General features: G+C 39.5%; 1 protein-coding gene across 1 annotated transcript; it reads right to left on the bottom strand.

Moving 5' to 3' along the window:
• Nucleotides 1–22,380: 22,380 nt before the first annotated feature.
• Nucleotides 22,381–64,075, bottom strand: OPRK1 (opioid receptor kappa 1). The gene is made up of 4 exons (XM_072151917.1): nucleotides 63,823–64,075; nucleotides 45,077–45,405; nucleotides 28,276–28,628; nucleotides 22,381–23,438 (listed from the first exon to the last, which is right to left on the bottom strand). Exons 2-4 carry the CDS (start codon nucleotides 45,373–45,375, stop codon nucleotides 22,915–22,917), a joined length of 1,176 nt encoding a protein of 391 aa, XP_072008018.1. The 5' UTR covers nucleotides 45,376–45,405; nucleotides 63,823–64,075; the 3' UTR covers nucleotides 22,381–22,914.
• Nucleotides 64,076–72,089: the final 8,014 nt, after the last annotated feature.

Here is a 72,089-nt window from a genome sequence, read left to right as displayed (position 1 = left end):
GAATGGAGGATTGCACCATTATATACATATTATGCAGCACATTGTACAGCATAACATGTATATAAAAGTGTGCATATTCCACAGTATACACCTAAGCCGACAGCTAAGATAAGAAATGTTGAGGAAGAGGGACATCAGCACAACAAGACTAGGGATCTCTCATCTCTACTTCCCCTGTGTACTCACCCCATGTGGTTAGCAGCAACTGGGACAGATCAGTGTAAGTGTATAAAGATGTATACAAGTGCATAAATGTGTGTGTATTAGTGTGTAAATGTGTGTATGTGTGTAAGAATGTATAAATATGTAGATTTTCTGAGGGGGGTGGGTCAATGCATATTGGGCACTTAATAAAGCAAATATTATTAGTCGTAGTTGTTGTCGTGCTACTGATACTTTGCCACAGAAAAAAATGCTAAACTGTGATACTGTTTCCAGAAAATGTGATTAACAGTGCCAAAAATCTGTTACTTTGCTACAGAAAATATGTCAAGCTCAGACATTGTGTGCATCAAATGTAAATAGTTATGGTAAATAACCGTGTACTTTATTGCTGCAGAAACAAGCAGTAACATCTGGAAGTGTTTTCTGCTATTGTAATTAATGGTGTTGTAAGCTGATTTTTTTTTTTTACAGAAAAATTGCAAAACGGTGGCAGTTTGTATAACAAAAAAGGAAGTTATTTATGTACAGTCACAGATTGATTGATTGATTGTTAGTTTGGTTTAGCAGTACAAATAAAGGCTGCTCGGGTACGGGCTGACAGTTTCTTACTAACACAGGGAAGTGACATTAATTATTCCCTATCATATGTTGAACTTTCTTGCTTTCCTGAGCTGAGTATAATGAGCCCCATCTCTTCTGAGTCACAATTCTGATAAAAAAGGCCTGGTTCCTGGCTTGGGAATTTAATCGGGGCGATTTATTGCGCCATGATTTGTAATATATATCTAGAGGTTGTGGCCAGCTCCATGCAAGTTATAGCTAGTGCACAGTTCAGTCCGCCACGCGGCACGGTCCCCTTCACACCCCACCAGGCCCACTTGGCTTGGAGGTGGCGTAAGTGGCAAAGGGCATTGTGATTATTTCAGTGCTTACAGGCCAGACAACTGGTGCACAAGCACCTGACGAAGGCCTGACGAAGCATTGGTGCGAAACGCGCGTCGGGGTATTCCTGCTGGCTCTCCCCCTGTCTGCCTCTGTGCCGTCTACATTATGCCTTTGGGTAAGTGTGGCCGCTTTTTTGACTTTGCTCTCTGACTTGAGGCATAGGCACCGGACGGTACCTCCGGTTGTATGCACAGTTATTACGACATATAGGTCCACTGCCCTACATTATAGTCCTACTTTTGGACATTATAGATTTTTGGATATATTTCTTGGCACAACTTTTGGGGGCATATACAGGGTGAGGGGAGCCATAGGTTCTCTGTGTTTGTCCCATCTCCATCTGGGACACTGTCTTGTTCCCCCTTATTTCTGACTTTCAGGAATCCCTCCTGAAAGTAATCTATCAATCGATTTATTCTATTTTGTATGTGGTATTTTTGAATAAAGTGTATTTGTTTGCCATAACTAGAAGCTCTCTTGTTTTTTGGTTTTTAACTGGTGCACAATCCCTGATACATTTCCTACATCAGTGACCTTACTTGTAAAGTGCCACATGTGAGAAAGCCCATACGGCCATCATCTTAGGTCACATGGTCTCTAATTGTTGGCTCTATTTTCACATGATACCAAATTTTTGTAATTTGTCCTTCATTTGCAGTAGGCTGGAACTTTTGGCAATTTAGTTGGATTTTGCCTAAATGATCCATCCAATTACTATGTTGCCAACTTTCAGAAAGTTTTATTAATGTTTATTGATAAACATTCAAAAATACTTAATATGTAGCTTTTGTTAATGTAGCTTTTGAGCTTGTTCTGTAACTTTCTATTAGCATAGAATGCCTTGAATAAAGAATTTCAGGCGATCATAAAAGAGTAGTACCAACTAAAAATAGCAAAGATTTTAGAACTATACAGTACTTAAAGGGGTATTCCCATTTCGGCACAATAATAGTATTGTTTGTATTATGGAAAATTATACAATTTTCCAATATACTTTCTGTATCAAATCCTCAATTTTTTTCTGGATCTCTGCTTGCTGTCATTCTATAGAAAGTTTATTGTTTACTTCCAGTGGATGGAAATCTGTCCATAGTCACGCAGGTGCACGGCTCGTTAGTATCATGGCGAGTAATCAGAGCTGTGTGTTATAACGAGACCTGCACCTGTGTGACCATGGTCAGATTTCTGTCCACTGGAAAAAAAAAACAATGAAGCTTCCTATAGAATAACAGCAAGCAGAGATCCATAAAACTGTGAGGAATGGATAAGGAATATACAGGCAGTCCCGGGTTACATACAAGACACTTGAAATGGCAGGTTAAAGAAGAAAACACCTTATAGCCGGCGCAGGGAGGTACGCGCTCGGCACTTACCATGCGTGTGGCTCTCCTTCACTTCCTATGTAGCCGCGCACATTGTGCGCCGAGCGCGTACCTCCCTGCGCCGGCTATAAAGTTTAAAAAATGTTTTAAACCGCGATACAGCGGTTTAAAACACTAACAAAAATAAGCTCCGGCACCAGCTCACCCTGAGCTGGTGCTCGGTGTTTTCTTCTTAAACCTGCCATTTCAAGTGGTAGGTTTCCTTTAATTACAGACACCTTTAATAACTGTTACAGGTCTGTATTGTAGCGTAGGGCTAAAGTACAGTAAATTACCAGTTACTAGAGGTCCGTTTGTAACTAGGGGTCGTCTGTAAGTCGGGTGTTCTTAAATAGGGGATCACCTTTATATTGGAAAATTGTAGAACTTTTACTTATTCAAACAATAACATTTATTTGCTGAAATGGGAACTCCCCTTTAAGTCAGTGTTCTATTTTATGTGCACATGATCATATTTGGGGCTGTAAGCTGCATCGGTAAACATGGGCCACAAAAATTATCCTGTTTGTGGAACGTTATATTCTAGTTTGCTCTGGAGTTTTACAAATGAATTTTTTACAATGCCTTCCATCTTGAAGACCCTTTGCCTTTTCAATTTTAGTTGAGTGCCCTTGAAATAGCTGTCCTTCAATGTTCCCCATGTAGCCTGATAGAGCTTGAAAGTATCTGCTGATAAGAATGGCAACATATCCTCTAAATCTAGAGTGCAAAACTTGTGACTTCTTTCCACTTCTCTCCAAACTGGAGGCTGTAATCATTGCAAAAAATGCTTTACCTAAGTATCAGTAAAGGATCTGTCCCTGGTTATGTGACGTCACACAGATGCATGAGCTGTTATTATCAAAGAGAGTAATCAGAGCTGTGTGATATAATGGCTCGTGCACCGTTTATCATGACAAGACCATGGACAGATTTCTATCCAGCGAACGTAAACATAGAAGGTTTTAATAGAAGGACAGCAAGCAGAGATCTAGGAAACTGTGAGGAAACGATACAGAAAGTGTATTGACAAATTGTATAACTTTTACTTACACAAACTATATCAATTATTTGCAGAAAGTGGACAACCCCTTTAAGGCATTGCATTATTTTATTTTTTCTTTAAAGTAGCAAAGGTCTAAAAGGTGGCATTGAAAGCAAAGTTTTTCTTTCTTCATCAGGTCTACAACAATGTTGGAGCGCTACATCTGTACCGCTTACTGAATAAACAGGTGGTTCAAGCACACAGGGACATTGGGGCACATTTACTTACCCGGTCAAGTTGCGATCCCGTGGCGCATTGTCCGACGAGGATACGGGTCTGCCGGGATTCACTAAGGTCGTGCGCCCGATATCCAGCAGGTGTCGCTGCTGCTCCAAGGTCCGCCGGAGTTCACCTTCTTCTTCCTGGAACATGTGAGTGTTTGATCTTGCGAAACAAATCGTTTTTTAAATCCAATCGCGTGCACCAAAATCCTGGAGCAATTCAGGAAATATTCAGGACACCCGACGAAAGTGCGACGTTCGGACCCTTAGTAAATGAGCCCCATTATTTTTTAAGAAAGCTTACATGAAGCAATGTGTTTTGTAATCCATAGCTTTTTGAAATATAACATTAACCAGTTGACCTTCAAGTTATTTTTTGCAATTCATTTAGTTCACTGTAAAGCTCTATATTTGAGATGTGTTTACATGTCTACAGGGTTATTTCAATAAGAGATTCAGTCAGTAAGAAGCTTATTTTACACTAACAAGTTCTTTGCAGTGTTTATGGGATAACATTTCTTTATAAAATATAATAATTTATGTCATACAATGTAAAATAAGATTATTCACTAGTTTCCAAGGCAATGCCACACGTTGCTTTGTGTGTCGAAAACATATCTTGGTGTGAGTTGCTATGCCAATCATATATCTGCCTTTAAGGCAAAGCCTTTTTGTGATTTTTACCAGATTTAAAGTGAAAGTGATGGAAATTGTTAACAACAATTAAAGGAAACCTACCACCATGTATCCACATTGAAAACAAACATACCCCTCAACCAGAGGGGAAAGAAGGACAAACTAGGAAGGTGCATATAAGAAATAGATCTTTATTAGTAACACATAACCACAATAACATGAATGGTGCCAACATGAGATGGCGCCGTCCTGTGAATATCAATAAAATACAATAAGAGTGGTGGAACACAGAGAAAGAAACGGACCAACCCGGACAAAGTGGAATAGCAAGTAAGTAGAGGAGTTAATTAGCAAGAGATTGGACAGACATGGGCATGAAGCCTGCTAATGGACCATGTATTTATGGTTCCTATCATAGGTAATAGGAGCTGTACCCTCTGTAGTGCCTCTTGTAAATGGTAACAGCATGCATAACCAGTAGCTTGTTGAAAAATGAGTGTCAGCTCTTACCAAATCATTGTAGGTGTTGAGGATTCCACTGTCCGGGAGAGGCCGCGTCCCCAACGTACTTTTCGGCCCAGAATGAGCCTTCGTCTGATCTACCTATTAAGGTTCCTCTAATGTATAATAGTATAACCCTCTTTAGTGGACCAGAACTTTTATAAATCCCACCTATATTTTGATGATGATGATCATAGTATCATATCTTATACGGTTGAAAAAAGACACAGGTCTTTCACGTTCAAACTAGGAAGGGACGGAATTCCATGAAGAAGGGATTTAGGGGAAACAATTCTATGTAACACAACCATCAATGTTATTTAGGTGTAAAAAGGCATCTAGACCCTTCTTGAAGCACTCTGCTGTCTCTGCTGTGACCAGAGCCTGAGGCAGGCTATTCCACAGATTGACAGTTCTCATAGTAAAAACGCCCTGTCGCCTCTGGTGATTAAACCTTGATTTCTCCAGATCGTCTTTTGATTTGATTTAATCTGATACAACTTACCCCCATATTTTTTGTATGGACCATTCATCTATTTATATAAATGAATCATGTCCCCTCGTAGTTGTCTCTTTTCCAGACCAAATAAATCAAGTTGTTTTAATTTTTCCTCATACGTAAGACCCTCCATACCCCTTATCATTTTTGTGGCTCTTCGTTGAAGCCTCTCCAGCGTCAGGGCATCCTGGATAGCATATTCCAGGTGAGGAGCAGTCTTTAATATTATTAAATAGTGGTTATAGTTGGCCTTGTAATGTGCCTTTATAACATTAATAACTTTACAATAAAGCTAAAATTGCTATAAAACATAAATATTAACTGCATTTACTGCATATTTGTCCATTAGGTGAAAATGATATTTTAAAGGGTTTCAGCAATGGTTGGATACATAGTAGAATGGTACATTCTGCTCCTCACTCCCCCAGTATTCTAGCACCATTGCTCACTTTTCCCTCCTCTTCCTGGGTGTCTCCCAACTCCACAGGAAACACAGCCAATTACTAGCTGAGAAGGGTCTGCTTTTAAAAGTGTACCATATATAAAACACGTCCTGTTTGGGCTTTCAGGACAAAGAATTTTTGAAAAAAAATTTCCATGCTCAACTTCCACAAGACTTTTTATAATTTTTCATTTGACTTTGGTTTTTTTGTTATAATTGTATTTTCCAATGGCTTAATGTTTAGGGTAGAATAAACATAATGATAGAAATGTATTTATTTTCTTGTTATTATTTCCTATGGAGAAACTGAATAAAATAACTATATAGCTATAACCAGAATGTGAAAACCCGACACCATGATTAGGCCTCCAACTGCCACAGTAACCCTACAGAACCCTGGAGGTGACAGATGGAATCCCCTGCACTATGCCTTCCTCCATACCTGTTGAGGGGTTAAACTGACTGTCACGGGTGGTCCCGCGACTCATATCGCGGGTCACTGGCTCACCTGTGCCCCCTGGGGCTCGCAGGCGCGGCGCCTGCGCAACTTGCCCTTCCCCGCGCCTGATTCCCTGCCGAACTCCATGGCCGCATCCCCGTCTCTATGGGCGCGCGCGAGGCACTTCCAGGAAATTTAAGGGACCAGCGCATTGTTAATTGGTGCGCTGACTGAACTTCCCCTTTAAAAGCTGGCACCTTCCTTACTGCCTTGCCCAATCTTTGTGCCTAACAGCCTGAGAGAAAGCTCTACTGCAATTTATCTGCGTTACAGTGTTTCCTGCGATTTTCCTGCGTTTCTGTGTCTCCTGCGTTCCTGTGTCTCCTGCGTTCCTGTGTCTCCTGCATTCCTGAGTCCCTCTGTGTTCCAGTGTTACCTGAGTGTTCTTGTGTACCAGTGTTCCTCCGTGCTGCTGTCCTGTGTGCTGTGTTCCCGTATCAATCTGCTTGGACCTCCTGTTGCTGTCCCCGGATCGGACTGCATCCCCGGATTGCATCTCTGCCGCCTGCCCTGACCCTGTGTCTGGACTTTGACCACGAGATTGTCTGCCGTCTCTGTACCTCGACCTTGGCCGCCACTGCAGACAAGTCACACCTGAGGAACGACCTTGTGGTACCACGCTGCAGCTTATCTGACCCGCCTTGCTGCGGACTCTGGTGAAGACCGCGTACCACTTAGACTCCAGTCCCAGGTAGTGACTTATGTCATTGTCTGCAGTGGTCCAGAGGATCCACACCTGCAAGCCTGACACTGACCTACATTGCACATCCAAGCAGAGGCAAGGCTGTGTGCTGTGGCAAGGGCCATGCTATGTGTTAGTCAGTCTCCTGTTACTGATCCTACTGGTACACCAACAATAATGGCACAATCTACAGGAGAAGTTTTCTGATCCCGGTTCTCTAAGTTCCTGCTAATCAGGACAAAACTTTGTCCTATGTCATCTAGTGGTGGAAAACAATAATTACGTTACTTTTAGATACTGGGGCACATTTACGCGATCCCCGAGATGCGTTGTCTGACGAGAATTCAGAGCTGCCGTGATTCACTAAAATAGTGCGTCCAATTTACTGCATCTATCGCTTCCTGGTTAGGTCCACCGGAGTTTAATATCTTCTTCCGATGCATGTAAGTGCATGGCTTGCGATACAATTTTGAATTTTAAATCCTACTCTTAGTCCGAATCAGTCGGTTGTCCGATGCCACGCCCCCCAATTTGTGTCACATGAAAGCCGGCATGATTGCACCAAAATCCGATCGCTTGCGCCAAAAACCACAGTTAACTGCGACGGAAAAAGTCAGGAAAGCTGTCGAAAATGCGTTCCGCGGACCCCTAGTAAATGTGCCCCAATGAGTTTCTTATCATTATTCAGTTGTAAGGATACATCTTAATAGTCACTTACATTTTAACAAATTTTGTATATTCAGTAGTACAAGCGACCAGATTGAACATGCTCAGCGCTTCCCTTCTTGTATCCTTTTTACTCTGAAATGTCTTCTGAATTCTGGCTGAAGCTTCACTGAGGTATAAGATTACATTGAAGATCTATGTGGAGGGGATGGGGGACACTGAGTTACAGGAGGAAAGTGTGAGAGCTCATTCACAGAAACTGCAGTGATAAAGCTTACAGGTCAAATAAATTGTGTTATTCCTCATATATAAACACCTGACTAAAGATCCCTGAAAAGTTTGTTGAAAGCTTAGATATGCTTCAAAACTTTGCTTTTGCAGCCAGAAATGTATTATTTAGATTTATGATATGAAACTGTGGATAAAGCATTCTGCATAGGAAAAATAAAGAACTCCAATGTCAGAGCCGTTTATTCTGTATGAGATGCGCAGGCTGCGGGAGCTGTCCATGACTTGCAGATCTTGCTTCTCTACTTCCTGTCACCAAGCAACCATGTAAGAAACTGGAAAGGACTGTTCTGAGCATTGGGGGCTTATCTGACAACAAAGATTTTGTCAAACTTCCCTAAAGTTTGAAGCAATTTTAATGCAAGTTAAGAAGGTCAATTTACTGTAATATCTATGCCAAAGTCTTCCTCTGTCCTCAGGTGGCGTTAATTTTCCTTTGTGTTTTGGTGTATATGAACTATAGCTAAGGTTGCTGCTGAGTTCAGGATCGAATGAGCCACATCCAGCTCTCTGTAGCCCAGCCCTGTCCTTCAAGGGTTACTAGAGTGATGGATGGTTGGTTTACTCAGCAGGTAGGGGCGTCATCCAGGAACTCCTGTTTATACCTGCCCATTTCCATTACACCTTTCTGCTACTACCCTGTTTCCCCGAAAATAAGACGGTGTCTTATATTAATTTTGGCTCCTAAAGAGGCACTCGGTCTTATTTTCAGGGGATGTCTTATTTTTCCATGAACAAAAATTTACATTTATCGTTGAGCAAAAAATAAACTTCTCTAACATCCTTATAACTCTCCAAACTCTTAATTTCCTTCTGTATTTCTTGTGACACCATTTCTATTAGAATCATTGGCCCCAATCTCTCATGTTTATTAAAAGCACTTTCCATAAATGACCCTTTCTTATCCTGGTAGCTGCCGGTATCACATTTGCAGCACAACAGCCAGTGATCTAATTCCATGAATTCTTCTCCATGTCTTGCCCAGGTGGGCCCAGTCTGCTTCAGGTGCAGGGTGATAGATAGTGGCATTTAGCACTTGCACTTTATCTGCATGAGTTTACTTATTCAGTCCTGTTTACTGGAAGCATTGGGCACTTTTGGCAGGAAAGGTTCCATATATCTTTATACAGATGTTGACCTATTGTATGTTTATTGTATTGTATGTTTGCCACACACAGGTTGTAACCCGGGTATTTCACCTTGATATTCAGGTTTGACTGACGGGTCAGCACACTTGCGGGGGAGGTGGATAGAGTGGGGTCACTGTACTCCCTCTACCTTGTGTTCTTTGTGATATTTGTGATTGATTTTAATCTATGTGGAGTTGTGTATTTCATGAATTGTTTCAATAAAGATTATTTTGCCTTATGTTTTGGTCCTCAGTAGCACACTTCTTTTTCTTTGAGTATCTATATCTTTATTTGTTGTTGTGGGGACCGGTTGGCACTCTAGCTGTGCACGCCCCATTCGTGTTTTGTGTACAATCTACGGGGGAGATTTATTAGAAGAGTCTGAGAGCAAAACTGTTCTAGGTGCCCATGGCAACCATTCGAATCTCAGCTTTCATTTTCCCACAGCTGTTTATAAAATTAAAGCTGATCTCTGATTGGTTGTCATGAGAAACTAGAACCGTTCTGGTCTCAGACACTTCTGATAAATCTCCCCCCATACCAGTGACGGAAAAACTTTTACACATTTAGTACCAAACTACATTCAAAACCATTTATATATTGTAAAGTGCCAACATGGCAGTTTAAGCAACTCTGCCTCAAATGTAAATTGTATAAGCGCACTGGGGACACCAATACATTGAAAGACGCTGGGGAAATTTGGATTATCATTGTAGCATCCATCTGGGATAACAGGAAGAATGGAGGGGCTCACAGAAATTAACGAGCCCTGTCTCGTGCAACCAAGAATATGTTGTGGCTGGGAGTGCAGGAGGATGCGCTCCATAATCTCGGGCATGGGGTCATTAAATAAAAAAGCATTCGAGTGGTTGGATCTACAACTACAACCCCTTGTAAAAAGAACACCAGGGTATCTTCAAGACACTAGAGATGTTTTAACGGCGAAGGACAAAATTAAGTGGTCTACTAGATTTCAGTGGTTAGGGTGTGATGTCACGTCACTTTATACAAGCATACCCCACACTGCAATGGAAGCACTTGACCATCATTTGAATAAATATAGCTTGTTTGAACTAAATCACAAGTTAGTCATCAAAGTGCTTACATGGTATTTAATGACCCAAAATTACTTCACATTTGATAATACTTACTTTTTGCAATGAGTCTCGATGGGGGCTAAATATTCTCTGTCACTTGCCAATTTGGTTATGGCTTTTTGGGAGGAAAAGTATGTTTATGCTGAGAACAATCCATTTTTGGGCTTCATGCATTGGTATGGCAGATACATCGACGACCTCCGAATTATTTTGGGGGGGGGGGGCGATGTATCTGCCAGACCGATGTTTATGGAGTCAACGATAATCCATATAATCTGCACTTTACACATAACTTGGATAATAAACACATTATATATCTTGATTTACATATCAATATAGATGATAAGGGAAATATCCAAACCAAAACACATAGAAAAGAGACATCAGGTAACACTATCTTACACGCCAGCAGTTCCCTCCCAGTTCATATGGAGGCTACTAACATTATTTCTCACCAAAAAAAAGGAGGTTTCCTGATTGGTCATTACAGAGAGCCAAACATATAGTGGATGCAAAGGATCATAAAACACTACTGTATGGGACCAATGGGGATACCCCTAAAAACAACTCAAAAAACATCTAAAAAACATTGGATAATATTCCTTATCTTATTATGCAATATAGCAACCGATTTACCCAAATCAAAAACATTGTTGAAAGAAACCTACCCATTTTGATGGAGGATGACAAACTGGCCTACATCTTGCAACAAACTTGCAGGATTGTGTCCAGAAGATCACCTACGATAGGCAATCTAGTTTCCCCAGCGTGTTTCATCATTTTGAAACTATTAAACAAAAAAAAAATACTACTAGGGGGTTTTATAGATGTGGTACACATACATGTGTACCACATGGATGTGTATTTTTTTTTTGAATGTTGTATTTTGCTAAAAATACTAAAATATTTGGCTAATATTCGGATCATACTTTTTTATACAACATTAAAAAGCATCTTAATTGAAATAGCAACTATGTGGTATATATTATACATTGCAAAATCTGTGACCTGTTATACATTGGCTGCACCATATGTAGGTTTAAAGAGAGATTGATTGAACATCTGAGAGACATCTCAAATAGCAAAAATGAGAGTTTTCACAAGAGAAATGTCTCTGGGTCCACCATGGTGATATGTCCGGGTTTGAAACCTATGCTTTAGAACAGATCCATAGGAACAAGAGAGGAGGGGACAGACAGAAGGTTTCACGTAACAGGGAGGCATTCTGGATTTTCCACTTAAATACAAGAATGCCCAAAGGTCTTAACTATAAACATGAGTTTTTGTTTCATTATTAAATCAAAGGTTCATCGGGCAGCAGAAGGAACACACATATGCCTCATTGTTGTGTATTACGACAATATTATAGGTTATTTTTTATGACTGTTGATATACTATACATCATTTGTTGATTTATTTCTTCATCTATTTGTTGAGAGTACTCCACAATGTTGTGCCCTAGCTTTTTCATCCAAATTCTGTACACACATGAATTAATAATAAATATTTGATCAATAAATAGTATAGGGGCACATCTACACAACATTATGCCATCACATACATGGATTAAGTATTTACACAGATACATTGATATATTAAGTTCAACCATCAGACTAAGAAATATGTTACATGTCACACACTATACACTAAATATTTAACGGACCACACTAACAATATCAGAAGCATGGATACTATTTAATATACTGTATTTATATACTTACCTTGTAGTTGTGGTTGTCCCATGATTGTTAAAGTTGAGTGGGCCTGTCACTTGCGGGTAGAACCCGCGATAGACGGAGTTCGCTGTGGCCTGCAGTCCCCGCTTAGTTTCGGGAGTGTGCATGAGTGTTGTGAATCATATCCCTAGCGGGAACTAGTACCGTTATTCAGTGATTTTTTTTCTTTATCTTGGTATTAATACGAAATAATGGTGTATAAACAAGTGGACAACGTTTCCGGAGCACGTTTCTCTGTTGAGTTCCATGAAACACCGTCTTTTGTAAATCTTTGAGATCTTTTTCATTCTATCATGCATAGTTACAATTCAATGGAGTTCCACTTTGTGGATATTTTTTCTTTTTCTGTTTTAGGATTGTTTTGTATTATTTTACATAATGATGTTTTTAGGGTTAAATTATGCTGTTACCGGATATATGTGTTTTACGTCACCCGCTGACTAGCATAATAGGCCCATCGTTCACAATTAGTCTTTGTGCCATTACTAAGGGTGTATGCTACATCCGAAACGTGTAGACCTGTATCCCACCAAAAATACAAGGTGATGCTATAATAGATGCTTTTATCATGTAATATTGGAATTTTGGATCAAATAAAGAAATTGATACTGGACACCCTTCGGTGCCGGAGTGAACTCCTTTTTTCCCCTGCATATATGCAATCGTTTGGGTCCGGACGCACTCATGGAGCACGAGTTGGGATAAAGGTGAGTCATAGATCGCTTTTTTCTTTGTGGTAATATGAGTCTTGTCTTGTGAACTCTGTGCTGGGGCAATGAGCGCAGTCCCTGGCACCAGTGCCATAGGTTCGCCACCCCTGCCCTATATATTGATCTATAGCACCGGTATGGGTAGCTAAGCAACAAGCTCAACCTTTCAAGGCTATTGGTACAGCACAGGCATCTAACCGCTTCATTTATATTGACTAGTGTCTGCTGGGTCTAGCAAAGTCTCATTTTCAGCTGTCTGATCTCCCCCACAGTTAATTTGATGTGATATAGAAGTAGCATATCATTTTGACACTGATTTTGTTATATAGTTTACAATGTCATAAATGAAACACATTTTAATGTTCTTGCTTTGCTATGAAAGCTCTCCCGTTTCAATAACTTTTGATCTGCAATAAATAATATTTTTTCTCAGTTACAAACTATTGCAAGAGGTGACACTTATTAAACACGTTGAACACAATTAAAATAAATAATATGCTAAAGGACAATTCAAGGTCCCATGAAACCCTGAAAACCACACAAGATATATTCAATCAACCATGGAATATGGAAATGTGAGAACATTTGCAAAGGGACCTTCATGTAGCTGGCTCTTGTAGACCATCACAGAAGCATTTGACCCAATTGTGATGGTACCTAGTAGGTTAATCATGTTGGAATGATTGAAGCAGAAACTGTAGTGTAGTTATCAGCACATGCTGACTAAAAGCATATTTGTCTCAGCTGAGAGAAGAATGCAAGAATTTTTAAAAAATACAGTCAATGACCATTTAGTTACAGAGCCAACTGTGGACCAAATATGTGTTTTATAGAGGAAAAAGGGATGAGTATTCATTTTTAACTGTAAGAGTAAAACAAAACAGTAGAAGAAACAAAATAAGGATTCTGGTCTGCCGGGATTCACTAAGGTCATGCGCCGGAGTTCACCTTCTTCTTCCTGGTGCATGTGAGTGCGTGATCTTGCGTCACAAATCATTTTTTAAATTCCGCGGTTTTTCCGAATCCGTCAAGTTGTCCGACGTCCAAAATCCCGGGCAATTCGGTGCAAGATGGAAATATTCGGGAAACCCGACGACATTGCGGTGTTCGGACCCTTAGTAAATGAGTTCCAATGTTGTGGGCATTATTTAGATGACTTCTGCCACCTTTCATGAGCTGTACATACCAAGATCACCACTGAGGCAAATAGGTTTATTTTTTTTAAATATGAGTCTATTAACTCCTTTAGGCAAAAACGTAAAAAAATCATAGAAAACTTGATTGAGCTCAAAAAACATTGGGGCACATTTACTTGCACCAGTTTTCTGGTAGACTTTGCAAGTTCTTTTTAGTGAAAACTGTTTGCACATGTATTTAACATGTGCCTGCGCCACATATGTGTTGCATGTAACCCTTTTGTGTCATGGCTACACTGTTCTTCATGCAACACAAATTTTTGTCGGACCGCGCTCCAGATTTAACATGAGAAGTCCCACAGAAATGTGTTGCACGCCCCATGTTAAAGGTGTACCAAACACAATGCACTCTGTTGGGGGTTTGCAAAGGGCACCAGATTCTTGAAGAATGGCCGCCAGAAATCCTGAATCTGACCCTATTTACAGACAAACTGCACATAGTTCTTAGTAGATATACTCCATTGACCCAGTTCTAATAAACTGTCTGTTACTGTTTTCTGTCTAACTTTGCACTAGAAAGAATGTCAAATCTGCCTGCACATGTATTTGTAAAGTGTCTGTGACAGTTTTGTGTGGGGACTGCACCGTGCCTGACGAGACAGAAAAAATGTGCACCCAAAGGGGTGTGTTAGTGCTTAGTCAGAGTTTGCAACACATTTAATACAGCAACTCAACAGAATTGTGTCACATGTTTTATGTGAAAGGTACACCAAAAAATAAAAAATGGTGCATACTTCCCGAGCAGTGCAAGATGCGCCAGATAATTGAAGATTGTGCGCCAGTATTCAATAATCTGAAGCACCCTGCAATTTTGTGAGGGGAAACTGCACTTAGTACAGTTTGCCTCACTTTTGATAAATGTGGGCCATTAACTGCAGTAGTAACAGTTGTTGAAATCTTTGAGGGGCTATGATAACCAAACATTTTAACAATCACTGGATTAAGATTCTTAACGCAGCAACCAGGCTGCTACATAGATGCCTCCAGTAAGTGCCAGTCACTGCACTGGTAATGTATCTCCATCCAAATACAGTTTCAAATAACCACCCACATCCGCAAAGCTCTGCACAATGCTGCACCTCCCTGCCTCTCCTCTCTAATCTCAGTCTGCCACCCAACCCATGCTCTTTGATCTGCCATTGATCAATTCAATTCCTTAATTCAAACTTCTCACTCATGTCTCCACAACTTTTCCCGAACCACTCCAATTCTCAGGAAAGCCCTACCCTAGTCTATCAGACTAATACCCAATCTCAAAAGCATCAAAAGTGCTCTAAAAATCAATCTATTTAGGCAGGTAACATTCCCTAACTGTGTGCAACTTCAACTTACTCTTTACTAACCCATCCTGTGTCCTCCTCCCTTCTGTTATCTGGTAAACACCATATACTAAGTACCAGGCTTCTCTACGATCCCATCAATTTTGACAGCTGATGGCTGCTGATGGCTGTTTCCAGCAGCAACATTTTTTGCATATGTTAAATTATGTTTCTTCTGTTGCCTTATAAAGAATGGCTGGACATGCAGGGTCCTCACTCCTATTGTTCCATATGACTATAGCTTTACTCTGTAACATCTTACCTGTATTTTATTTGTATACAAAGTGCTACAAAATATGGTGGTGCTGTATAAATAAAGATTATAATTACGATTATTGTTATTATTGTAACTAAACCTGACACATTATTATAGGGGTAAAATGAGTAAAGTTTAAATAAGAAATTTCTCACCCATCGCATGAAGTTTCAGTTACGACTGAGTAAAATTCATGCATTTACTGCCAAGGCTACTGAATACCAATGGACACCTTGGATCTTGCCTGGTAGTGCACTACTATTACATAAATTCTGCCACAGAATAACTGCCTAGATATGGATTATAAGAATAAAAAGGGAATATGCATATGAAAAGTGCCTACGAAAAAAATGTTTCCAAATTATTTAATTATTTCATGTTGTATAGTTAGATGAAAGTCACTAAGTAAGACCATAAATCATTTCCTGCATTCATACATTCCACATTATTCAGCTTTTGGACATAACAGTCACATAAATTGAAAACGTTGGTTAATCTGAATCAAAAAAGTTAGATGAGGGATTATTAACCTGGAAAGACCAATTTTGGTATCAGAAGAAGCTTTTTACAAAAAGCTGTATGTGTCGTCAGACAATTACAAATTTTAAAGTTCTTATGTTGAAAAAATTTCTTAGTAAAATCACATGATTTTTAACATTTTTTTCCATTATACTTTAAATATTTACTACTAAAAAGAATGAAATTCTACAATTTTCCCTTTGGCCAGTAGGTTTTATAGCTGCCAGACAATTGCTAATTCTGCATGGATTTTTACAGTAGTCTCACTTCAAAGATTGAATTACAAAGGAAGATATCACCTTCACTAGAATAGATGACGTCACAGCTTATTTCCAGATTTTTATTGTATGTCTAGAAAACTTTACATAGACCTCACTGATGTGGTTCCAGACCTGCTAACAGGTTGCTAAGATTGCTGTAAAGCCTATTACTACATGTTATAACTAGAGCCAAGGTAAGATGGGAGCCTGTTTAATATATAGACAAAAAATAGAAGAATATAATAGACTCTACAATCAGAAAATAAAAATCCCTATTTTTTTTTAAGATTCCCATGTCAGAACTACTGCAGGAGCTTGTATTGCAGATTAAGTTCCCTTGGCTGAACACCCCACACTGGGAGTAATGCTTTGTTTAAGGACTTATTCACATGGCCAGGTGTTCTCCCGGACTGGATCCCCAGAGGAGGGGGAGCGGTGAGCGCTCTTCACCCCTTCTCCCTCCATAGGCAGATGAGCGACCAGCCTGCAAATCTGCTAATGTATAGGACAAGTACTGTGGGCTCACTAGGCTGTGACCGGAAGCCAAAGAAGTCTATGGAGTCTGTGATCTGCAACTAGATCATGGCTCCCATAGCGAACGAAAAAAATGCAGATTCGAATAAAGGTTACAGTGCAGAAGTAATCAGCATTGGCTGTTATTCCCTAAATGCTCACCTTAGATAATGGAGGGGAAGCATACTAGTCCCGATGATTTGTGCTGTCAGCATCCAGCAGGCAGAACTCACACAGTGGAAACAATTGTATCAAAGGTAATAAGTACCACACATCGAGAGTAATCCATTTGCAGTTCCAATGGCAAAGTGATATCTTTATTTCATAAAATCGCTTGTGTGCAGAATGTTTTGGCCTTGCATCTCAGCCTTTCTCAGGAACAATCAGAAGATAACAACAATACATTTACATTCCTTGGTTGCAATCTACAATATATAAACCTATTTACAGTTATCTAAAATACTTGAGTGGCCATTACAAGAAATGAGTCAAAAACATAACTTTCAGTTAGTTTTATAGGGTCAGAAAAAATTGCTTGTTAGAGAAAGATTTTAAGGAACAAGGTAAGCTTTTGTCAGTCCAGTTCTCTGAAAAGAGTTACCCTTACCTATCTATATCTATTCTGATGCCTTCTAAAAATTTTCTGCCATGACCAATACCGATTGCCTTATAAAGAAACCTAACAGCTTACCCAAAGACTCTACAACAAAACTAAGCTCAAATTTATTGACTATCTTTGACAAAGTTCATAAAGCTGAACCAAAAGTTAAGTTACACTATTTTTTTCAGGGGTGCTGGGAAACATTTATTTTAGGAAAAGTTTTAAGGTTTATTTCCATTTAAAATCCAAGTCCTTTGGTAATGAGGTCCATAGGGTGGGTCTAATAATCTTTTAGTTGCATAGAGAACCTTCAACTAGTCTTCAACTCCTGATTCTTTAGAATTGTTGGGTGCATTGCATGAGGAACCTGACAAAGCCACATATGTTGAAGGTTAACTTATATGTCTGCAGCAAGGCGCAGTAGAGGATAACTGTACTGAATTTAGAAGGTGGTGTGTTCCTTCATATTTGAATGATTGTGCTCTAAGTGCTCAGTTTAGATTAGGTTTGTCCAACACCTTAACAGACCTTCTAGCTAGTAGTCCAAATTCTACTAAGCTGAAAGAGACTATGGGGGTAATTTATCTTATCTCTGTTTGTTTATGCCTGTTTTTTTCCGTCTTCTTCTTTGGTAATTTATCAATCTCACTTTTTCCTTGTGTTAAATGTTTTTATTTTCAGATCTCTTTTTGAGAGATTTGTTACAAATGTCTCAAAAATGTTGCACAAATGTCTCAAAACACTTCTTTCCATTTTCTAAGTTTTCCTTAAAGGGAACCTGTCACCAGGAGACCCATTTATAGCACTCCCCCAATCCCCACAGAGCATAGTACATACACTGCCAAAGTGTTTTTGTATAAAAAATAGGTTTTACAGAAAAAAAGATATGTTATATTGTACCTTTCATTAGCATCTGCTGTGTGACTAGGCAATCGTCCCCTGGGAGTGGCTAGAAAGCAGCAGTCCCCCCCCCACCGTTGGGAAACAGCTTCTTCATGTGTCATTTTCAAATATATGAATAACTCCCCTTACTCAGGATTGGCTGTAGAGGATCAGGGGGCGTTGTTAAGCCAAGTGATGGGTGTTTTTATATATTTGAAAAGGAAACATGGAGAAGCTCGTAGCAGAGCCGAGCACACTACGATGCGGCAGTTTCACTGCTGATGACATCATAATGTACGCCGGTGGGCAGAGCGCATGGATGCGACTTTGTCCGCTCTGCTACAAGTGCCAGGGGGAGCGCTGGAAGGCGAGTAAGTTAATTTTTTTATACACCTGTGTATAAGTCGAGGTGGGGATTTCTGCTTATACACGAATATATATGGCAAATCGCTTCTGAGGATGCTAAAAGAGTATATATAATTGCCAGTCATTATTAATAAATGGTGGCTTCGAGTAAAAGGAACATATTTTATGCTTTGGTCCATAATCTAAGAATTTAAGGACCCTCTAAGCCCAGAGCAAGCTTGTTATTTACAGTGCCGACATCAATTGTGCACTTACAGCTGGTGTCAGCAATAGCTTTATAGGATCACCTTTGTAGCACTTTCCTAAGTGTCTGTGTGTTTCATGGTCTCAGGGGAAATTTATTATGTGTTTTTGACATTTTTACACATCGTTAGCTTTGAAAAGTGTCTAGAAAAGCAGTGTGGCAAAGAATAGTGGTTTAAAGTTATCCAACCAAGAGATGATGTAAGGAATAAAAAGTGGCTTTCATGTCTAGTAAGATGTGTTAACCTTATTATTCACTTCATTCCATACTCACATATGTCATGTTCTGTCTAGTCCAGTTCTATCTCGTCTAAGATAAGATAAGATAATCCTTTATTAGTCCCACAGTGGGGAAATTCACAGCGTTACAGCAGCAGAGAGGGTACAGAGAGTGAAGTACAACAATAATATTAGGGATAAATGAACAAAAAGAAAAGGGGGATAAAAAGACAAAAAAGAGACAGTTTGATGTTTAGTCTGTGGATGGGACCTTCATGGACTGGTTAGGTGGGGGGCGCAGGTTACTTCTGTTTGGGCCTTGTTTGTTGAACAGCCTGACGGCAGCGGGGAGGAATGACTTACGATAACGCTCCCTCTCACACTTGGGGTGAAGCAGTCGGTCACTGAATGTGCTCCCCAATGCCACCACAGTCTCATGCAAGGAATGGGAGCTATTCTCCAGAATAGACTTCAACTTACACAGTGTCCTCCTCTCTATAACTATATGACTGTAAATTCACTTTTATAAAGAAAAGTGTTCCTATACATTTTATAAGGCTATCAGCATTGACTGTGTCAGGACAAGTCTCCAGACTATTATGTTTCCATTCACATGGTCTTCATCTACAGATTAGCGATGCACAAATAAACAATGAACAAACTATTTTATTTAGTGACAAAGGTTTTTTTTTTACAGACCATTGGATAACACTACGAGATCTAACAGTTCAGAAGTAATTTCCTCTCTTAATACTGTATCAGACCACAAATTGCTTTTGCCAGATGTGATTCTTGTTAATGTCATTCATTCATAAGACGATGGATCTGACGTTCATTTCTAAAAGCCTGGTTTGATTTAAAAGCAGGTTGCAATGTCAGGTTTTTAGTTCATTGTCACTTTGTATCATTTCATTTAGAAAAATAGCTTTGTATTGGATACAGTTTTTCAGAAAAATAGCTTTTCTCACAGAATTCAACCTATTATCTATAACACTTCTCTATGAAGTCACCTTTACCATTATCACATCCAGCTACAGGACTTACTTTTGTGCATCCTCAGTATTCAGTTCTATAAAGACTTTTATGATTAGAAATACAACTATCATTCTATTCACACCAGGTTTCACATTTTCAAAGTTCATGAACTGCATCTAGTTGACCTTCACAATATCAAACTTATAAAAACATAAGCAATGCTGAAAACTACCAGAAATATCATTTATGCACTCAGTAGTGCAGCGGACTGGTTTCTTTTAAGCTGAAAACATATTGGGAATAACTCCAGTTATGAAACAAATAGTTTTACATTTCAAGAAAAAATAATCTGGTCCGTAAGTTAACAAAGCCTCATTTGAAAAACATAAAATTTATTTATTTAGTAAACGCTTATCCGCAATGCAGTAAAAATTATGTGTGTTACTTGTGTACTGCTTCCACAGGAATGAAATGTATATACAGCAGTCAGGAGATGCTACTTAAATACCTTAAAATGATCATCAACAAGTGTGACCACTTTTATAAAAGTAGAGGTTTTATTAGTTTGCTGATCTGGAGCTTGTTTAAGCATAATGTCAAGGTGGTAAAATATTAGCAGTGAAAAATAGTTGTATCACGTATTAATTCCTCATAATTTTTTAAATATTTGGATGTAAGAGAATGAGGCCAACAATGCATAAAAGGCAATACATCAATAATTTCATGATAGCAGCACCTTGGACACCACGAAAACATAAGAGAGTCCATCATCAGCCACAAGATGCTGATGCTGCCAATGGTCGCCTGGAACACCAAGTTTGATACTGCCCTGTAGAGATAATGAAGTGTTCCAATATACCTATGCAAGAGCTTTATCAGGAGCTTTGAATGTCCTCGAAAGATACTTAAACTGTAGATTCATGGCATTCACGGCTCGCCACGTCTTCATGCCTTTATGGTTTGTTGAGGGTAGGAAACAGATACAAATTGCTGGTCTTACAGAACGTCTACCATCAGATTACTGATGGTAGACTGTCCTCACAAGCATGCTCACTAGCTCTAGGGGTTATATATATATATATATATATATATATATATATATATATATATATAATTCACACAGAAATTGCGGCAGTACTTGCTATAGATACAAAACGACTCAGTGCACTTCCCAGGACCTGGACCAAAGTCCCTCCACATATAAAATAAAAGAAAATTGCAGCACTCCGAGATTTAAAAGTGAAAAAGAACGTACTCGTTTATTCCAACATGTGTCAAGCTACGTTTCTGCTTCTTAGACCTGGAGCCTGCTTGAAGAAGGCTCCAGGTCTAAGGAGCCGAAATGTAGCTCGACACATGTTGGAATAAACAAGTATATATGTTTATTTGTGGTTCAAGATATATATATATATATATATATATATATATATATATATATATCCAAGAAAAAAATGAGACTGCACTCCAAGGTAAATCTGAAAAAAAGGATGGGAGCTTTATTAGCCCAAGTGCAACGTTTCAGACCCTGTTCAGGATCCTTTTTCAAAGCTCCCATCCGTTTTTTCACATTTACCTTGGAGTACAGTCACATTTTTTTTTTGGATATTTTCATCTGGTGTGTCAAGACCAGGATATTGGGGTTTGCACCCACAAAGTTATTTGTCAATCTTGGTGCTGCTGGACTTTTCAAATGTTGTATATATTTATATCTAGATAGATAGATAGATATACCTATAACACGCATGCACAAGATTTACAGACAGTTGGTTGATGTGACCGGCTGTCCGTGAAGAGCCGACGGCTCATAGGTGTGCAAATTGAGTGCCATGGTCTAATTAGTGGACAGCGGGGCCATGAGGCGCTCAGGCTCATTTACATATTTTTATAAAGTTCTTTTCTTGGGAATTCTGAAGTTCTGGAACTAAGGAAAAACAGCTTTTAAGCTTTATGATTAAAAATGAAATGACTATGTCCTGCAGATATCATGGAAGAGGCTGTGCTATGTAAATTCTCAATTAGAGAAATACTGTAAGTGGGAGTTGGAAACCATTTCCAGAATATTTATCATGGATCATGTAATAGTACTGACGAATGGTGTATAAGAAATAATTGGGTAACAAAAATTGTAGCTTGAGTGGTGACCATATTATGTATGTAGATTGAGTTCCTACAGTACATACATGTCACAACGTGAAATAATACATGTAAACTGTATAATACATTGTATTTCACAACTATTCAAGTATCCAAAAATAATAATAATAATATCAATAACAAATAATATCAATATTACAATATACATACAATATATACAAATTCTATAGTGTTGCTAATATTAATTCATTGTGATTAACTTTGCACAAACACATTTGTTAAATTAACTTTGTTCAGAAAAAATATGAATTTTAAAGCATATTTTTTTATTTCTTCTGATGTGAACATATACAATACAATACATATAATACTATGTATATACAATATACATAATCAAGTATTACGTATTCAGCTTCCAGCCAAGACACTGTGCACAGTGTTTATTGTACATTTCATGGATCATTATGAAGAACAAAGTGCAATTACACATTACACACATTACAGCATTTACAATATTTTGAAGGAATACAATATTTTACTTTAAATAACAGGCTCTAAATAAACTACACATGTACATCTGACAACTATATACATTTATTTACTGAAATCTATAAGATCATATGTGTACTCAATATTTATATTACAGTGAAGCACACCACTCACGTAATGATGTGTACATGTGACTTTGCATTCTTTAGGCTCATAGTTAAGTCCTGGAACGGTTCTACTAAAATATTCCATCTAAAAATCGTCAACAATAATCATACTGCAGATGTTATCTGAGTTAACCCAAGTTCATTGGCCCCACTTCCTCCTTGAGGTGTGTAGGAAGTCATCTCCACTGCTAGTCATACTGGCTTGGTAGTCCTCTCACCATCCCTCGTGTAGGCAGGGTCATGAATAGTGTTCCCAACTCTGCTGTTTCCTTGCCGATCCAGTCTTAGTTTTGAAGGAAAGCAAAAGTCTTTGAAACATCTTTTAAAGTTCTCATCCAGGAAGGCGTACAAGATTGGATTTAAACTGCTATTAGTATAGCCCAAAGCAATGCAGAAATAATAGATTGAGCTTACAGCAATGCCTTGTGGGACATCTACAAGGGTCTCAACCAATACAAAAATATGAATTGGGGTCCAGCAGATAATAAACACTGCTACAACCACCAGCACAAGTCTTGTTATGCGCCGAAGATTTCTGTCTTTTTCCCGAGATCCAGAAAGTAGACGAACACTTTTCAACCGCAGGATCATTAAGGTATAACAGATTGTTATAATAAACACAGGAATGATGAATGCGAAGATGAAGACGCAGATTTTCATCACTGTGTCCCAGTACCAGTACGGAGTTGGAAATTGAAGGGCGCATTCAATGACACCTGGAAAGTTATAGAGAAAATTAAAGTCAACAAGATTTGCGGAAAATAATATGCTGGTATCCATGCAGACAAATTATTACTATCTCTGTAGACCCCAGGTGCTCTAGATGCACATTCAATCAGATAACAAAGTATTGTATTTTACAAGTCAACTTGATTTTATTGATATTGAGGTAATACATCACCTGCTGCTACAGTGATTATGTTATCTGATCCTTCCAAAGACAAAAGTTTTGACAACTCAAATAAATCAACTAAAATTTTTCTTATACAGATGGTCCCCGGGATACATACAAGATAGGTTCTGCAGGTTTGTTCTTATGTTGAATTTGTATTTAAGTCAGAACAGTATACTTTACAATTGTAACCCAAGTCAAAATTCTTTTGGTCTCTATGACTACTGGATTTTAAAAAGTTGGAATGTCATAAGATCTAGGATTAACACTAAAGCTTAATTGCAGACACCTGTGATAACTGTTATATCTGTTTATTGTAGTCAAAGGCTAAAGTACAGTAAATTACCAAAATCCAGAGGTCCGTTTGTTTGGTCCCTAATTATGCACTGCTTCAGAGAATTATATTATAACTATGTTGTCCCTGACAGGCAGACGTAATCAATCACTGCACTATGTCTGGACATGTGTTTATTGTTTATTGACAAACTGAATGCAACCCAGATTTCCCAAGGCCCTGGATTTTATCATTGTTTTTTATTAAACAAGATATTTTTCAGTAGTCTCAAGGTATGTTTCAAGGTATGTTTGGTTCATAATGCATGAAATCAAATTGTAGATTTCCTTTAAGCATGTATTTAGCATAGCATGGATTGACATAATAGAAAAAAATACATTAACATTTATACATTAATATTAATATTGCTAATGAAAAAGGTAAAACAGTAACCTATGTATAGTACTGTATGTCAGCACAAAACATGCACTTTATGTCATACAACTCACATCCGCATCTTCTAGAACACATCCTTTTCTATTTACCCATTACTTCTATTTTTTACAATAGAACAATAGAGCTGCTATCATCGCCAAGGCCATGCTAGTATCACAATCATAAGACTAGTTTTCAAGGTTTCCTCCTCCACTGACTATAAAGATGCAGATATACAAATTCCTGGAACGCTGTGATATGGTAGTTCACAGTAAAGGAAAGAAAAACGAGTGGTGAACTTGCCGTTTCCTCAAAAACAACTGAACAAACCGGTTTTAGAAGCAAAAAAATCAATTCAAATGATTGTACAACCCCAATCATTTATACAAAGCTCAATTTCAATCAGTCCACATTTATAAAACCTGCAGGACCAAGGCAATAGTACAATTCATTCTACAGGAAACTAAACTGGCTGCCTACTGGTACAGTGAAAAGGGAACGTCACATTTAACAATCATTTTCTGGTGTTAGAAGAGATTAAAGCGAATAGCAACTTGTTCAGTTAAAGTCTCACCACTACTTCACCCAATTTAAATGAAAAATCATTCATTTTGTATATGATTATTTCTTAATCTATGGAAATTGCTATATAGAAATGTACTGCACAGGCTTCTATGTCTCAGCATATAATAATGATTTCCATCTAATTTTAGAAATACTAATATGCAACTGAACTTGTTTTGGGAAAAGGTCATTCCACATTTAAAAATATTTTTATTATTATTATTATAATATTTATTATTATTATTAATTTTATATTATACTTGATAAGCAGCAATAAACTCTTATGTCCAGTGTTAGTCCTGATAAGAGATAAGAGTTGAGGAGATCCATGAGATGGATATAAAACATAATGACACTCTCCTAACTTAACTCCAACACACACAGTCCGCTCTGCTATATGCCTCCCACCCGGATAGAGACCTTATCTGTCTGTAGACAGTAATGTAAGTCTCTGCGCACTTCTGCTTGCCGGCAGGAAGTGCCTGTGTCTGAGCTGGTCTGGTACTGCAAGGGGGAGGGGCAGGAGGCAGAGCGCACTGTAGTGTACATACAAGAGAAGATATTCATGGGAAGAATCTGACCATAGTCAGAAGAGTTACAGTCGTATCCAGGAACATTCAAAATGGTTAACTCCAGGACTGATCGAGACAGGTTGGAATTATCTCTGTAAAATGCTGTTTTTTGGGTTTTTTTGCTAATAACAGTGAATTAGAGAATATGTTATTTTGTTATCCTGAGTATATGTAAGAATCTTGTTTTCATGGGAATACCCCTTTAACTGCTTATATCTACAGTTGGAGATAACGGACCTAAAAGCCCAATGCAGCCTGAAAGATGAGATTATTATCTTTAACAAAAATCTGGTGAAAGGTTCCCTTGAAATATAATTTTTTGTATGGGGGATATGTACAGCAGCTGAAGATAAGATAAAGTGTAAGTGAGATTTGATTTATTGATTTTGCTTTATTTACTTCTGTAGAAAACAATATTGAAAAAGTTAAGAAATTGCATAGGGCACGAGGCCCCATGGAACATTTCCCATATGTGCCAGTTGATATACACAGTGTTTCCATATAATGATATGTAGGGAGAGCCTTATCGATCCACCATGTCATTTACCTGCCCAGAATGTTAGTGTATTGAAGTGTTTCAGCAATAATTCACAATAAAACTGAGAAAAGAACAAAACAGGCATCTTTTAACCTAAAGGAATAACACATTTTACTGTGGCCTGAGTTTTTTTTAAACGTCATATACTGAGCCTTATTCTATTAATTTTTAAATTATTTCAATATATTTAAAAATATAAGTCCCCAGGTTTCCTTGGTTTATGTTTTTTTGCCTATTCTACTAATGTTTTGGACAAACGGATTTGAAATATTTTATTCATGCAGAATCAATGTATTTAACCAATACCCATTGTACATCTTTTGCCATTTCATTTAATAGATGTTTTATTCAGCAAAAGGTCCATTTTCCAACACTGTGCAGAGAACATGCACGTACACTATAAATTATGTAACAAGAAAGGTATTTAACTGTGAATAATCACCAACTTACAAAACAAAAATAAGACTAGCCCAATTGCAAACAGCCCAACATTGTGACACCAATAAGTTATCACACATTGATTACTGCAAATTGTATCTCAATAAAGGAGCTGGGTGAAGAAAACTAATTAAGTGGAGACAAAACTAAATCAATATTATGATGTAAAAGAATAGTAAAGCGCTTCCCCGGAGGCCTCAGAAACAAGATTGACTTCATTTGAATTCATAGTTAAACTGTGACAAACAATTGCCTGATTACCTTTAGATACATGTGCAAAGACTGTGCCTCAAAGCCCTGCTCACAAAAGCGAGATATAAATACTATACTACCCTATGTACAAGACTGATGCAGACAAATCTTTACCTTTGCCATCTATTTTATAAATGTGGTTTATGCAAATTCTTAAAATAGAATATGTTATGGACATAAGGCATATGAGAAGTTTTATCAAGGCTTGTGCTGGTGGCTAAGATTTATATAGTCACAGTTCCTGGTGCATGGCCAGGAATTGTGACTATTTCCCCCCTAATGCCACCTCCACACCAAGCAGACATGTAGGGGCATTGAGTGGGGTGTGCAGACCGGGGAGTTTCATAAATAACCCAATAGAGTTTGGTGGGAATGTTCCTCTATAAAGGAAACCTAACATTTGATTTGATGCAGAATGAAACAAACATACCTTGAGAATGTTGTAGCTAAACTGATGCAGGATAATATCTTGGTTAATCCCTGAGCTGAGTGGTTTTGCTGATAAAACAGATATAACATTATGATAATGAAGCTCTATCATTTCTATGGCTCCTTCAGCGCTTGGTTCAACTCTTCTCCGAGCACGGGGGTTACTCTCCACAAGAGGATGATGTAATCTGGCTTGTGCCTGAAGGCAGAATAATCAATTGCTGCACTATCCCCCAGCTGCTGTGTATGAGTGACCCAACTCAGGTTGATTAGTCATGTCTTGACTAACCTCCATTTCTAATTACAAGGTCCCGTGTGTAATGTGTTTATGTCAGCCAGTCTGACCCAGCTTTCCCAAAGTCCTGAATGTTATAGTTTTTTTCAGCAAAACCACTCAGCTCAGGGATTAACCAAGATACAATCCTGCATCAGTGTAGCTTCATAATTCATGAAATCAAATGGTAGATTTGATCTCACTGCGGGAGAAAGAGCAGAAACAAGGCACAAATAAGTTGCTTTACTTTACAAAGTTTACTATTATCACCTTTACTATTCATTTCTGAAATAAAAGAAAATTGCTTCAAATGTTAAGTTACTCTGTTGGTTTTACCTTAAACCCTAGTAAAAGCTTTGGCCCCTAGTAGAAATTTGTGACATTATTATTTTTTTAAAATCTGTAAATAAAATATTCAAAGATTAAAATCAACGATATATAGACATAGGGGCACATGTATCTAATTTTTGTTTTTTACTTCTACCTTTGCAAGATTTTTGGTACATGTGCACTTTGTTGTGCCTTGGGCAGTCTCTCTTCAAAGTTCGCCACGGTCTAGGTTTCTGTAGTGTTTCCTCTAGAATTGAAAGTTGCCACATTTTAAAAAAGTTGCAAAAAAGTTGTATGTTGAAAATCCACATCTGCCCCTATGCCTGGTAGGAGATATAAACAGCTTAGAGCTGCTTTTGTGACTTTTGTTTTAAAAAGTTGCAAATTCACTACAGACCTAATCTCCTTAAATGTCAGATGTAATCATAAGGAAAAACCACTAAGATAAATATGACCATCAGAAAAGTTCCCTAAAAAGCATACTTTTTAGTATAACATATGTGTAGTATGTCCATAATACAATATCATATGGTGGGTAGATATGCAGAGACTTACCATCACTTATTTTGGTGCCTCCAAGAACAATGGCAGATATTCCAACAGATGAAGAAAGCATCCAGATACATACATTGATGAATTTGGCTTTCAAAGGTGTACGGAAATCGAGTGCCTTTACAGGGTGACATACAGCAATGTATCGGTCCACACTCATCATGGTTAATGTGAATATACTAGTGAACATATTGTAATAGTCAATGGATATAACAATTTTACACAAAATGTCTCCAAATGGCCAGGAGTTCATTAAGAATTCAGTGCTCTGGAAGGGCATTGTGGTTGTCACAAGAGCATCAGCCAACGCCAGATTGAAGATATATATGTTTGTTGCAGTCTTCATTTTGGTGTATCTGTATAGAGAAGAAATAAAAACCACTGAAACTCAAATAAATGATGCAATACAATGTATTAATAATTCAGTATAAGACTGTAATACACTAGAATTGTATAAATGATTCAATAGAAAAAAACCTTTGTTTTCGGAATTTGCAATTATCTGAAGTTCAAAATAAACTATTGAGTTGTAATAAAAAGAAATTGTGGTAAGTATTAACACAACTGTAGAATGTTATGTTCTGTGGTATGCTAGACATAAAAAGAAAAATAACAGAACAGATTAAATATTATGATCCTAAAGTATTAGGTATTATGTCTAGATATCGGGGGTAGTATTTCTCATTTTTAACAGTCCTTCCATGTAAATGGGAACAGTAAATTTGTCCTTAAAATCCAACCTATTTCAACTACAGCACCCATTACTCTCTTATTAAGCTCTCTAACTGTGTTCTAACCTCGGTTCTCGATTCTGTTAGATCAATAATTGCAGATTTCGTCCCCTGTTTAATATGCAAATGTGGCAAGTCACGACATTATTGGGTTTTGGCTAATCCATCCCAAATACTCTTGAGCAATAAAGAGGAGGATTGCAGTGTGCAGGTGCTGGAACTGGACTTTGAAAGGAATGAAAAGGTGGACCCTGATGAGCTAATTTGTAAAAATGAAGAAAAGGTTTTGATCAAAATGCATAAATTATTAAAGTAGATCGTGGAGTAAGACTTAGGTGTATAAAAAGGTACAGGATGAACTAATTTATATAGGTGTTGGAATAGGGGATTTAAAATGAGACATTTAAGAATACCTAAACACACAGAAGATACACCACATGTTATTCACCACATATTCTTATGTTAATCCTAAGGTCAGCCATATCTCTCCTACTCTTCCTTTTAGTCTTGTAACTAGCTTCAAAAAACTGTCTAGAGCAGCACCCCCTCCCTTTAACTTATCTGAAGTATGTTGGGAAAAACCATCTCAAAATAAATCTTAGGAGCTTTTGGTTTGTGGGCTAGCTACAAGCCAAGACCTCATGAACATGAATGTATATGTGTGCCCTGAGCATGGCCACATAGGCTTCTAATGGGCATGTTTATGGTGCAGTGAGGCACAGTTCATGCAATGTGTCTCACCCCACCATAAACATGTTGACTAACCTCATAGCAAATTATATATAAGGTCCCATTCTTGCCCAGATTTGCACATGACAGAAGGCCACAAGGATCGGTACACAACTTGTTGCTTGCAGACCGTAACATGCACATGTTCGTGAGCATGAGGCCTAAATCACCAAATAAATATGTCATATCATAGTGGGAGCCCTTTGAACTTCCTCTCTTTCATGAACAAATTTGGATCATGACCATATATATGATATATAATATATGTGGCCTACCAGTGTACAGGCTATCCCCTACTTAAGAACACTCGACTTACAGACGACCCCTAGTTACAAACCGACCTCCCCTGGATGTTGGTAATTTACTGTACTTTAGACCTCCCCTACACTAAACAGCTGTAGTTATCAAAGGTGTCTGTAGTTAAGATTTATTTTTAATCCTGGTTCTTATGACCCAACACTTTTAAAATCCAATTGTCACAGAGACCAAAAGAAATTTAGTTGGGTTACAATGATAAAATATACAGTTTTGACTTGCATACATATTCTACTTAAGAACCAACCTACAGACCCCATCTTGTACATAACCCGGGAACTGCCTGTATATGGTTAGGGATGATCGCCTTATGATAATCCTGTTTAGCCTACTAAATATGAATCAAATGCCCCCTATTTGTGCAATTGCTATGTTTTCTGTATCTAGTACAACTCAGTGATTTCTAGCAACAATAGTAAAGATTTCTTTGACCAGGGCAGATTTTATGGTTAACAACAGTATATACTATTAAAGTATATAGCTATCTTCATTAGGGAGCCTGCTCTTGATGTAAGCTTCTACTTTAGTCAATTAGAGGCTTGATGTAACTTAGTTAATGTAGCTTTGTTCCTATTTAAATGACAAAAATCAATTCTTAATAATAAACAGGATTTGACAATAACATTGCGAGTTAACAGGCTGTCTATTCTGTGGTGCAGCTGCTTTATTACTTAATCTATCATTTCTATCAAATCCCTGGTTACCAGCATACATCGCTTTCCTGAAAATATACAACTATTGGTTTTCAGCTTTAAAAAAAAAACCTTTCGAGACCAGATGTACAAAATAGTCAAACCTTCAGGCAAACTTTGCTATTAAAAGATAGCTAAGAAAGTATACTGTAAAATCTAAGCAATGCTACCCAATGGCATTAGACCAGACCATGCTGTGATGAACCAGTCTGACAGTTTCAGACCAATGTTCTGTTGCTAAGGATTCTCAAATCCAATAAAGGCAATTACACACACAAAAAAAATATTGAACGTTTTGGTTATTTCTCATAGTTTCTCCTGTTTAGAGCTGTTTTCTGGCTTAGCATATTATCATAATGGATCCATCAAGTCCAAATAATAATCCTACAAAGTGGATAGAGAGGAAGACAACAAAACAATCTGGACAAGTTCCAGGAGCTTGTAGTACGGGAAGTGGTACAGTTAAAAATGATCTTACACAACGTGACAGAAGAGAGAAGAGCCTTGAAACAATTGAGGGAAAATACTGAACTCACTATATACTAGAAAATAAATGAGGATCTGTTGAGTGACACCACCACCCATAGACCCTTGTCGAAGGATCCTATGGGGAAAATTTTCTTACCTGGTCCTGTCGCGATCCCTGATTCGGACGGTCCGATGAAGATGAAGTCCAGCGCGATTCATGAAGCTCGTGCGCCCGAGTTACTGCATCCGTCGTTTCCCCGCCAAGATCCACCGGAGTTCACCTTCTTCCCAGTGCTTATAAATGTTAAATCCTGCGTGCAGTCCGAATCCCTCGCCCCCGATTTCATGCGGATCTTTGACCATAGTATATAAAGTATATATTGGATAAAGTAGCAGGTCCATCAAGTCCAACCGTTAAAAATTAAACAAATGTTTTTTATCCCGTACTCCAGGATACTTTTGCTCTCCAGAAAGGCATCCAGGCCTTTCTTAAACATAGAGTCTGCCATAACAACCTCCTGCGGCAGAGGGTTCCATAGTCTCACTGCTCTTACACTAAAGAATCCCCGTCTATAGTGAAGGTGGAACCTTCTCTCCTCTAGGTGTAAAGGATGCCCACTGTCTCTAGCTATAGTAAAACCGCCTCTCCCATAGGTGCAGAGGATGCCCTTGTCTATAGTGATGGTAGAACCGCCTCTCCGCTAGGTGCAGAGGATGCCCCCTGTCTATGATGATGGTAGAACCGCCTCTCCTCTAGGTGTAGAGGATGCCCCCTGTCTATGGTGATGGTAGAACCGCCTCCTCGCTAGGTGCAGAGGATGCCATTGTCTTTGATATGGAAGAACCGCCTCTCCTCTAGGTGTACAGGATGCCCCCTGTCTATAGTGATGGTAGAACTACCTCTCCTCTAGGCGAAGAGGATGCCCCTGTCTATGACAATGGTAGAACCACCTCTCCTCTAGGTGTAGAGGATGTCCCCATGTTCTGGTCACCAGGCCTAGGTATAAAAAGATCTTTGGAAAAATCCCTGTACTGCCATTCCGGTATTTGTATATTGTAATGAGGGCAGCTTTTTCCTAAGCTGAATAACCCCACATTTTGTAATCTGTAATTGTATTCTAGTCCTCATATTCCCCTAATAATCTTGGTTGCTCTCGTCCAATTCTACTATGTCCAATGTATTTATCTGAACAGTGTCTCTATGATGCTTACTTTTAGAACCACACTTAAAGACAAAATACATGTGGTCCTTGTAAAGGTTCTTAGTTTTAACAGCTAGTATGGAATTTAGCAGTGGTATACACTTTCTAAACCAAGCCTATAAATTATTGATTGCCTCTTCAACTCTTCATTGCTTGTTATACATAGTTGATGTTACATGGCGGTGCTAACGGGCTCAATTTGCATGCAGGATAAGTATTGTACAGCCAATAGCAAAGACTATAATAACTGCAATTTATGGTATAATTAAGCAGGTAATGTAGTTTTTACTAAAACATTACTATCTCCGCAGATGGATCTAGCATTCAGCAGCTTTACAGCAGATACCAGCTATTTGTGCCAACAATAGACCACTGTCCTAAAACATTACATTACTTGAGATTAGCACTGCTAATCTAATGGGCTCCTGTGTATAATATTGCTTTTATTGCTACAGGGATCAGCTGGTGAATTCACTAACGAATGAATAATTTGTTTACCACTTTTAAAGATAGCGATAATTCACAAAATAAATCTCAGTTCCTAAGTTCATTCAGAAATTACTTTCCCTATGTGATCCCATTAAATGTAAAAAATTACCTAAAAAAACTTCTCTGTGTGAATTAACCTATCCATGCTTCTTCCCTGGTATCCTGTACCTGGCTATAAGAGAACCGGTCAGTACAATGACCTCTATTCTCTGCCCTGTCTGCAGTAAGACACCTATAACCTTGACCCTATATTAAAGGGGTTGTAGTAAGTTTTCAAGTGATCCCCTATCCTGTGGGTAAAGTTGCTGCACCACGAGAATGGGTTCACCAGCAATCCGTCGAACAGAGGTCCTGGATACCATACATTCAAGGCTGTGGGAGTGTTGGGAATTGCTGGGCACACCACTTGACAATTTTTGCCCAACCTGCTGCTCCGCCCATTAGTGAGAGTCCAACCCCTGTTTGCATTGGATTCTCCGGATTGCTGTCAGTCTCATTCACCTTAACGGTGGGGGGTCCTTGCTGTCCGATCCTCATCCATCCTATCAATAGCGTATAACTTAAAAACCTGGTACAATCCTATTAAACTTTGCCTCCACTGTCAAACATTAGGTGAAATTGCAACAAATCAGCATGTTGTCTATAGACTATCTCCAAGATATTTCTAATAAATGAAAAATACAATACATGTGTTGTATTAAATTATTTTGTGTTTTTTAATGTGATCCCAGCCAATCACATCCTCCCTTTTTATGTTGTGAAGCAATCAAGTTTGATCATGAGTTGAAAATATTTATCATTAAGCATTTTTTGTATACCGTGGTATGAAATTCTTTATTTATCATAGTCTGTTCCGAAAAGATTGTGTTTGATGATCTCCTCTCCTGTGGTGTTGTATGTGACTTATGTGACTTAGTGACTTTTCAGGGAGTATTTTGTGAATATTGTAAATGTTTACTGAATAAAGGCCTAAGATATGTTTAGGTTTAGTATTCACAGAAATCTATCCAAATTACTGTATGAAACTGTGATTATTGAAATAAATATACCGTAAAGTCAAAACCCATGGCAACAGCCAGGGCTTTTCGCCCACCAGTGCCCAGTGCCTATACTACAATAATTGTTAAATTATTGTTCATTAATTATTATTGTAATTATATGGTGGGGAGAATTTATTAAAACTGATGTCGTAAAATCCCCCACACCCCTGCCAGTGGCCCAACCTCTTAGTAGATCTGGAAGGGATCTCTGCCAGGTCAGACCTTCTTAGACCATGTGTGACCTAATGGAGATTTTACACAGTTTTCCAGTGAAGACTATTATAAACATGGCAGGTTGGGCTTTCACGTGTACAGAGCGGAATAGCCTCCAAACTGGCGCAGAAGGGGCTTTGTAAATGCATTGTCCACCAGTGTTCTGCCATTATAAATGATTTCACTCCTGAAATCATTGCTGCATTAGGTTTCTATGTTATATAAGTTGCCAAAGGACCAACTGGCTAAAATAAATTTAATATTTATCTACTTTCCATATAATTCCTATGTTATGATTTTACTTGTGGAAGGTTCTTTCAATGTGCAAAACAGATCCTGTTCTCTGCTGACACAACTGCCTCATGTATGAGAGATAAAGCCTCTTGTTGCAAAGTCAATTCTACTTTATTCCAAAGTTATTCATGTGAGACCTGGGGACATTGCTCCATGCTCACCAGTTCAGTGATAATATAATCCTTGTAGTGAGGTGCATTATCATGACAAATGTCTCCATCATATGCGTGCATAAGTGGTTGTACTAACATAAGCCTGGTCAATATTTAGTTATCCTTTGCTCATCAGAGCAACCCCTAATGAGTATCTAGTTGTATATTAGCAACATGCAGATACATTGAAGCTTCCTATAGAAGTAACCTATTGCCCTCCCATGCCCATGTCTGTGCAGTTGTGACCCAGGCATTAAACGACGACACTTCCAGCTATTACAATGTAACTAAATCATCTTTAGTTACACCAGGAAAGAAATAAACTTCTGTCAATAGAGCCACAGGACAAAGAGAGTAGCTTGTGAAATGTAATGATAAATTTTTTATTGAAGGAAATGATTTTCCACTACGCCCACACCAGAAGGTGGGTGGTGGTGCTGAATGCATAGGGAAAAAAAACAACTAACAAGGTAAAAAAAAGAGAGTGATATAAAATCAACCAAGGCCTCTAGAATATATCGTAGCAAGATAAAGTCCATATAAAAGTTGTAAATATAAATTTCTGTACTATAGAAAAGATTTCATTTTGCTTCATTTCTACTGCTACAATACTAGAGGACATTGTTTCAGACCATGGCATTATATATGACAAAAAGATTCAATTGCCTCAAGACTACAGACACTTCAGGGCCAAGGTCTGCTTGAAGATGGTTGAGTCTGGGCAGCCTAAAGCTAAGGTGGTCGTATGTCCATCTATGTTGATAATATGGGAGCCCTCATCTGATAACTATATGGCAGCTAGAAACAGAATTAATAATAATGCACATGAAACACCCATAATATAAAGCTTCAATCTCTCTTGGGTACCTTGAAGAAGAATAATTACAGTATGAAAGTATGACAATATGACATATCCTCTGAGTGACAGCAGCACAGTGGGATGGATACTGAGGCTTTGCTTCTGATGCCATTCTAGCCAGGTATGAGATGACACATTGGGAAAATCAAGAACAACAAATTGTGCACTCACAATGTTACAGCCAGCGACTAGATACTACATGAAAATGAAGTGTATTTATAATTGAAGCAGGTATGGTAGGATTCAAGGCATCTCAAATACAAACATTGGAGGATATCTTTAAAGATGGCAGATATATTTCAGATTGCTGAATAGGGCAACTAAAATCCATTCATATACAGAAACAATTCCACTCCATTCTATTCCATGGAATGGATATACAGGTGCAGAAAAGTAAGTAACAAATCTTCCCGTAAGAATAAATCCTGAGTGTAGTCTCATAACATGAACTCAATCCAAAAAGTAGATTAGATTTATCATACAAAACTACTCAGAAAGGATATTTCTTTGTAACTATCCATCAGCCTCTTATTGCCATTGGGCCAAATCTATTATTCTGGCTGAGATAATTTTCTGTCGTACTTTGCACTAAAAAGAATTTTCAAAATAGTGAACACATATGGCTGAAAAATCAAACATGCAATTTCTACAATTATACGAAGCAGCATAAATGAAAAAAAATCTACAAAAATTGCCTCTAACTAGCTTTAGTAAAAAGTTTGGGGACTACACATGGAAAGAACTAGAGAAGACAGATTATAAATACTCTCAATAGTAATTTTGTAAGAATGTTAGATTTGGATTTCACTAATAATTTTCTCAACATATTCCACAGCCCTGAAGTGTTAATCTGAAATCCTGCCAAACACAATGGGGCACATTTACTTACCCAGTCCCTGCATGATCCCCGATCCGGACTGTCCGACGAGGATGAGCTCTGCCGCGATTCATGAAGATCGTGCTCCTGATATTCTGCATGTGTCGCTTCCCTGATCAGGTCCGCCGGAGTTCACCTTCTTCTTCACGGTGCATGTAAGTGCTTGGCTTGCTAAACAATTTTGAAGTTAAATCCCGCGGTTTGTCCAAATCCGTCGAATCGTTCGACGGCCCGCCACCCGATTTGTGTCACATGACAGCCAGCTCAATTGCGCTAAAATCCGATCGCGTGTGCCAAAAACCCCTTTTAAATCCATTTCCCAGCGGCGCAGAACGGAAATCGGCGGGATGTCCGACAAAAGTGCAGTCTGCGGGGCCCTTAGTAAATGAGCCCCAATAGTTTTGTATTGGCCAAGCTGCTTGATTTCAACAGGCCCATCATCTAATGCCTGTGAGGGCCTCCAGACCATCCTCTGATGGCAGATGATTAGATGATGATGATAGATGATGAGAATTATACAACTCAGCAGCAGATAGGTATTGCATGCTATTATATTTTTTGTTAGCAAAAATAACTCACAAACCCTTCACACCTGGAAGCTTACAAAAAACGCCATACTTTAAAGGGAACAGACACAATAGGCCATACTCTTCCCAGCTTAAAGCTGCCTATCCCACCATTAAAACTTTCCCCAAGCATTTTCTCCGTTATCCATGTTGTTCCCGCCCACTACCATGTGGCCCCACCCACCAGGGAGTACGTGAAATGGTGGTTTCCCACACAGTGATCCTTCTAAATATACCTTGCAGTGAGAGGGACAGCATTCTTGTAAGGACAGGGAGAGGACACAGAGCCGTCATGGTTCACAGGCAGCCTGGAGAAAACATGTCTCTTTTCTTCATAAGTTAACAGTGCTTCAGTGGAAAATAATTTTAGGTGATATAGGGAGGAGGACTTTCAACCCTTTACCAGCAGGTATTGCTGTTTTTAGGGGTACAATTCTAGTGACAGATCTTTAACTGTTTAACCGTGGAGTTTACTTTGAAAATAACATTTACTGAATGACTGCTCCATGACTTTTGTCTTTGCTGTTTTAAAGGGGGGTTAAGAGAAGGGCTCTGTACTTTCAACAGAGGTTGAGCAAGGTTAAGTTAATCCCGTGGAAGTTGCGGCACTGTCTGCCATATAATTGAGCAATACCTCAACTTAGTGTGGCATATTTGGGCCTACCAGTATATGTTGAAGAACCTTGTACTTTTTTACATCAGAGGAACTTGGAGCAGGCACAAGTTACAGCAGCACCAGCACCACCTCAGCTACTTCCGATTCCCTCAATTCTCTTTTTACTCATTTCAAAAAACCTGCAGCATTGTTTGGGGATACCGGTGAAATAATAACGAGACTACAATGTAGTACTGTATGATGTAAATAGGTCTAAGGTCTAGGTCAGTGATGGCAAACCTTTTAGAGACTGAGTGCCCAAGCTACAACTAAAATCCACTTATTTACCATGAAGTGCCAACATGGCATTTTAAGCAGTAACTTATTGCTACCTGTTCTTCCACATCTTTGAATTTTATCAGCCCCTGAGGCCACCAATACAATTGAAAGAAGGAGGGCAAATTCAGACTCTCATTGTAGCTTCTCTCCAGGGTCTCTCTGTAGAGGAAGAATGGTGAGTCCACACCTTCTCACTTTTCCCGCAGTTCCAAACAGCCAATGAAGTGTCGCTTTAAAATAGCACTGAGAGCAGAATCTCTTAAGTTGCCTGGGACTGCAAGAAGATTTGGTGCCTTTGTTCCTGTCTGGTTAACTCTGTCCTGGGGAGATGGCCTGAGTGCCCACAGAAAGGGCTCTGGGTGCCACCTCGGGCACCCGTGCCACAGGTTTGCCACCACTGGTCTAGGTTTAAGACTGGTATCACTGAATGATGGCAGAACTGCAAACCAAACTGCAACAGCACCTTTAACATTTTGATGCAACTACAAATTATATTGTGACAGCAATATTGTTGAACCAGTAAACTATTCAGCAACAAAGCTTTTCAGATTTTGATGCAACTGCAAACTATAATGAAACAACAATTTTCCGATTTTGCCGGACCTCCAAACAATAATGCAATTGCAAGTTTCAGATTTTAATGGTCCTGAAAACTATAATGTACCAGCGACTTTCAGATTTTTATTCAAATGCAAACTCAATGGGGCAGATTTACTTACCCGGCCCATTCGCGATCCAGCCGCGCGTTCTCTGCGGTGGATTCAGGTCTTCCGGCGATTCACTAAGGTAGTTCCTCCGCTGAAGTTCCCCGAGGCCCGCTGGAATGCCCTGAAATTCACCGGCCTATACCTGGTGAAGGTAAGTGCAATTTTCGCAACATATTTATTTTTTAAATGCGGCAGTTTTTCAGAATCTGTCGGGTTTTTGTTCGGCCACGCCCCCCGATTTCCGTCGATGCGCCAAAATCCGATCGTGTGCACCAAAATCCCGGGGCAAGTCAGGGGAAATCGGCGCAAATCGGAAATATTCGGGTAACACGTCGGGAAAACGCGAATCGGGCCCTTAGTAAATACTTTCAGATTTTGTAGCAACCAAAAACTATTCTGAGATTGTGCCTTTAAGATATTGCTGGATAATGCTATATCTGCTTATAGTACTAAGTTTGGTCCTGCACAATAACAGCCTATCAATAGCTCATTTCAGTTCTTCACAGTGGCCTAAAAGGGTCAATTATTTCACATTTCCACCTGTTCCTAATCACAACAGCCTCATTTCTGTACCAAAGTGTCTTGAAAGGGGAAATCAGAAGTTCCTGCCTATTTGACTGACCCTATGAACAGCAGCATGGCTCCATGGCTTTGTCTCCTGTGTTTAATTACGTCTAGATATGTGACCCTGATCTAACACCTAGCCAATCACAACCATGCTCACCAGGGCCGGCTCCAGGTTTTAGTGGGCCCCTGGGCGACAGAGCCTTAGTGGGCCCCTCCGTGGGCCGCCCTCCAGTGGCCACACTGACCACCCCCCCTCCCCTGCGGACACACTGACCACCCCCCCTCCCCTGCGGACACACTGACATCCCCCCCTTCCACCTGCGGACACACTGACACCCCCCCTTCCACCTGCGGACACACTGACCCCCCCAACCTCCCCCTGCGGACAAACTGACCCCCTCACCCCCCCCCCTGCGGACACACTGAACCCCCCCTCCCCCTGCAGACACACTGAACCCCCCCCTGCTGACACAATGACCCCCCCGCTGACACACTGACCCCCTTCTCCCCTTGTATACACAGTGACCCCATCCCTCCCCCCGCGGACACACTGACCCCCCTCTCCCCCTGTATACACACTGACCCCATCCCTCCCCCTTCCCCCTGCGGACACACTGAAACCCCCCCACCGGGAAAGAAGTATTTTACCTGTCCTGGTACCCCCGGCGCAGCACTTGCAGCTGTCTTCGGCCTGGGCCTCCCGTACGCGCCGGCTCTGAAGCCGGCACACGTGACCCGATGACGTCATCATGTGCGCCGGCTTCAGAGCAGTCGCATACCCTGCGGAGCGCTGCATCGTGGGAACCGGGACAGGTGAGTTTTAGATTCTGCCTCTATGCTGCGCTCCCGACCAGCGCAGCATAGAGGCAGAAATGTGATCGATCCGGATGGTGATCAATTGTACCAGTGTCTCATAGAGACACTGGTACAATTGATCCGGGGGCCCGAATGGGCCCCTCCAGTACCCCGGGGCCCCGGCACTTGCCCGGGTTGGCCGGGTGCTGGCGCCGGGCCTGATGCTCACAGAAGGCATGCATTTGATTGCTAAGGAGCTGCAAGCTGGTTCATTGTCTGCTCAGCATTCAACCAGCTGGGGATATTTTCCTAAACGCCGTCTGTTCAGCTTCGTGGGTCGTGGGTGTTGAACCTGTTAAATTTGGTAACAGGTTCGCTCATCACTAGTTATCTGCAAACACAGATAAACTACATTGAGATCCAAATTTAATAAATTTCTTTAAATTTCCATAAATCTTCAATTTTATGGTATTTCCATTTTATTTACTGAATATCCGAATGTATTTGAAGAATTGAGTGGAGATTTATTTCACTGGGGAATGTATTTTGCGTAGTCATAAACCCTTCATTGGATGGTAAGTAAGTACTCTCCATGGAGCTTCAAGAGCATGTATCAAATGAGGGGATTATTAAATACTTGTCATAGGTGTGTGTACTTACAGAGAATTTATCTTCATACCAGGAATACGACCATATTTTATGTACTTTATTTCACTAAGCAGATGTTAAAAGCAATACCTATCATATCTAGCAAATAACTGCTATAAAATAACACCAGATGACCCCTCTCCAGTGGGGTCACAGTATATTGGAATAAATGGCATTTTATGGGCTCAGGCACATATATTTCCCTTATTATGGCCCTGACAATTAGAGGCATGTGCACATAAGAACTCTGTACAGAGATGTAGGTTCTGGGAAGATAATGATGAGTGAAGAATGTTCTGCTTTTCCTCTTCCTCTGGCATCTATAAGGGTGGTCAAGAAGCCAACATCGTAGTTACCCTATAATACTATACATTATACATCCTTGTGGAGGTACACAAATGAAATTAGCGGGTACAGTCTGGCAATTCATGGTTATTCCCAGGAGTCTACCACTGCCAAGGTGCACTGTGAATCATGCACTGTGCCGCGATTCACTAAGATCATGCGCCCGATATCCTGCATGTGTCCCTTCCTCACTCAGGTCTGCCGGAGTTTACCTTCTTCTTTGTGGTGCATGTAAGTGCTTGGCATGCGACAAAATTTTAATCTTAAATCGTTCGCTCAGTCCCAAACAGTTGTTTTGTCCGACGTCCCCCCCCCCCATTTCTGTTGCATGAAATCCAGCGCAGCAGCGCCAAAAAATGATTGCGTGCCACACAATCCCAGCGCAGACACCTGTTAAATACCTGTCAAAGCTGTGCAAATCCAATTTCTTTGAAAATGCCTCAAGACAAGGATATGAGTCTCTGCAGTGTGTGAGGCCTCCCTGCAATGCCTGGGCATGCTCCTTTTGAGGAGATGGATGTTCTCCTGAGGGGTCTCCTCCCTTATACCTGGATTATCAGTCAGCTCCCAGAAGTCTGTGGTGCAACATGGCATTAGGGGATGGACTAAATAAGATATAGGAACTGAATGCAACAGAAGGAACCCAGAGCCTACTTCACCTGCATATGGTATGACTATGGGTTATAGGAACTCATCCCTAAAGGACTGTCCTGCTGCTGGATTGTTGTCCCCCTACATCCCTTTTCACATCTCCTGGTGAGCTGACCTGGTCTGTGGTCACCATCTACAGAACCACTCCTTTATAGGGGTCGCCTTGCTAATTTCTACTTGTTGTCTATTCCCTTCACACAGCAATTCACATTCAGTGTTGATTCATAACTGGACAAGTTGAGCTCACAGAAGTGTGATTGACAGTGAACACTGTAATGCAAAAGAATTTTCAAGTGTCCTGCAGCTTTTTCACATTTCACCACTTGCCAAAAGAGAACATGTCATTTGCATTTGGAGGTTGAATGAAATTCAACTTTTTTTGTCAATTCCCCACATTTGCAATATTTTTTCAGCTTTCCAATAAATTGCACAAATTATTAAATTGTGCCACTATGAAGTACAATGTGTTCCATATAAAATAAGCTCTCATTTGGTTCTATGACTGGTACAATAAAAAGCTATGATTTTTCAAAGGGGCTTTAAGGGGTTAAAGAACAATGTCATAGCTTTAGGCTGTGAATCTATGGAACCACTTTATATATTCCTCATCCTGATACCTTCCATACTAAGAAACATCAAAAGGATCTCGCCTTGTATGTCTTGCACTGCATGAATCTATGGCCTCTCATATTGTCCTTGGTTTCATGCTTCATGCTTTACAATGTCAAGATTTTTGTTTTCTGCACTCTTTCAAAAATTCTCATCTTTTAAATAGTTTAAATTTCCTTATCGTAGTGTAGTAGCAAGTGGTCTGTGTGCTACAACTGAACGGGGTTTGATAGATTTTGGCATTATTTATTTTTTTCCCCATGGACCAGCTGTGAGTATACATGTTTTTCAGTCGGCGGGAGGGGGGGATGGGGTCTTGTGTAATTGTCTCATAGACAAAAATGTATGTTTGCATGCAGCACCATAACTTCCTTTATGTCCCGCTTACATGGTCCCATTTCCTGAAAGAGCACCCCCCCCCACTTATATTGTCCCCTTTTCCTGTATAGCAAGCGTCCCCTGCTTCCACTGTCCCCTTTCCTGTACTTGTCCCTCTCTCTGTAGCATTCCATATTTCCAATGCCCCCTCTCCTGTAGCATGCCCCCTTCCAACGTCCCCTCTCCTGTAGCATGCCCCCCTTCCAATGTCCCCTCTCCTTTAGCATGCCCCCCTTCCAATGTCCCCTCTCCTGTAGCATGCCCCCCTTCCAATGTCCCTTCTCCTGTAGCATGCCCTCTTTTCAATGTCCCCTCTCCTGTAGCATTCCCCCCTTCCAATGTCCATTCTCCTGTACCATGGCCCCCTTTCCTACAGCATACTCAACTTCCCCATTCCCATGCAGCAGTCTTCTTATTTTTCTTCACTTCTCTTCTGCATTAATGTATGGCTCTATTGTTGGCAGATGCAATGCCATGACCTAATACACTACTATATTGCCAGTGCACGTTAACGCGGAAATTATGTAAAAGAAGAGAGGACTGCTGTGGGGGAAAGCGGAAGTGAGTATTTTATTATTATTTTTTGTAGGGTTTGGTCGTGGCCTGGGACCAGGTGCTCCACGGCCTGGTCTTGGCGGTTAGGGAACACTGGTTTATACGATACGATACAACTTTATTGAACCCACAGGAAATTGATTTTATCCTTTAGTTAACTGTTTTCTAGTACACAAAATCCAAATGTGTCCAACTTCAAACTTAGTATATTAGTATATTATGTGGGATTAAATTGGTTTCACAAGAAAATAAATGTGTATACAATTTTGTTTCCCCCGGGATCTGACCGTAAATCCTCTGACTATGGTTGGGCAGGGCAGATTCTTCTCATGAATAGCTTCTCTTGGCTGCACACTGCAGTGCTCTCTGTCTCCAGCCCCACGCCCCTGCATTACAAGACCAGCTCAGACACAGGTACTCAGCTCAGACACAGGACACTTCTGGACGGCAAGTAGCATGCAAAGACTCACTCTACAAACTACAGATAAGATCTTTATAGCAGGGGAAGAAGGTATAGTAGACTGATTGTGCATGTTTTAGCTAATATGTGTCATTGTGTTTTATATCCATCTCATGGAAGTCAACATCTCTCATCTGTCTCATGTCTCGTTTCTATGTCAGATACTAATACAATGCTCAGAAGCTAAATTAAAGTGTAGATAAACCTGTAATCTCATAATCTAACCACATTGTCAGCACATAGCATCTCATACCACAGAGGAATCGTGAAGTGTCTGCTTAGACAGTCCCTGCCCAAGTAAGGGGCTAAAATGATCTTTATTGTGTTAACATCACTGGGGGATTAAAATTTGAGAACTTTCTTTCATGGGCAAACCCCTTTAAGTCAACTATGGGGGTGTTGCTTATCCAATCACAGGATAGGGTTGAGTTGTAGAAAGAAGAGGGCCCAACCACTGGGATTCCTTCCAACCATAATCTGTCTAAATGGATTGACATTTGTACAGAGTGCTGCATTTATTTCCATAAAGGAAAAATAAAGGAACATAGTAAATGCCAACTATCTCTAACTGTCCTATATAATTGATTTGATCAGCAGTGCACCTGGATGACCATAGCTATATCCAGATGGTGGGACAGGACACTGGCCCACATTTATCAAAAACAGTGCAAACTGTACTACATACAGTGTACCTGTGTGGTGTCCAGATTCAAGAATTGTGGAGCATGTTCTTCATGAATCTGGCGCTCCCTACTTAGCTCTGGAAGTGTGCTCCATTTATTTTGCGCAGACAGAATTGTGGCACATGGTCTGGCTAAGCAGTAACTCACCCCTTTAGATGCACATTTTTTCTGTTTTGTCGTATACAGTGTAGCCACGACACCAAACTGGTGCAGACACTTTATAAATACACGTACAAGCAGTTAACACGTTCTAGTGCAAACACTTTAATAGATGTAGAACACTGTTGTGATCATGGAAAGTCCTAGTAGTCAGAGAATAAGTTCAGGATCATAGCAACTGAACACACACCAATCCAGTGTCTATCTTGTGTATAGTGTAAATCTTACATGCTGTATGGCGAATAAGAGCTAAGTAGTAACGATGGAAAACTTTCCAAAAAAAGAAGAAGATTATGGAAGAAACTGGCAAAAATGCAATTATGTGATTCAGAAATGGATAGTCCAATTTTCCTTTTACAAAATATTGTAAATCTTGTATAATGTTTAAAAGCTAAGTAAAAATTAAATAACTAATGTATTCTAGGAAACGGCTCCTTAGAAAGTCTGTTCCTGCTTTTTGTCATTGTACTCTATTATAAAGTATCATTACAAACATTTCAGTGCAGCACCAAAAAGTTCCAAGTACATTTGTTCTATATTAATATGATAAAATTATTGTACATCGCCCAACTAATAAAGCACTTATGAATAGTTTAATTACTTGCACAGGTTAACAATCATTACTATGCTTATTTTGACATAAACTATAAGACAACATATAGGACTTCTTAAAAAAATTCACTTACCTTATAATTACAAACATAACCAAAGCATTGCCCACCAAGCCAACCACAAAAACCATGGAGTAGACTGCAGTAATTATGACGGAAATTGAAGGAGAAATTGTGGTGTGGTTGCTCTCATGTGTTGGTGATGCCGTGTAATCACTAACGTTCTCAAAGTCGCCCCATCCGACCAGCAAACTGGAGTTGGGAATGCATATAGAGGTGCAGACAGGTATGCAACCTGGGGAGCATGTAGTACCCATTGGAGTTCTGTTAGGGTCAACCTCCTCCTCCCGAAATATTTGAACTGGTGATTCCATTGGTGCTAGCAGCAGATGTTCTGGAAAACACTGGATATGCATAAACAATTGTAAGCAAGGATGATTGTAAGAGGCAGTTAAAATCAAAACTTATTGTACAATTTTTTTAATAAAATATTAATTGATGTACTGTTACTGTTACATATGATATACTATGTATGAAGAAATATTTAACATAATGTTATATATGAAACATAATCTAGTTAAGAAATCACCATAGTATAGCACACGGAGCCCTAAGGATGTCAAAGTAGAAATGTTGGGTATGGTCTTTCGTGATGTCTTTGAAAACTTCAAGGAACTTTTTTTAGCATGAGGCTAGTAAGTTTACTGTACATATAATTTACTAATTAAGATGTTTCATTCCCAGTAACCTAATGTGTGTATTTGCTTCTGTAACTGCTGATGAGCATCAGGCACTGTACCTGGTGCAAAACTCCACCTTTGCTTGGAATCGCAGGTGGAGTTTGGTGTGAACAGTGTCGGAGACAAAAGAAGGAGGAAAAGACGCACTTTACTGCTAAATTAATTTTCTTGTTTCTTCTATTCATGTAGTAGAGCAGCTATTGAACTATAAACTTTTTAAAATAGGTTGTTTTCCAATTTATGACCTATGTTATAGGATAGGTGTAACATCTGTATTCCTGGCAATCAACTGAGCAAGGGTGCCAGGTGTCAACCCCACTGGTCCCTAATTCATGACTTATGAGTAAATACGTATTTACATAATATAATTATTGCAATTCTGTACATCACATGTTCAATTGCCATTTCAATTTGCAGTTTTATAAAACTTAGTAGGGATGCTTCTTCATTTTCAGCATCTTTCCAAACACGATGGGAAGGATGCACTGTAAGTATCCAGCCAAAATACTACGTCTCCAGTCACCATATCCACCACATTGGGGCACATTTACTAATGGCCGTGCGCCTGTTTTCTATTGGACCTTGCATGTTTTTTCTTCTGCAAACTGCTTGCACAAGTATTTAAGAAGTGACCCTTGTGTGTTACGGCTGCATTATACTTCATGCCCCTTGTTAAAGGTGCACCAAAAAAAATTTGGTACACTCTGATGAGCTTTCTTAATGCAAGTAGTTACCCCTCCCCTTCATTATTTAGGTTGCCTTTTAGTTTAGCCCAATAAAACTATAATACTCCTTAGCTTTTATGAGCAAAACTCTTGAGATTAGACTTTAGTTGAGCTCCGGTAGAATGAGCAGGCAGTTTAGCTTGATCTGAATAATTTCTTTCCAAAATTAGAAGATACCAAGCCCAAAAAAGTGTATTATGCTATGCTCTAATTTTTCATTTTTATATTTTGTTGTGTACTTATGGCCATCAACTCTTTTTCAATATGAAGTTAATAACCACAGGGAAATCACTCAATAGTCAGTGTATGGCTTGTATAACACACATTTGGTGTGCCCTCAAAGTAGCTCAACACACATGCACACAGGGATTGGCAAAAAAGTGACTACACCCCTGAAAATTGTCAAATTGTGCCCAATAAGCCATTTTTTCTCCCTAGTTTGGACAGGGGACACTTGCTAGTGTATTGTATGCAACCACCTTTGGTTTAGTTTATTTTCCTCTGCACTAGATAGAGATTACATCCAAAATGTTATGAGCCCATTTGTCTCCCTTATCCATGAGAAGCTATTTACAATGATGGAAAGTGCAAGAGACAGCAATGACTATTGGGCAGCAAAGTTTTATGGTGGACGATTTTGAACATATAAGGAAGTTTAGCTTCTGTGAAGCAGTAAATAATGAATATAGAGCACTGCTAGGTCTGCACTCATATTTCCTGACTATTTGATGCATTGCTGCCCTGGGAAGTGATGAGATAAGGACTCTGGGTATGACAATCTCTAGAAGAGCAGACTTAGAAAACAAAGCAGGTCAACAGCTTTCATATTGAAGAAGATCATATATTGTTTGCACTTATTTTGCAGATGTAGCTTTAAAGCTTTCAGCACTGGCAGAATCGCTCCGTAACAATGTGGAACAATTTGGAGAACATCTGGTGAAAAATGCACAGAATAAATACAGAACAACTTTAGCTGATTGCACGGCTTTAGAAGGTCATTTATATACACAGTGAATAGAATGTGAGCTACAACAATATCCCTAGGGCCTGATGTATTATTTGAGTTGATGTTTCTATAACTAATGTATCCATTGAAAATATAATCCATTCATACTGATGTACCATGATATTGCAGGAACAAGGGGCACTTTAAGAAGTATTTACATTTCCAGTTATCCCCATCCACTGGTTCTGCCCAATTGGTGAGTGGCACTTGATTTAATTTGGGGAGCATAGATACTATATAAAGGTAGTAAACTAGAGTGGTGATCTTTATTTATCCAGACACCAGTGCAACAATACTTCACTTCTTGTCATAGAAGCTGGTAGGCCCGAAGTGATGACATCATCACGCCTGCCAGCTTCAGAGACATACGCTGCAGCAGATGATAGAAGAAGACTGCTAAGGGGGAACAGAGAAAGGTGAGCTTGATTTGATTTTTTTTCAGAAGGTTCCACAGTCCACTGTTTTTTATCTAGGACTCAAAACAGTCCTTCATGTTGTACAGGCGACTTTCAAATTAACTCTTTCATGACTTCCCCGGGGCTAAAACACAAACCAAGACACATCAGTCTCTTAGTGTATGTAAGGATCTTCTCTCTGGTTTAATCTCTCAAATGCATAATATCACAGACAGAAGAGTCATCAAAGAGGCGTGAATAGAATACTGCAATGCTATTGGCCATAATGAATTTACCAGCACATTTATCAGAAAAGGCTAATATACCTTGTTCACAGACATGTTTATACTAATTTCCTGTGAAGAAGGAGATAAACTGACTGCAGAATCAAAATATAATGCAGCATGAAGAATACTGCAATGCTATTGGCCATAATGAATTTACCAGCACATTTATCAGAAAAGGCTAATATACCTTGTTCACAGACATGTTTATACTAATTTCCTGTGAAGAAGGAGATAAACTGACTGCAGAATCAAAATATAATGCAGCATGAAGGACATACTGGCTTCTCATTAAATGTCAAAGGGAATTAGTTGGCAGGCGAGCAAACAGGTTACATAAAATGAAGTTTGAATCATGACATTAACTTGACAGTGGTCAGCGAACATGTCCGCTGTATCTAAGATGGCGGACAGTCCCTTATTCTGTGATTTCTTAAGTCAAGATGGCGTTCAAAACCAGTGCGATCTCCTTAACACCACTCTTGGGTCCTGGCATGGTGCTTGTGGATTTTAGAGGACTAAAATACCATAAATTATATATTGTTTTTTTTAACCTGGCTGATTAACTGGTCATCATGGTTATCTCTGCTTCTAAAGTGGGACTTTGCTTGGATCACATGGGTCAGCAGAGGCCAAGAAACCCAATTGCCCAACAATGGTACCATCAGATTACTTTTCCATTTTTATCTCACCTCCATCCAAAAGCTGAACCTTTTTTTATATTTCCAATTTTAAAAATCAATTGCAAAAGGCTTTGCGTCGCCATATTCTGAAATGTTCCTTTTTTTTATCAATTCTGTTTTTATTAGATTTAAAACAGGTAATCAACCAACAGCATATAAAGCTGTTTTAGAAGGACATATTCTGTAACTTTTTCATACTTTGTTGTAAAGAGCTTTGTAAGGTGTAAGATTTTTTGTGGGGTGAGTTGACCTTTTATATTGATATGATTTAATAAAAGTTTTATGGTAGAATGGTGATGATTTTGAATTTTTTCTCCATTATGGCAGGGAATAATCATTATTGGGCAATTTGTGACGTGGAGATACATAACATGTTTCCTTTTTTATGCATTCTTGGGAAAAAAGGCGCTTTAAATCTTTCTATTTTAAAAATAATATTCATTTTTCACATATTTTAAAACTTTAAATGTTTCATTTTTATTACTTCAGATCCCTTAAGGTTCTCCTAGTACAATATTCTTCAATACAATTGTATTGCAGGTCATTGTGAATATACTGCCTCTTTACTACAGTCTGCCTTCAGCAGGCTGCAATCATTTTTGTGGCACAGTAAATGTCTTTAAAATAAACCCTTAATAAAGTGTTTTGTTCAATTCCACCCATTAAAATTTTTGACAGCTTCACAACATATTGTATAGGTTAATACATTGTGCCATCAGGTAATAAATAGTCTTGCAAATAAAAATGTATATAACTATGTGGATGGAAAGAAAAGTAATGGCTTTTAGAGGTGGAAGGAAAAAATTCAACGATATAAAGAACTTGTTTTTGTCCTTTGTTCTTATATTGTTCTCACTGAGAACTGTTGGTTATTCTATGTGAAAACTTGAATAAACTTTAATAAGAAAAAGAAAAAAATATATAAAGAACTTTAACTGAAAGGGGTTAAATATAATTATAAACCGAGACTAATATTTTTTTCTTCTACTTCTGACTCTGTACTCTGTGACTCTGTACTTAATGACTAGTGTTCGACCCAGTCATTACTTTATCAAAATGACATTTTGAAAAAACATATTTTAAAACATTATTACATGTTTAATAAATTCACTCTTCGGAATTCCATCAAAATAATTTCAAAATGTTTAAATCATTTGAAAATGTACTTTAACTGCTGGAAGTGAAACATGAAGGAATGAAATATCGACTGGGATAAATTTTGTATGACACACAGTGTAACTCATAACACAAACCCTGAAACAAGTAAGTTGCTGATGTATTCAAGGCCCTCAGGCACCCAAGACAAACTGCCACAGGGTCTAGATATCAATGCTCCTCTTTTACAAAGTTTCTCTTTGTTTCTTGAACATAACTTGAATTAATATGCTGCCATCAATCACTGTGCTGATAAAAGACATCAATATAGCGGAAAAAGATATTGGATGATATGTTTTCAGTGAGCATCAAATATCTTTTTGTATTTATACTGCAATAAATCAGCAAAAAAATTTTGCCAAACCTTTTCTTGTTGTAATATTAATTTATCATTTCATTTCTGGAACTTGAGGGTACAACTGGTCTGGTGCTCACATAAATCAGGTTTGCAGTGTAATCACATATCAGTAGGAAATCTTCAAGGTAGTCACCAGTTGGCAGTAGTATAGAGAAGGGATGGCAAGTATGGAACATAGTCTGGTAGAGCCATAGGTCAAAACCATAAAAAACTGAAATCAATCAAACAGCAAACCAAGCCAAAGTTTAGATCAGGGGTCAAAATCTAAAAAAAAATGATTAAATATTATAGAAGGCCAGAAGCAGTGGCTAAATCACCACTGAAACTTCAATAATAGTCTGGTAATATGGTTGAACCACAATGTTTGGGTCCATGACAAACATTGCAGAATCAAGTCCCAAACACACACATCAGATAGAATTCTGGGTTCGGTGTTCAAGCTCAACTGGAAAATCTGCTGAGCAGCCCATCAACCAGCTTTTCACCTTAGTTTAAGGATGTTTAAAGAGGTTACACAGGCTGCCGCCAGAAAAGGATACAGGTGGTAGCAGTGGGTGTTTGCTGCATCCATGACAACCTGGAGTCTATAGAAGACTTCAGTCGTGTCATTCTGCATGGCACACTGTCACAGATCGGTAAGCAGTTCACCATATATTGCAATATACAGTATATGGTAAAAGTGAACACACCTCTGGTTGGGGTAACAAACTTTTGTTCAAAGTACAGGTGAACTCAACGAACCCAGATTGTAAAGGGTCCAGTAATCACTATGAGGCAGCCATTACCATTCCTAACTGGATGGTCCACCAAATGACATTGACACCATTTACCTTGTAAGAAGCTTAAAGAGGAACTCCATACTGTAAATGCCTCACCCTGTGCTTGACCATTACCAGTTTGAACACATCCTGAATTTTGGAGGTGTACCACGCCCTCCGACTCCACCTCCCCACCAATTTACTACCAAGTACCCTCAAAAGCCACCGTGACATTGTATGAGATTCAAATAAATTGCAAATGGACAATTCAAATAATACAAACCTTCCAATATCTGAAAAATAAATCAGGGGTAATAATTTTTAAAATATACCTGTATATATTTAATGAATGTATAGTCCCACATTTGATAACACCTTTCCACCCCATATGCTCCCCTTATGCTACTATCATATTTTTGAAGGAAGGAGGGTTATGGAAGGTGAAGAAAATTAGTTGTACATCCCAAAACCACCATTACACAGAGAGCGCCTGCTTCTGACAGGCACAACTTTTCCCTTTTACCACTACCTTTTCTCACTCCTCTCCCACCATTTAACCTGGCCTATCAGTGTGTACGTGCCTCTGATACTACAGGCTGCCGCCTCCCATGGAGGTGGTAAGAATGAGGTGAGAAGTAAGCTGGGATCTGGGATTGGTATTCAAATGTTAAAGGTTCCGTTCATCACTATTGACACTAGCATGATCTAATGCATTATGACCACAGTGGTGCACCCAGAGCATACAGGATGATCAGGTTGTCATGGTTACTTGACAGCATCATTTTCCTCTTTGGAGATGCTGCAATGCAAAATGGTCAAGCCTCACCAAAGTTGTCATGTTAGCCCTAAATAATTTAAAAAAAAATTAAAACCTGCACCAATAAAACCCCTGAATGACAGCAATATAATGGGAACATCAAGAGTGGTCTGTAATGAATGAAGAATCTTGGTCATGAAGGTCATACATGTCAATGGAACAGTGCAACCAAGTGCAATATTTTTGTGGCATACTGATTTGTTGATCAACCCAAACCCCCAGCATGCCATATAGTTGTCACTTCTTATACATGATTGATCTTAAATGCAATGCTTTGAAACAAAAGATCCTCATTAGTAAATAGCTGAAGTCCAAATGAATTATTAATAGTTTAAGTCCTTTGAGATTCACTGTTCATTTTTGTGTCAATAAATCTATTTTATGTGTCTTTCTAACGTATCCTTTTTTGTTCACTGCAACTTCAAGGTCCTCATATGTTTTAATCAATATAAAAAAGTCCTTAATAACCACCATTCACCAGTCTGAATCATGCTCTTTCAGCTTTGCAAAGCAGCTATAGAGTATTAGATCCAGCTTTAACACTATGTAGAAAAAACTATTGTGTGCAAAATTTTGTAAACCTGAACAGTTCCTAGGCACATCTTACGTTGTGCACCTTTAAATGCAAGAAAATGCAAGTCCCAAGGAAAACTTTTCATTTTGTTATGGTGTTTTCCTTTTTATATTTGTTTTTTACTTTCTTTTAAATAGAAAAACATCTGCATTCTGCAGCGTGCAAATAAAAGGAACCAATTAAGGTAAAGTAGTAAAACAGAATGAACAAAAATGTACAATCACAATTACAAAGGTAAACAAATCTGACAATCAGGTAGCAGAACAAGGCAAATTGTCAACAAAACAGACAAAGACAGGACAACCAATGGATAGGAGTGTAAAAGTGGAGGAAATTGGGGAATCAACCAAATATGTCAGTAAAAGTAGAGGTCAAAGAGCCACTCAGTTTATCAACTGGGTTGGGTAAGCCAATAGATCTTGCAAAAAGTCCCACACCTAGCAGGACGTTTTTTAGTGGATTGCTACACAATCAGATGCTCCATGTTTCTTACAACTTTACATCTTGTGTCAGTAAGAATATGTCAAGAAGCTTTAGTGTTTTTTTTTCTAGGATGAGCGGCTGTACAATGAGCAGAAGCTGCAATGGTAAATCTAGTGCAAGAATTGTTTTGCCTCAGGTGACTCAGAAAGGTTGTATCTGTGGACAAAATCAGAACATGCCCTGTGGACAAAACCAGGGTTCCTTTCGAAGAGCCATAATGCTAACGATTATACAATACTGATTCTCATTTTTGGAATCAAAGGAGAGTTTTTTCAGCTCACCAGAGAGACTTTTGTTCTGTTCACACCATGTACTCCATTAGGTGAAAGAGTTCAATCCCAAGGAAATGTCCAGCACAGCTCATAACTCAGAGGGAATGCTGTGAATTATTCCTCTTTATTAACTATACAATCCATGCAGCAAGTTCGATAAAAATGGCAGAAGATCAACACGTCTGTGGTGGTCCTGAATTTTATACCGTATATACTAGAGTATAAACTGAGACCCCTAATTTGACCACCAAAAGCTGGGAAAACCTATTGACTTGAGTATAAGCTGAGGGTGGGAAATGCATTGGTCACAGCCTCCCAGTATATAGCCAGCAAGCCCACAGTAGTATATATCCATTTAGTATATAGCCAGCACCCTGTAGTACATAGCCAGCAAACCCCCTGTAGTTTATAGTCAGCCAGCCCCCTTTAGTATATAGCCAGCCAGTCCCCTGTAGTATATAGCCAACCCCCTTTAGTATATAGCCAGCCCCCTGTAGTATAGAGCCAGCTAGTCCCTGTAGTATAAAGCCAACCCCCTTTAGTATATGGCCTGCCAGCCCCCTTTAGTATATAGCTTGCCTGCCCCCTTTAGTATATAACCTGCCAGTCCCCTTTAGTATACAGCCATCCCCCTTCAGTATATGGCCAGCCAGCCCCCTTTAGTATATAGCTATCCAGCCTTCTGTAGCATATAGACAGCCAGTCCCCTGTAGCACATAGCCAACCCCCTTTAATATACAGCCAGCCCTCATTAGTATATAGCCCTCCCTCTTTATTATACAGCCAGCCTGTCCCCTTTAGTATATAGCCTGCCAGCCCCCTTTAGTATACAGCCAGCCAGCCCCCTTTAGTGTATAGCCTGCCAGCCCCCTTTAGTATACAGCCAGCCAGCCAGCCCCCTTTAGTATATAGCCAGCCAGCCCCCGGTAGTATATAGCCAGCCATACCCCAGTTTGCCCAGCACATAAAAAAATAAACTTACATACTCACCTTCTGGCACCCCCGATGCTTGGCGTCGCTCCCTGCGGCTCCTCTTTTTTCTTCTCTCTGCTGTAACAGCCGGCAGAGACGTGTCCATGCTCTCTGCCGGCCACCACACTCTATGACCTAATCATCATAGTGTGTGCTGGCAAGCAGAGCGCATGGACGCGTCTCTGCTGGAAGTTACAGCAGAGAGAAGAAAGAAGAGGAGCCACGCCAAACATCAGGGGTGCATGAAGGAGATTATGTAAGTTTATTTTTTTATTGACTCGTGTATAAGCCGAGATGGGGTTTTCAGCACATTTTTTGTGCTGAAGAACTCGATTGTATAAGGTAATTGTTTTTTTCAGCAAAACCACTCAGCTCAGGGATTAAACAAGATATTTTTCTTCATCAGTGTAACTACAGCATTCTCAAGGTATGTCGGGTTTATAATGCTTGAAATCAAATTTTAGATTTTTTTTTAATTGTGAAAATAGATGTTGCTATTACAACACCAGATAGAGAAGATAATTAAATATTTAAAAATGAATTCCACTTTCCATATTTGCAAATGATATATAGATCCATATTTGCAAATGATATATAGATATAGGTATTGAAATATAACTTTTCTTGATTTTTTTTTTCTGCAAATGATACAAAATTCACAAACCCCCTTAACTTACTTATTTAGCAAAAATGTTATTTGACACTTTTACCAACATCAGTGACAATAACTAACGTAAGTGTCAATTTAAACTTAGCTACATCTCCTTTTTCATGTGAGTTAGCTATATGAAAAATAAGTCTACATCACCAGCAATTTCCGTGGACCCTTATATGTTAATTTCCTATAGATGGGAGTCTGTCTCTGGAACATCTATTTGGAGAACAAGGGTTCCTAGCCCTGTTCTTACAGCAGCATCCCTGCATGCCTCTCCCTGTATGCAATTCTCTAAGTCTAGTAGAAGCAAATGGAGAGGACCCCACATGCATCACCAACTCCTTTTACTGCAGAAGAGAGGTGGGAGGAATTCTGTTCTTGTGATTTTTGGCTTTACCCAATCTTTTTGCACATGTATATAAAATGATAGCAGAAAAGGTCTGGATTTTCAAACTTTAGATGTACAAAAATAATTGGCCTAAGCGTAGACATTTAGACTCAAACTATGACAAATTAAAGAGAACCCGTCATGCAAAATAACCCCCCTAAACTAAATATATTTTCATAAACTGCCATTAGAGAGCATTGCCTCTATCCCTTTATTGTCCCTCTCCATGCCTGTACACCTAAGCAATGAGGTCCTAAAGCTGTATGCAAATGACCTGTGAAATGTCCAATGAAGCATTAGCATATTCAAGCTGTCCACTCTATTCATGAGTGGGAGGCACAGCCACACCCCCAGTGCTTGACTGACAGCCTGTATAATGATGTGAGGCTGTATAATGATGTGCTTCCTGGTGCTGGTGGCCACGCCCCCTGCAGCCTGTGTGTGTATGTGTGTGTGAGATACAGCAGCTCCAGGCAGCCATGTTACAGCAGAACATGTCAGATTCAGGTGTAGCTGATGTCTGTGTCTCTCACCTGTATATTAGGAGGATGCAGCATGTCAGCAGAAACAGCGCACACACTAGCCATGCTTTACTATACATTACACACAGACCTGAGCAGGGGAAGGAGGAACAGGGGTGACATCACTGCCTCTGACCATGTGATCAGCCTCATTTATATGATAAAGAATAGATGATTTTACAATGATTAATGTATGAAATAACTAGATAAAGGCTGGGATGGATCCTTGTGAGCTGCTCCAACAGGTAGAGGTGACAGGACAAGTGACACAGACCTGATGACAGGTGTCCTTTAAGGCTTTCAACTTAGTTTTCATCAGTACTCTAATTCACATCAACAGTAAACTTCTGTCACAATAAAGTTCACAGTTGACAACCTTCAGTCCTGCTGTTTGACACGTACATCAATCATATTGGAACTTTATGAAAAGTTAGTCAAGGCCATTGCTAAAGGATCATCATGCTACATGGTAGCTATTCAACAAATATGTTGAATTGTTTGTTCTTTGGTGAACAATGTGCCATTAATTTTCTCTACCACTACACTACAGTAAAATGGAAATACACATATTTACCTCTCTATCCAGATCTCGAAGGCGATCTTCTTTTATCCTACTACTCCGCAATCGCCTGAAAAAAAGACTTCTAAATAGCAGCCGGTATGCCCGGTGCTCCGGGCTGCTAATTATATACGCCTCGTGCATGACGTCACCTCCTTCTCCAACATGAGTGAGGGAGGTATCTATAATGCAGGAGGCGTGAATTCTCTCTCCTCGAGTGACGTCATCTCCCTCTCCAGAATGGAGAATACTAAGAATACTTAGCAGCCAGGAGAGCTGGACATCATGTCCCTATGCTCCGGGATGCTTTTTAGAAGTCTTTTTTTTTTTCAGGTAGTCCTCTCATGTAAAGATGAACCCTTTAAGGACCCAGCACATTTTCAACTGAAGGACCTAGTCCGGTGTGCAATTATAACTTTAGGACGCTTTAACTTACCAAGGTGATTTTCAGATTTTTTTTCGTGACACGTTGTACTTTGGTATATGAAAACGTTTTGCATTAAAATTTGGTGAACATTTAGCAAAATTTGAGATTTTTTGGTTTCTAAATGATATGCTCATCATACATATAGTCTATCCTCCCAAAAATGTTACTAACTAACATCAACCATATGTGTGCTTTGTGATGACATCATTCTTTTATGTTATTTTATTTTATTAGTATGTTAGGAGGCTTACAAATCAATCAGCAATTTGCCAGATTTTCATGAAAATTTAAGTTTCTATTACTTTATAGGCCTATTCATATTTATTTTGTTTTTAAAAGTTCTATTTAATAGAAACTCCCAACAATGTACTACATTTTTAAATTGCACCCCTCAAACTATTTAAAACAGCCCTTGTCAAGCTCGATAATGTAAATACTCTTCCAGGGGCACACAGTACCCTCGGACCTGGATGTGTATTTACGACCTAGGTTGTTAAGGGGTTAACAGCGGGATCAGGATGAAGAGGACAATAGGTGAGTATGTTTAGCTTCATTTTACTATAGTGTAGTGGTAGATTTCTATCTTTCTATTCTATGTAATATTTGTCCTTATCTCTAAAAATCTTTCAATTTCAAGTAATCTTCTGTACTGTGCCGCAATCTCATTCAATAGAATTTATACTCATTCAACTTTAAGATGTTCTTCTAAAAAGACAGTATTTTATCTAAAAGGTTTCCAATCTTTATATGGTAGCATGAATATCTGATGAATACAAAACTTATAGAAGTTTTGTGACCTTAATGCAGAGGCAATAAAAATTGAATTTAAAGATCTGAGTCATTTTAGATTAGATGCTAGGGACATGGTGCCTGGAATCACCTTTCAAGGACAAAATCTTGCTATAATACTAATGATATTATGACCATAGCAACTACTTAATTATCCCTCATCAGGCTTGATGTTTCGGGGGATGCCTTACAAGGTAGCTCAGAGGCAATGTTTTACTTATCCCATCCTGGAAAACATATTTGCATATTTCCCAGAATCAGTGGAACATCAATGCCTGCAAGTCTCCACATGCCTGCCTATTGGCAAAGTCTCCATAAGGAGAGCTCTTACTTCCCCAATATTTGAATGTCTCAAATAAGTAAGATATTCATCTCAAACTAGATATGCACTTCCTTAATAGGGAGCCCTCAAGTTACGATGGCTACTGCCGAAGCATGAACAACATATCTTCCAATAGTAGTACACTCTGGCTTCAATGTACATAGATGCTGAGGTTCACTTACCCAACTTCAGTGAACTACTGTGAACTACTATGCAAAAAGATCCAGCTCTCTTGCTTCAAAAGTTATTGGTCTTTATTCATATTGCATCAAAGACATCATGTGAGTTACAATTAAGCAACGCATTTAAGACACCATCAAGGCGTTTCATCATGGTCATGATGAAAAACACTGGAGGGTCTCAGAAACGTGAGGCTTAGTTGTAACTCACATGATGTCCTGTGCTCCCGGTGACAAGAAGTTTATTGAGCTGGAACTACATCTTTTGAAGCTATTCATTAGTCAGTTAAGTCTAAAGGTAAATAATTCTAAATGGTAGGTAAGTATGCATTTCCTCTTTTTTTAATAGTGCAGCATGGTGGCCCACATTGACTAAATAAAGTGCAAAGTGTACTATGTGCAGTTTGCCTGTGTATAGTGCAGAGGGTGCCTGACTCAGGATATTTTGGGGGACATACTTATCAGGACCTCTGTGGCCTGAAATAATCACAAATGCTAGCTTATTGCTACCACTTGCAATTAGTTGCCCCAATCAACCTCCTTCACGGCAGTGGGGCGTGAAAGGGGGTTGCCGCTGGTTGAATGGAGGGCGTGGCCGGGCGTGGGCTGGCGCGGGGCTTTACTGTCCCCGCGCCGGCGCACTTGCTGCTGCCGGCGACTTTTCATATGTGAAAAGCATTTTTTTCTAATAATAAATGCTGCGCAGCCGCTGTCCCAATACGTCAAGAGGCTTCTGCCTCTTGAGGTATGCAGCTGTGAAACCGAGCGGCGGGGCTATCATACACTGGTGCATGAGCCCGAGGAGTGAAAGAGTGCCCCAAAGAGTTAAAAAGTTAAGAGTGAAATACTTTACATAATTACTGTAAGTCATAGTGGCTTCATACTTCCTTCAAACCTTGGGCCAGATGTATTAGTGTTTTTTTTCTGTGGTTTTTGAGCCTTTTTGTACTGTCGCACTGTTTTTGTGCTAGTTTTGCGACTAAACACCACGAGCCACAACAACACAATAAGCTGCGCAGAAAAAATAACCATGTTTCCCTCATTTACCCTACCCATCCAGATGTTTTGCCTCGCCTAATAATATTCATCATTTACGACTTTTCATTCAGGCACAAAAAAACGGGTGCAAAATCACTCCAGCCTGAAGGTGGCGTAAACTGAGAAGCATCACTGAGCTCATGTGCAGAGCAGCTTATCCCCAGCAGCAGATCTCAGCTGACACTACCTGCAGCCTCTGTTTACAGTTCATGACATTCTATTTACAAAACAATCTTCAAATGCAGCAGCTCAGAGCAGGAGAGAAGAGAAGTTTGTAGTATTTTGCAGATACTACAGAGAAGTGTCCTGTGTATCAGGATTACCACCCTAGTGTCTGAGGAGGATACTGGGGGCCAGAATTACAGGGGGTCAGCAGAAGATCAGAACCAGAGGATCCCCTCCAGAAGAAGCCCCTGCTGAGGAGATCACTGGGTGCAGTGTGTCACAAACCTGGGCCCTGCTGTGAGTGTTATCTTCATGCTGGGGTGTGGGAGAGAAGCAGATAGGAGTTTGTAGGAGGATCACATGTAAGTGCCCTTTCTAACACTGCGCCTAAACTGCACCTAAAGTATAATAATAGGCAGGAAATCAACTCATCACAGATGGTTGTAACTTGTGATAATTCAGGCACAATAATGCGCCAGAATATAGGCGCAACAACTACACTTAAGCAAAAAAATGATACATCTGGCCCCCTATGTATAGTCATATTCTGAAGTTGTAGAGCAAGGGTGTGACACATGGCCACAGTATCAAACTACACAAGGGGTTTGGTTGTCGTCTATAACCATGGAAATCAGAAGGTCTGTATAAGAACTGTCCTAATCTTTCTTTCTTATTTATACTTTTAAGTCTTTTATAGCTGATTTCAGTTTTCAATGGTTATGATTAAAGGGGTTGTCCGAGTTTAAAAAAAAATATATATATGTGGCCGGGAGCGGGGTTACTAAAACAATAAAGCTGTACTTACCTCCCGGTGCCCTCCCGTATCCAGCGCTGCTGTCGCTCCGGTCCGGGGGCCATGTAAACAAACATGGCCGCCGGAGCAGCGCTGGACTCAGCTTCCGGCCGGCCGTGGCCGGGTACGCCTATCCGTCCCTATACACTGCATTGTGTATGGGGACCGGAAGGTTGTCGCATCCGGCCGGAAGCTGAATCCAGCGCTGCTCCGGCGGCCATGTTTGTTTACATGGCCCCCGGACCGGAGCGACAGCAGCGCTGGATACGGGAGGGCACCGGGAGGTAAGTACATCTTTATTGTTTTAGTAACCCCGCTCCCGGCCACATATATTTTTTTTTTTAAACTCGGACAACCCCTTTAATAAGACCATCACAAGAGAGGCTCAGAAGCAAAAGCAGTTGATATTTGGCATTCATGAACCTCAGGACCACAACTGTGTTGACACTGTTGAATTTGCTGGTGTCCTATTGGCAACATTCTGAAGAATGTCAATGGGGGACATGTGTCTGTATTTCTGCTAGTTAAATTCTTTCATATTTGCGACTTTTCCATGCAACTTTTGCAGTCGTTTTTCAAGTACACTTGGTCCAGATGTTCCATGCAACTTTTCACCTAGGTATCACTTTTATTGCTAATTTTTGCAATTTTTTAGGCGCCAATCTGCACCCGGTCCAGGGTAGGTTCAAAGGAAGGATTTTTTTCATGGACCCTATTTTAACATGTAAATTGGAATTATTTCACATGCCTTAAATGTTTAAAATTTTGCACAGTAACCTGTTTTCTGAAAATTCATAAATTTTTGCATTTACATTTTTTATTTATTTATTGGTTTCTTCTAAGGGCGAGGTCACGCATTGCATTTTGGTTGTGCTTTAAATGCATTACAACAGCTGAGGAGAGGTAATTTGCCTAATTAGATTACTGTCTCAAAAAGTCTCAAAAAGAAACCAAAATTTGCGCCTGCCAGGATAGGAAAAACTGAACATGTATCACAAGTAAAAAGACCTGATCATACATAATGCGCAAAAAAAAATAGCTGCCAAATGTCTCAAAAATTCACCAAGGAAAGAAAAAAATATGATACATGTCCCCTATAAATCTGTTGTTGCCTGCTCATCAATAAAGCATGCAATAGCCTTCCTTTCCCAAACTTAATCATATAATTTCATAGGAACACTGTATTGAAATGCTTAACTCATTTTTTAAATTTAAGATAGCTCATATATCAAATTAATATTACTACTTTCAATAAATCTGTTCCATTAGAAATGTCTCTGCATGTACCCTCACCTCCTTTGAGAGCTTCAGCCTTTCCCTGTTCTCACCATGCTGCCCTCTGCATATATACACAACTTCCTGTTCTCACTCCCTCAGTCCATCCTAATGACATCACTGTGCCACCTTCTTTCACAGTCTGTCTCACTGACAGACACAGGGAGAGGGCAGGAGGGAGAGCAGGATAAGTCATATCTCTCCTGCTTCAGCTCCTCCTACTCATCAGTGCTTAGACATGTAAACAAAGATCCATAGAGAGTTTGCAGACAGCACTAAAGTAAGTAGAGGGAATGATGAATCACTTGATGAACATTCAGGGATTAGTATTAAGGCAGTAAAGGCAACTTATGTAAAAGAGTGGTCAGCCCCTTTAATGTCTTTCCTTCACTATACTGTATGTCTCTTTAAACCATTGCCAAATTTCAATAAATGGTTTCTCAATATGTGATCAACTTAAGGCATAAAAATGGTAGAGATCAATCAAAATTCTTCATTTGGATACCATATTAAAAAGGGGCACATACCTACAATAAAAAGATTAATAAAATATTATCGAAATGATAAAATTGTAGGTTAAGAGAGATTTCTTTAAAGAAAAACTACCATCCAAATCCAGCATGATAAACCAGGGACACTTACTTGTAGATGCAGGCACCGTGACTGGGGTAATCTTTTTGTTATCCATGGCCTCCTTCCTTCTAAACTCAACTTTTAAAATGATGCTAATGAGTCAGAAGGACGGTGGGGCATTACTAGTAGCTGTAGCTTCACAGGCTATTACAGTGTCTCGTCCTCCACCTGCTTCCTCAGCACTTGCCCCTCCCTTTGCCTACTGTAATCTCATACAGTAGGAATGGGAAGTACTCCAGCACAGTGTAACAGCCTGTGAAGCTACAGCATGGAGGGGGTCTGGTAATGCACCCAGAGTCCTTAACGCTCATTATCATAATTTTATAAGTTGATTTTAAAAGGAAGAAGGTCATAGATAACAAAAATTATTAGCTCAGGAAAATATATATAACAAATATGAGACAATTACTACGGTCTGGATATATGAGTAAATGTCTTTGGTTTGCCATGCTTTATTTTGATGGCAGATTTCTTTTAAAGCATTTTTAAGGGTAAAAATGTTAATTATCTATCTGTAGGACAGTTCATTAATATAATAATGGTGGGGGGTCCAACACCCAGCACCCCCACAGATCAGTTGTTATCAGCTGATAAATAGTGAATGCAACAGGGAGCAAATAGTCTTCTATGTACAGGCTGAACTGAGTCACTACAGCTTAGTTCCCATTCTTATGAATTGGAACTGCAGTAACCTTGCCTGACCACTACACAGTAAATGTCACTGTCTGCTTCCTTTTCCACTGACTGTTTATCAGCTGATCTATGGGGATGCTGGTTATTCTACCACCATCAACCTGATATTGAAGACCTATTCTGTGGATGTGTTATCTTGGAAAAACCCTTTAATAAATAAGTGTGTGGTCATTAGAATTCATGCATTGCTCATACATAGGGGATTGAAGATCCATGTTTTCATGATCTTTTGAATAGAGAATACATGTTGGTACTAGAAATATCTGTTAAGAAGTATTCATACAACTATGCATAATATACATAGACCATTTCTTAACAATGTATTTCTAATAACAGATTACATACTGATATGCCTATGGGAAGTAAATTGTGAAGGAGAGGAGCCCATGCTGTCATGTCCATCCTTGGCTAATCATGGCTGATGGTTATCACCATTGTTAGCTTGTACTACTGTCCCTAACCACACAACAGGACACAAGTGGCTCTGACATGAAGATCAAGCACTTGGATGAGTAGCTCAGCCTCATGTAACGTGGTTGGAGTAAATAATCCACTACGACAGATCTTACACTAATATCTTAGCTGCTTTAATTGAATGTGTCTACAGCATAGCAATATGCCAATTCTACTAAACACTATTCTGCGTCCATCCCTTAGGCAGGGAATATTGATTATGTCCACATTAGTGGTGCCAGTAATATTACATTGCTTATGTGCTTCTGCTTTTTCTATTGTTTGCTATCCTTCATATCCAAGTAAAGTAAACAGAGACAGTCACACATCAACACTTTCTTTCAGCACTTCATCATAGTATTACTATACGGAAAGATAGTGACTACGCTGCAAACGCATCAGAAACCAAGCATAACTATAAGGAGGTGACTTCATAGATTGATCTTAGATACAAACATATTATACAACAATATGACAATGACTCCAAATACAATATAAGCAAAGACAAATCCTATGTAATGGCAATTATTTCAGATAATGATCCATGCTGGTGTAGCAGTGCTCAGATTACCATGTGCAGCTGAGCTATATTTGTCATCTGGCTATATCATAGTATTATAGAATTATGATAGATGAGAGGAATGATATGACATTTATGGAATATGCTCAGCATTTGTAGATTTGTATAGTAAGGATGGAGAATGATTACCTGTCCCAGGCAGCTCTGGAGAAGTGGAGTCTGAGGCTGGAGATGCTGGTCCTTCAGAGGTCCCTCTATGGAGAAGAGATGAGCCCCCTGTAGAGGTCTAGGTTAGGCTCTCAGGCACATCTCCATTACTTCCTTTCACATGTAATCTATGTCAGTGCCAAGCTCAATTGTTACTTTCCTGCTCTGTCTCTCAGCTTCTGCTTGTTCCTATGCTAACCTCATGGTAACACTTTTCTCTGCTTGTGGTTGACAGCCCCTCCTCTCCACTTTGCTCCCTCTTCCCCCCTCTCCCTAGATGTGTCTCTGCTGTATCACAGTTCTCTGCTGATTGGATACATGTAGAGCTAATGGCACCATGACATCTGCCTGCCAAGTGCACAGGAAAGCCAAAGGGCATGGACTGCATCCAGGAGCACAATTTCATTGATTTCCTCTTTATTTCTTTCCAATAAAATATAGAAATGTAAATGTAAAACATTACAATGTGATCACATCTTCCTGTGTGTGTGTGTCTGAGTGCCACATGTATCAGTCAATGTTGCACAGTGAATCCATTCATATTGCCGAACATGACTAAGGTCAAGAATTATTCTGAACTAGTAGAGGTCCTCGAATTGTTACCTGTTGCTATAGTAGCAAGGAAAACTACTGTTAAGAAATCAAAGCAGTATTGTATTCCCCTTATAGTACAGTATACATGACTTCCATGACAGGTCCCACAATATGAGAAAGGATGGGGAAAAAAACAACATCAATTCATAGATTGTAAGCTCTTGCGAGCACAGTTCTCACTCACTATTGTCTCACATGACTATGCTATTATCTGTAATGTCTTCTTTTGTTTGTATATGCCCCCCATAATGAGCTGCAGCATATAATGGTACTAAAGAAATGGAGAGTTATTATAATATTTTATAACTGGGGATTCTGATTTTATATACTACTTAAAATACCATGGCTATGATTAAAGTAAATCAACCAGTTCAAAAACCATTAAAAACCTACAAATACTCACCTCCGCTCCTCTTCATCTTGATCCTGGCACTGTCTGTCGCTAGTATTGAAACACCTGGATCACCTAGAATAAAAGCCCAGCGTTACGGACAAACTAATTATGCACACACCTCACGTGATGTCATCTACCCCTCCCTAGTATGGGAGAGGGAGGTACGGGGGCGTGCATAATTAGCAGCTCGGAGCACCAGACATCTTGTCCCTGTGCTCTGTGCTGAAAATTATACATTTCTTTTGTAGGTGATCCTGGCGTGTCAAGACTAGCGGAGGACAGCTCCAGGATAAAGATGAAGTGGAGCAAAGGTGAGTATTTGTGGTTTTTGTATGTTTTTTGAGCTGGGTGATTTCCTTTAAAGGAGTATTCCCATGAAGACAAGTTTCTTAAATGTACTCAGGATAAGAAAATAACACATTCTCTAATATGATGTTATTAACAAAAAGACAACATTTCACAGATATAAGTCCAACCTGTCTTTATCAGTCCTGGTGTACACAATTTTAGTTGCCCCTAGACATGACCCTGTAACTTCTGACTTAGGGTTGGGGAAACCATATTGCTTTTCTGTCTGACTGCTGTGGAGCTAAACCGTCTTGCCTCTAGCCCCTCCCCCTTGCAGTCCAGGATGGAGCTCACACTGATACACATACACTGACTTCCTGTTTGCAGCAGTGTGAGGAGTGGAAAGCTACAGACAGATAAGTTCATTATCTAGAGAGGTAGAGGAAGGCACAGCAGATCTAGTGTCTTGTGGAATAGCAGAGATGTAGTAGGGATGACTGTGTCATTGTGTGTAACATCCATCTCATGGATCTCATCATCTCTGATCTGTCTCATCTCTCTTTCTGTGTGTCAGATACTAGTACACTGTTCAGAAGCTAAATGAAAGTGTATTTAAACATGTTCCCTGATAATATAACATTTTCAGCTTAGAGAGTCCCTGCCCACACTCTGGAATTTGGCAGTGACCAGCCTAGGGAGTGATAGGAGCTAATATAGCAATACCACTGAGTACAATTGTAAGGTAAAGGGTTAAAAATAATCTTTTTGTGTTATCATTAGGGGATTGAAATTTTAGAATTTTTTTCATGGGAAATCCCCTTTAAGACTTGTTAGGTCAAGCCAAAAGGCGTTGGTCATCATGTGCCTACCTGACTGTACTTGTTGCTTTTTTACGTCTTACTAAAGAAGAGTTTGTCTGCTATATCCTTGCTGGAGTGCTGGAAGTTTTTCTAAGTTTCACACTTTTTTAAAATACTTAACAACATTTTTTATGTGTTTCAAATAAAAGGTCAATCAAAAAGCTTTTGCCAAAATGCATTTGGCACTTTTCTCTTCCAATATGGCAATAAGACCAGACCTGTCAATATTGGATCATTAAACATTAGGGAATCATTCAAGATTCAATTTGTTGAAGTGTCATAACATATTTCAAAAGATTTGATTTGGATTTGGTCTGCAATCAATGTTTTTTTGACTGTCCTGGTAGTTGGTATTTAACCTCCTCTAGTCCTCTAAAATACAGATTTTTCATAAAAAGATCTTGTTTTGTTAATTTTCATCATCCCACCCTGTTCTGGGATGAGTGACTGCAGTAGCTAGTGGCGATTTTGAAAGATCGTTCTGAAGCAAAACAGGAGTGATTCACATTCGATTCAGCGACTGCAAAATGCTAGCTACGTGCTGAATCTACAAACCAATGAATAGATTCACTCATCTGTAGTGATCATCCACAACACCAAACTTTCTGGTATTACTCAAAGGGAGTTTACCAGCAGTATTGACCACAAAAAGCTGTGGGCAGTGTTGGGTATTGGCCCTGGAGATCTGTGTACAGCAGGACTTTGAAAAATGGATTTATATTCCAGGATTGCAGCTGGACTTGGTTCACTGTTGCAACTGGTCTGCTGGTACCCTTGCAAAGGTTTGCAATACTTCTATTTATCAAAATATTTATGTTTCATTCTAAAACTCTAATTCTCATGCTGTTCTTTAAATTACTTTGAATTACTATGATCCAGGTATAGTCTAGTGCAGTGGTGGGGAATCTATGGCACTGGTGGCATAGGTGGCACTCAGAGCCATCGCTGAGGGCACTCAGGCTGTCACCACAAATAGATTGAGTGACTCAATGCATCCTCCTGCGGCCCTGGCTAGCCCAGAATGTGCTGTTATTTTAAATCAACACAGGGAGGAGCAAGGAGGCGTGGACAGGGGTGAATCATTGGAGGTCCTGCCCCGCAATTCTTCTGGTTCAAGGGGACCCAGTAGGGAAGCTTCAACGTTGATCTAAATTTCCCCTCCTTCTTTCAATGTTATTTGGCTCCTCAAGAGCCAATCAAAATCTGTGGCAGAGCACCGAGCAATAAGTTGCTGAATGAGGTTCTGCTTCAGCACTTTGTGATAACTGGATTTTGGGCTGCAATTTGGGCACTTTGCCTCTAAAAGGTTCACCATCGCTGGTCTAGAACCTCACTGAGGTCTATGGGAAGTTTTCTAGGCATGTTCTGTGCAGATAGGAGGTATAAATGTGGCATTGTCTGTTGTCAGTAGTGGAGGTAATGACAGTGTTTTCTGTAGAGGTCTACAGCCACTTGTCAATGTTGTCACAAGGACATCGTAAACAGGCTGCCCCAGAAGAAGTATTAACAGGATAGAGGGTAAATGTTTCATCCAGCTATTAGTGGAAAACATACAGGAGAGGTGATGGGTTCTCTTCATGCTTGATAGAGGGAAACCAAAGTACAAAGAAGTTCTGCTCTGTTTTATTGCTCATTCTAATGTGGATTTAGAGGGCAGGCTTTGTCTTCATGCACAGAATTTTCTTTGAAGTACATACGGTAACTATTCTGTAGAGTTATGCTGTGGCTACTGCAGTAGAGGATGGGGAAATACTCTCCTGTGTTACAATAGGATTTAAAAGAATCAAGAATCAATTCTACTCCATAGGCAGTTCTTCATGATCTGCTTTTATTTTGAGCAGATTAAAGGACAAAAATTTATCTAATATCAAACATACTTGAGATGGGTTTGATTGTAAGTGCATGGTAAATACATAAAACTCAAGGTGCACTTTTATTTTAGCTTTCTATGTGGCTGCATAAGCAAAACATAGAATAAAACCCCAATTTTAGACAGGAAATTTAGCAATTTGTTTACAGTCTTCAGTGCCATTTCTGTATCTGTGATGCACAGGCATAATGATCAAGTAGTGATGATGAAACCTCATCCTTGGCTGCCAATCCTGGGCTTCCGAGGACTGCAGGAAGAATATGAAGTTTTGGAATTATCATTGCAGTTCCTGCTCTAAGCCCTGCTATTCTTTCTGCTTAGGAGCACCCTGGAGGGAAGATACATTGATAATCCAAACTTCCCCCCTTCTATCAACAGTATTGAATTCCTGAGGATGACAATAGGACAGAAAGCTATAGAAGTGCAGTTAGTAATAAGTTACTGCTAGAAATTGCATGTTTGTATTTTGTGATAAATGGGTTTTAGTTGTTGTTTGGACAGTCATATTTTTTTCTCCTTGCTGCACCTTCTGCGCCTTATTTATGAAGTGTCGGCACCACAATATTGTTCGTTTTCCAACACACACCTTTCTTTATTTTTGGTTGCTAAATTTAAGTGCAGCTTAGTAATTCCGACATTTTTCTTGTGCTTCTAAGTTCCCTACACTTTTTGGCACACAAAGAGATGAGCTAATAGCTGGTCTACCAAGTTCTATAAAAACAAAAACACTTACCCTGTGCCACAATTGATGAATGTCCTGGCCTATGGTGCACCTCTTTGCTTGGATTGCTAGCTCTCTAATTCCGAGCAGATTCAATTTCCAGAAGAAGATGCACTTTAAACACGAGTTATAGATATCACTTACCTGCTGAGTTATATTGAGGGTATATTGGGGCACATATACTAAGGGCTTTGCGCAGCACTTTTATCAGACTGTGCACGTTCTTCATGGCTAAAACGGCTTGCACAGGTATTTAAGAAGTGTCTGTTGTGTTGCATGCCACCCTTTTGTGGCGTAACTCAGTTGCCCTCCATGAGACTCAAATTAGGGAGTGCACTGTCAGACGGTCTGACTGATTCGGACCAAGTGCCGAATTTAACTTGAAAATTGTGTCACATGCCCTATGTCAAAAGTGCATCACAAAAAAGATGGTGAACTCTGTCGGGGCAGTGCGGGGAAGGGACAAATTCATGATTTCTGGCACAGGATCTTAGTGAATACCCGCACGGAGCATTATACACGGAAATAGCACTTTTAGTTCACTTTCTGAATTTCTAAGTAAATGTGCCCCATTATGTAGAATCACGTTCTCAACCAGGACACAGAGATAGCTTGATTTGTTACATTGGGGCATATTTATTAAGGGTCCCGAGGCCGCATTTCCGTAGTGTTTTGTGAATTTTTCCGTTTTGCGCTGAATTGCCCCGGGTTTTTGGCACACGCGATCAGATTGTGGTGCATCGACGCCGGCTTGCATGCAAATCGGGGGGTGTAGACATTGGACAACCTGACTGATTCGGACAAACCTCGGAATTTAAAAACAAAATTGTGTTGCAAGACATGCACTGACATACACCAGGAAGAAGAGGGTGAACTCCAGCAGACCTCAGCGTGGAAGCGACACATGCAGGAAATTGGACACACAATGTTACTGAATCGCGGCAGCTCTGAATCCTTGTCGGATATTCCGGATCGGCGGCATCAAGGGGACGGGTAAGTAAATGTGCCCATTGTCTTTCAATAGTCTTTCAATGGGACTGGTTGGGTGGATTGTTGGGTGGGTTTTGTTTTGTTGATTCTGTTGATTTGTTGGTTTTGATAATCGAAAATGGAAAATGTATCAGAGTTGTTTAATAAAAACCATCTGATTAAAAAAATTGCTTTCAATAGAAACTCAAGTAACGCAGCAGTCAATATTCAAATTTTATGTTAAAAAATTGTTTTAACTGATTACTCCATGAAACTCATGGATGTAAAGCTTCAAGGGAACCTGCCACCAGCAACTCCCCCCCCATACACAACACATGCCACACACAAACCACACAATGTGCAGGATCTTGTCCTTAAGTCACAGTGCCTGGCTCTATGAGTAAGTGTCCCTGGTTCATCATGCTTAAAGGGAACCTGTCACCACATTTGCACATATACAGCCAGTGATAGGTTTCTACAGAGCTCTATTCGCTGACTGACCCCCTTCTTTTAGCTAAAATTGTTTCACTTACATCCACATAAATCACCTTTTATCTTATATTAACTGGCATCAGAGGGGTGTGTCCTGCTCAGCCAGCTCCTCATATCTAATCCTCCCCATGCCTTATAGCTCCTTACTGGTCACAGTTGATATAATCTGACCGGGGGGACATTATCTCAGGTCCTTTATCCTCTTAATAATAGCAAACTGTACCCCATGCATGTATCTGACTAAATGAAGTCACAGAAGCCTCCATGGACTTCTACACCTCCTCATCCTCCATGGAGGCTCATGTAATCACATACATGGTGTACAGTTTGCTATTCTTAGAAGGCTAAAGGACCTGCGATGATGTCACTGGTCACATGTCATGAATGTAACACAAGGCACTGTGTGAAAAAATTGACACAATGTTTCCCATCTGTACATAGAGCTTTATACTCATGTAGTTGAATATTAGTAGACAGGCCCTAAGTACAAGGAGGCAGAGCAGGGATTTAAAGAGACACAGAGCTGTCTGTCACAATAATGGGGCGTGACTCACTGGCAGCCTTGGAAAGAGAAGATTCACAGATACCAGACATGAGTCACAAAAGCAAATTTGCATATCATAAGAATGGCTGTAATTAAGGTACAGAGCCTTTCGGCAGCTAATTTTAGGTGATATAGGGAGGACTTGTAACCCTTTATCAGCAGGCAGTGTTAGTCAGGGTGGTCAAAAATCTGGTGACAGGTCTTCTTTCATTTTTCATGAAAACATGAAAATAGACACTAATACCAAAAGTCTGATAATATGCTCCTTATTCCCAAATTTTACCTGGCAGTTGAGAACAGAGAGGCGCTATAGTGGGAGGCGTTATAGTGCGCATGTTAGACCGTCTAAACCTAAGGCACAAGTAAAGACTAAACCACCAGATTTTATCTTAAGCTGTCTTATGTCTTTAATTAAAAAATTGTGTTTGCCCCAACTTGGTGGTGAAGTTTTTATCTATTTACTGCTTCCCATCCTGGCAACCAAGATGTTTCTTGTTAGTTTCTTATATAACACAGTGGACAGCGGGTAGTTTTTTTCTCGTAATAAAGGTCGATTTCAACAGAATAATACATACTGCATGATAATTATACATGAAAATGAGGACATTTTCTACGCCAATATGTACAGTACATGCAAATGAAATATCTCTATGGTGAATGATCTGTAGAAAATAGTGAACAAGTCTGGATCTTCTTGTACAGAACAAATGAGATCATGGATCACAGTTAATTGTGTACATTAATGTAGTGAGTAACAATAATTAAATTTAGAAATAAGGTACAATAGTAAATACATCAGTATTGATCGAAAAAGTAGTCGAAGCAGCAAAAATCACTACTTTTAAGCTTGCATTATTGATACTTCTAACTGGCTGACAGTATTACTAATGGACATTACTATGAGGGTGGCAGTTTGTAATGAGTAGTCCCGTGACTAAGTCAGAAAAATGGACATGTGGAGTAGGTTTATGTTTTGAAAGGAAAAAAAAATCTGTCAAATTATAGATTCAGGAACACAAGTGTCCAGAGGATGATTAAACTTTAATGGATTTATTACTTTATGGTAGACACTCAGTATGTGATTATTCAGGGGCCAAAAGTCAGCACTCTAACAATCACCAGAAAAAGAGGTTATGATTGCACCCCAGCACCTTTACTGCAATACTTAATAATAGTATTAATAAACTTTGTAATATAAGTGTTTAAGCAATTCAGCTGCTCCGTGCCTTTTTTCTGCTCCTTTTCTCTCCCGTAGTGAGCATGGGTAATAGTGAGTATTGGTAGTATGGGTAGTGAGTATGGGTAATAGTCCCTTGGGACTAAAGTCTGTGGACGCCCTGGACCACCGCGGGAGATAACAATGCCAGCCGCAACCCGGGAGCAGAGTCTAAGTGGACTCCAGGTCTTCGCCAGAGCCCGCCGCAAAGCGGGATGGACTTGCTTCGGCGGGGAACCACTAGGTCGCTCCACGGGTGCGACTAGGCCCGCGGTGGCAGCCAAGGTACGGACACAAGGCA

The sequence above is a fragment of the Engystomops pustulosus genome, chromosome 5 (genome assembly GCF_040894005.1).
Source record: "Engystomops pustulosus chromosome 5, aEngPut4.maternal, whole genome shotgun sequence".
Lineage (NCBI taxonomy): Eukaryota > Metazoa > Chordata > Amphibia > Anura > Leptodactylidae > Engystomops > Engystomops pustulosus.
The sequence above is the reverse complement of the archived record's forward strand: the minus strand, read 5'-3'. Positions and strand labels throughout refer to the sequence as shown.

Coding starts and splice junctions, on each gene's coding strand:
- OPRK1 (XM_072151917.1), bottom strand. CDS start 45,375: ATGGAATCACCAGTTCAAATATTTCGGGAGGAGGAGGTTGACCCTAAC. Junction 28,629..45,076: donor GTTATGTTTGTAATTATAAG/GTAAGTGAATTT, acceptor TTCTCTATACAG/ATACACCAAAATGAAGACTG. Junction 23,439..28,275: donor AGGCACCAAAATAAGTGATG/GTAAGTCTCTGC, acceptor ATAACTTTCCAG/GTGTCATTGAATGCGCCCTT.